This window comes from Eublepharis macularius, chromosome 8, assembly GCF_028583425.1.
Source record: "Eublepharis macularius isolate TG4126 chromosome 8, MPM_Emac_v1.0, whole genome shotgun sequence".
NCBI lineage: Eukaryota > Metazoa > Chordata > Lepidosauria > Squamata > Eublepharidae > Eublepharis > Eublepharis macularius.
In genome coordinates, this window is record NC_072797.1 from 25,462,573 (window position 1) to 25,520,090 (window position 57,518).

At 43.3% G+C, this 57,518-nt stretch overlaps 2 protein-coding genes and 1 non-coding gene across 3 annotated transcripts; 1 reads left to right on the top strand and 2 right to left on the bottom strand.

The window, feature by feature from the left end:
- Positions 1-2,655: 2,655 nt before the first annotated feature.
- On the bottom strand, positions 2,656-6,919 carry RPL37 (ribosomal protein L37). The gene is made up of 4 exons (XM_054987461.1): positions 6,814-6,919; positions 4,511-4,646; positions 4,201-4,285; positions 2,656-3,000 (listed from the first exon to the last, which is right to left on the bottom strand). The coding sequence occupies exons 1-4, from the start codon at positions 6,814-6,816 to the stop codon at positions 2,931-2,933; spliced, it is 294 nt and encodes a 97-aa protein (XP_054843436.1). The 5' UTR covers positions 6,817-6,919; the 3' UTR covers positions 2,656-2,930.
- Positions 3,075-3,155, bottom strand: LOC129335254 (small nucleolar RNA SNORD72). The gene has a single exon (XR_008597596.1). It is a non-coding gene; the product is annotated as a small nucleolar RNA SNORD72 (small nucleolar RNA).
- Positions 6,920-24,213: 17,294 nt separating the features above from the next.
- On the top strand, positions 24,214-55,655 carry C7 (complement C7). Its single transcript, XM_054987335.1, has 18 exons — positions 24,214-24,413; positions 24,732-24,787; positions 26,348-26,420; positions 28,698-28,839; positions 30,828-30,969; positions 34,198-34,336; positions 36,098-36,232; positions 37,066-37,309; positions 38,566-38,679; positions 41,101-41,267; positions 44,695-44,923; positions 45,864-46,035; positions 47,332-47,419; positions 47,894-48,026; positions 48,619-48,810; positions 51,031-51,127; positions 52,376-52,560; positions 53,347-55,655. The coding sequence occupies exons 1-18, from the start codon at positions 24,408-24,410 to the stop codon at positions 53,532-53,534; spliced, it is 2,502 nt and encodes an 833-aa protein (XP_054843310.1). The 5' UTR covers positions 24,214-24,407; the 3' UTR covers positions 53,535-55,655.
- The last annotated feature ends 1,863 nt before the right edge of the window (positions 55,656-57,518 follow it).

The following is a 57,518-nucleotide window of genomic DNA, read 5'->3' on the forward strand; positions in this document are numbered from 1 at the left end:
CTGCAAAGACATTGTAATTTAGTAAGCTTCTAGCAAGTTAAAACCAACAAATACAGCTAAAAAAAGTTTTTAAAAAGTTAAAAACATAGCCTAAAAACAATTTGCCTTGCACCAAATGCCCTCTGGACAGGGAAGGCTTCTACCACATCTGCTCTGGTAGCCCAGTTCAGAGGCACGGACCTACTGCAGATGCCTGTGTGCCAAATGTTGCTAATGGGATATGACCCATTAAACAGACTTTTAGTATCTGGCTGTATTTCTTCTCATTGATACTCGTTTCGTCGATATCCCACTTCTCTTCCCCGTGTGTTGACCCAAAGTAGCTTACATCATTCTCTCATTTTATCATCACAATCTTGTCACTGAGGTGTGTGACCTGCCCAAGGCTAACCAGCAAGTTTTCATGCCACTGGGGATTCAAGCATTGGTCTTCCTAATCCTGGTCCAACAATCTACATTGGATCTCATTAGCCTTTACTAAATTTTTAATGCAACCCCCCCCCTCCATTTTTCTGTATTGATATTTGACCTGTCTTTTTTGGATGCCTGTTGCTGCTTTTGTCCCTTGTTCAGGTTTCCCCTCTGCCTCCCCCTTAAAAGCCGACACCTCTGCTCCAAACCTACTTTAACAGATTGAGGGTTGCCCATAAGGAATCCAATTTCTTTTGCCATTAACACGATAAAAAGTAAAAATGTCTCTCATGAAACTTCCACCAAGTCTCAGTAGTTTGGAGAAAGGGGAAATTTCGTTGCCTTGGGCCGAGTATGAGATTTAGAAAACGGGCCATAACTCTTGTAGAGATTTAGGAGAAGAACAGAGGCAACTTGCTGCTTTTGGAATCTCTGCAGAGCCAGATTCTGGTCTCCTCCAAATTTGAGTGATGGCTAGGGCAGTGCCTATTCTATATATGACATCAATATATCAATGCAGCTGGTGTGGTTGCCACTAGGAGACTAGTAGATTGTTTTACACTCTCCATGCTACAAAACTAAAGATGCCTCAAAGTTCGGCAGTGTTTAATGACAAATGTTACTGATTTTCAAGTCCAGCATTTCTATCTGAGCAGGTCATGAATTGATTTTTTTCCCCTAGCAGATTTTATGGCCAAATATAATTCACATCGGGGGACCTGCCACGCACTATTAGCAGACAGCTTGCTGTTTTTCTCTTTAACAGCATATTGCATTTTCCAGTTCCAATTGTTTTCTTTTGGCAGCTTTGGTATGGTAAGGATCAGTCTCTTTCCCTTGAAAAATCAGTTCTACACCACAAAAGCCCATTATGTAACCAACGGAGCAAGCATCCCCCCCTATAGTCTACCATCAGAAATGTTTGATTACCCTAAAATTATCCTATTTAAAAGAGAGCAGTGTTCTACAGTGGTTAGTGTTGAACTGGAAGAACTGGATCTGAATCCTCACCGTGCCATGGAAACTTGCTGGGTGGTCTTGGGCGAGTCACACATGCTCAGCCTAACCTACCTCACAGGGATGTTGTGAGGAAAAAATTACATAAGCAACCTTGCATCCCCACTGGGGAGAAAGGTGGGATATAAAAACAAAACATTAAAATCCCCTCTGATGTCCTGTCTCAATTTCAGAGCTCCTGGTGTAACCATAAGCATTATTTAGAAACCTGAATTATATGAGTCAATATACTGTATTATTGCTCTCTAACCCCGAAACCCAGCAGAAACAAGAGTTTTCATTCCAGATCCTGTTGTGGTTACCTCAAAAATCTTAAAACTCTCTTTACAGGTGGCATCTGAACACACACCTTAATCCAGTCTTCCAGAAGCTCAAGGCATGTATATGAATCATATCTGACACAGCTTTGTAGTGAATCAAACACTTGGAGAAAAGTTTTCTCAAGTCGTCATCTCAATAGCAAAAGAAACAAAATGAGCTCCAAAGAGAACCCTTATTAAATATTTAGAGTTTGAAAATGATGCGTTGTTCTTAGGCAACTTTAACTTTGCATGGATGTCATGAGCCAAGTTAGACTCATTCACTTGCAGATATACTACAAATACAAGAGGGGAAACAGACATATTGTATAATATTGCAAAGCACAGCGGAAAACAAGATCTACTCAGGAGCAGGCCAATGCATTCATTGTGGACCAAACTGGGCAGTATAAAATCTGCACTGTTTCCCATTCAGCAGCTTCTCACTACAGAACTGAACAGCTGTGTGACCCACCCTCGTTTAAGTTTTGACTGCATTTTGTACTGTTATGTAATAAAAAACTGGTAACCTTCTGGCCTCTTTGCATCTCTACTAACTGAATATAGCACTTCATGTGTCTTTATGAACAAAGCTCTGGTTCACAAAAGCTTGTGCCATACTAGATTTTAAGATGCCACTAGATTCTCGTGGCTGTGGCAGATTCAACCCCCCTAGAATGTGAATTAATCAGGCTAAGCTGAACTTGCTTTATCAGGCAAAACTTCAGTTACTCCTGCACACCTCTGGAACAGCTGATTGCAATGATACTGCAAGGATACTACATGCAGGATGCTTCAGTAGATGAGTACACTCTAAGTGGCCATATCGTGTATATAAATCTCAAGCAGCTATGAACACCGCACTGAAAAATCAAGGCCCGTATATGATTTGCTCCTTCAGCAAATTGTATCATGACACATCTACAGCTTCACTTTGATTTAATTTAATCGAGGCACATTCAGCTACACCAGCTTACCCAAACGAACCTTTAAGTACTACTTCGGTTTTTTTAAACAAATGAGTTTTGTATATTTGTTTCCATAAAAAACCGAGGATATGGTCTTTCACCAGGCTCAATTTGAATAGTCAAACACAGAGACAACTTTCTGAATGATATGGGAGAGCAGACACTGAGGAACATACAACGATGACCACGTTTTCCCCCCCATAAAGGAGCCCATTTATTTTAGACATTTGAGTCCTTAAGATGAGCTGGACGCTGCAACGGCAGCTCTCTTCGGCTTGGGCGCTGTTCCTTCACGGAATCCATTCCTGCGGACAAAATACATCGATGTATTATGCAAAAGCTTGGTAGTACTTCCTTTAATGATTTCATTTATTTGGTCAGCTTATCTCAGTTACAAGAGTAAATCACTTATGAACTCATATGTTCAGACATTTTTTTAAAAAAGCATCACTGACAAGCTGAACGCCATTTTATTTTTACTTTAGCCAAGTTGTGTTCATTCCAATTTTGTCCAACACATTGGACACACAACGCCATTAATTATAACCTTACGATGAGTGCAATCTAAATGTTTTTCTATTATTACCAGTGATGAGCATTTAATTCTGATTAGACACTGCCATCACTGAAGATACAAAAAACCACAAACACTTCCACCCTCAAGGCTTCATTCCCAAGCTATACAAAACTCGTTGTGGAACGATAATGGTAAAGCCACACTAATGGGCACGGCAGCATCTTTTAAACATGATTGTTTGCAAGCAAAATATTCCCAAGTAACATAACGTGTGGTAAAATAGTGCTATGGCTATGATTAAAATCAGTTTGAAGGAAACGAAGCAGACTATTGTCTTGCTCACAGGGGCTGTGACCAAAGCCCAGCAAGAATTCACATGTACAGCCACCATGTAAGAATATGCTATAGGAAAGCATTACATATCTTTGATGATCTATTCTAAGAAGGGCAAGGTACAAAAAGCAGAGCTCACTGACTGCTGGTTGTAAAAACTTAAGAACAGAATAGAATTTGTCTGCCCTTTTAAATTTTCATCAAACTTCAATAGATGAATCCACTGTTTAGATGAATTCACTGCATCGCGAAAGGAATTAGGTCAAAGGATCCCTTCTCATCCTTTCCAACAAAATGCTGCTGCTGAAGGTCAGGGACCCTTGAAAAATTGCAGTGAGGGAGAAAAACGATAGGAATCTTGTAAGTCCTTTTGAAACAGAGTGGACGTTTATCAAGAGGAGGAGTTGCCATTTCTACCAATCCCCTCCTCCTTGCTGCAGCCCCCTGCATTACACTGTTCCCAAGGGTCCTCTGAACCTCCGAAGCAGTTTTTCAGAGAGCAGAGCTAAAGAAATCCATTCAGTGAACTCATTCTCTTTACAGTTCATTAAGTCCCACCCATTATTTAGCCATCAACATGCGACAGGTGTGTGAATATGTTTTAAGGTCTACGTCATGCTCATTGTACTGGCATACTGGAACTCTACTATTGTACCTGAATCTACGGTAGACCTTTTTCAGATGCCTCATACGTCCAGTCCCTGTAGTATTGCGCCTTTTGGCCTTAGCACTCCAGTTATCTAAAAGATAAAAATAAATTCTATAATGCATTACACTGAAGATGAAAATATACGCGCATCTTTATTTTAAAAAGTTCAGGGAAGAAGAAATAAATATCTCAACAAAACACTCCCAAATTATTTAGTAAGCTATTAACTGGTCATGTCTCAGAGATACAAAATTCCTCATTGAAACAAAATATTAGCTATTAGATTCTACTGATCATGCATTTTGAAAATGCTTACACTTTCTCTTGCGTTTAGCAGGATATCCACATTTCCCGCAGGTAGACTTCTGAAGATGGTAGGCCTTGGATCCACATCGACGGCACAAAGTGTGGGTCTTATTGCGGCGCTTGCCGAAGGAGGATGTTCCCTTCGTCTGAAACAAGAAGGAAATTAGTTTATACAAATGCCACAGTTACTTACATATTACTAGGAGTTGAAAGATTAGTATGTTTTTAGTGTTACATATTTGATAAAGCATCAGTATTTTAAAAAGAACTTATATAAGCCTGAACTCTAAGAAATCACTAGATTGCTTTAGACAAGTCGCTTTTCTCACAGCTGTAGTTCCAATCTGCAAACTAGGATGCACTGTTGGCCTACCTCACAGGCCTGCTGAAATGAGGTTGGTCCCAGCATTTGCCCAAATGGACCAGATTTACAGAAGATATCTTCCCCACCCCCACCAGGTCTATCTCCCGAAATCTGTTCTCTGGGTCAAAAGACTTTCAGGAACAGAGAGGCGTGTGGAAGAGAAAGCTACAACAATGGATGAACAGCAGCAATCATCCTTCCATGCTCTTATGCAGAGTATTATGGCAATTTCTGCTGTTTCCCCTTTTTGTTGCAGACTTCTGCCCCATATCCCACACTGTACCTATTGGCCCCCTAGCATTTAGCACGGCACTAGATCTAATTTATGATGTATGAATACAAGGCTTTTTGTGCACTTCCCAAGAATATCAATAGCATGCTACTTTTACACAGCAGAGATCTAAATATTGCACTGGACAGCAATTTCTAAGACAAAGCTTTCAATTTCCATGAAATGACCGAGACTATAAATTTATGGCACATTTGCAAGGATCATCCCCTTTCATTCCCCGTATTCTTTCCTCTGCACATTATTACAAAGAATTAGACTTAACTTCTGAAATCGAATGTAAATTAGGTTTCTTTCAAATGTTAGAGTAGCAATCATAATGCACAATTATTTGGGAGGAAGTCACATTAGATAAGTGGAGTTTACTTCTAATCAGCTCAGACAATTGTCATGTTTGTATATTTCACCAAGATGCCATTAAATATTTTTAAGCCTTTATGGCACTTCTTAATTCATAAATAATCCATTTGAAAATGACTACTGGCACCAGTTTTTAAAAGTGATTTCCCACAATCTTATTTATAAACACTGCTTCCAAGACCAATCATCATTATTTTGCATCAGAAACAATTTGCTTCAGCTCATGCAGGAAAACTGAACCCCCCAATAAACCTATGCAGCTACGCTATTTGGCTGCAGCCAAAACACGAGCACTGCACCATCTGAAAATCTAACAAAATGTGTCACAAAAATTATGTGCCATGAGAACATTATGTATCCCTGTGGTACACAATCTTTACAGCAACACACTAGGCTAAGAAACAGTTTAAAAACACATGGGCATAACAACCTGCAGGTGCATGGCTTACAGCTCAGGTTGCCAACCTCCAGGTAGGCCCTGAAGATCTCCTGGAATTACAACATCTTCAGGCTACACAAATCAGTTCCCCTGCAGAAAAATGCTGTTGTGCAGAATGAACTTTATGGTATTATACCATGCTGAGGTTCTTCCCTAAATCCCATTCCCAAATCTCCAGGAATGTCCCATCCTGGAGCTGACAACCCTATTTACAGTTCCCCCACTCATGACACACCCGAATGTTTAAAGCTTGCTCTGAAATAGAGGTTAGAGGCAGCGACATAAAAGTAGTACGTTTTTGAATGATGAACCCCTGAAGACAAAAAAAAGTCCACGCTCTTATCAAGTTGAGAAATTCCTGGAGATTTGGGGAGTGAAGCCTGAAGAGGGACCTCGACAAGCTATAAAGCCAGAGTCCAGTCTCCAAAGCAACTATTTTCTCCGGGAGAACTGATCTCTACAGTCTGGAGATCAGCTGTAATTCCGGGAGATCTCCAGGCCCCACCTACAAGTTGGCAACCCTAGCCGCAGCACCATTCCGTTTAGCTCACAGCCAACGAGGCCGACAAGGGGCGGGAAGACCCCTTTCTCTTATAGGAGAGAGGCCCCGTTTTCGAGGCTTAACAGAATGAACACGTTATTACCAAAGGGCTCCGCGGGCCTGGACTTCGAGAAGCGGGACTCAGGCGCCGGTTCCTGCCCGGCCACGTCGCCTCTGCGATCGACGGACTCAGGCGCAATATACAGCCCCCCCTATCCCAGCTGGCCCACGGCAGACTTTTCTTGAAGCCCACCCGCCAGAGACTCCCCAACAGCCGCGGATGGAGGCGGATTCCCCACCAGGCCCTGCCCCACACTCACCATCTTCCTTCAGTCGCCGGGACGAAAGAGAGTTAACCCCGCCTCCACTTCCGCTATAATCCTATCCACGTTTCCGCGGAAAGTGGCACGGCCACTAAAGCCGTCCGGCAGCTTCAAGACCGGATGGAAACAGAGGTGACACCTCCGTTGCGTGTTTAAATTTTTTTTAAGCTTTTTGTTTCTATGGCAGCGGGAGCGGCTTGGTGCTGCGAATGGAGTCACCGATTTCGAATCGTCACGGGGCGGGGCGGAGGGAGGGGTTAGTTTCCCGCGGTTTTGCCTGAGAGAAACTAGATGGTGAAGGCACCGCCCCCTTTCCCTCAGCCTTGGGATGTTCCTCTGGGTGATTTTCTCTTCAGAATAAAATTGCGGCGGGGGATTAGGCAGCGTCAATTTGGCCCTGCCCCTAGACCCAGTGGAAAACGCTTTTAAACTTATGTTTTTTCTTAAGAATGAACAGTAGAAGTGACATGACTGGTTGGAAATTCTCAGCTCTGTGGGAGCAAATGCCGTTCTAAGTAGTACAAGCATAAAAGTGGTGAATTTAACAGGCATGGCACTTTAAAGACTATTTTTATTCCACTGTAGACTTCTTGGAAGGTTTATGCTGGAATACAATGTTGTGAGTCTTTAAGTCACAAGAATTGTTTTTAAAAAGTGGAAGATTTATCTATTTGCTTATACTTGTCCTGGCTTTGTCCTCAATGGGGACCCTCTCATTTATTTAATTTTTATTTCTTTTTTATCTTTCAGCATTTCTTAAAATGTGTATTGGATTTCTGCAGGGTTTAAAATCTTCGCAAATTTGCATGTATATACTCATTACATGTTTATTGAAATGTCTTTGATATTTACTGTACTGGCTCACGATGTGTCATCTACGTTGAGCCTCAGGGAGAAAGGCATACTATAACATAAATAAAAATAAAAAATACATTTTATTTAATTTCTCTTTAATTTTTCAGGATGTTCCATTGCTGACCTAAGAGTTGCAGTCCTCAAACAGAGAAGCTTCAAGGGCAGATTACTATTCAAGATTCCTGAATTTGAGATCAATCACAAATTCAGAACATAAGGACAGGATTTTTTTTCTTGCTACAGATACTAAATTTCTGCATTTCCCTACACTGTGCATTTCTCCACTACTCTAATCAAGCGGGTTATGTTTTCCATTGTACCTTTGCATCCATTCCTGACTCCCTCCTTTGCAACATCTCTCCCACTTTTCTGAGGGGGAATGTAAGGATTCAGGAGGTCTCCATTCCAACTTTTATCTGATGAAGGGAGCTTGACTCAAAAGCTTATACCCTGAAAATCTTGTAGTCTATAAGGTGCTACTGGACTCATCATACTGAAAGTGACATAAAGCTGTTCATTTTTGTTCCAAGGAACATACAACATGGCTACCCTCCACCCCCCTGTACCATGTAATTAAATAAAATGTTTTATTTTTCTATTGCAACTTGTTCTTGCTTATGTATGTGGCTGAGGAGAAAAGGGAGGATATAAATATTTTAAATAAATAAAGCCAAAGAGAAAACAAAATAGGAAGTAGCATCATCATGGCAAGGTGTGGAAGCACATGCCCCTTTGTCTGGGATACCTGTTGAAGGTAGATGATCACATGGCTTGCCACCTCCTGCCAATTGGCAACTATCAGCAGGCAGTTATGCAAACTGCCAAGAATTTGCCCACCACTGGTGGGCACCTGGCAACCCTACCACCACCACCCCGAATTAAAAACTGGTAAAGGGACCTAGATAAGGCTTGAACTCACAGCTCCTGCCACTCAGGACCAGCCCTCTAATCTCTTTCAGCAGGCACTAGCCTTCATCCTGCAACTCTGATGTCACCAGCAACAACATAGGACCAGCCTGTTCAGTGAAACTGCACTGGGATAGCATGGCTGGGGCTCATGGTTCAAACCCCACTTGGGCAGAAGAGAGAGGCAGGCTAAAGCCCTCTGTGTGACTTTTTGCCCCCCTCCAAGGAAAAAGGGGGAGCAGGATGGCCTAGCTGTGCTATGGAGAGTGTGGGACCCTCTCAGAGACCCCCCTCCTTGAGCAGCCACAGTTTCATGGAGAACCTGCCAAGTCTCACCCAGCAACCTGCAGTATGTGCAAGAGAGGAGGGAAGGAGGTGTGAACCTAAGTGAGGACTCAGCCTCCAAGGTATCATTGGACCATTGTTCTGTTGTGCAGCAGAACAACATAAAGGTCCAGTGCCACCTGGAAAACCTACTGGAGCCACCCCAGCATAATCACCCTTGAGCCAGAGCCCACCCTCTGAGCTGTGTGAAGGGGCAGCCCTATGGGAAAGTAACATGAGGAGGAGCTGGGGCAAGCACGGGTGTGGAGCTAGTGTCATCTGCACACAAGCAAACCAACAGGAAGACAGTTATGGAACAACCTAGATTTTATTGGCGGTTGCTGGGGCACAAAGGGATTGGTTGCAGCTGTAGTCAGCAGCCTGTGTTTCTCTAGAGCGCTTGGATGGAGAGGATAGTTAACAGCAAGGCTTTTTTTCAGGGGGAACGCGGGGGAACGGAGTTTCGGAACCTCTTGAAAATGATCACATGGCCGGTGGCCCTGCCCCCTGATCTCCAGACAGAGGGGAATTTAGATAGACCCCCACGCTGCTCAGCGGCGCAGAGGGCCATCTAAACTCCCCTCTGTCTGGAGATCAGGGGGCGGGGCCACCGGCCATGTGACCATTTTCTCTGAGGGCAACCCACTGAGTTCCACCACCTCTTTTCCCAGAAAAAAAGCCCTGGTTAACAGGATGGAGTGATAGTTAACTATTCCCTTTGCATGGGTGCCACTGCCTATGGGCTGCACTGCCTTTTTTTCGTGGTGCCTGGTGCTGTTTGGAGGTGCTATCTGGCCTGGAGCAGCTTAGGAAGCCAACTAACTCCCAGCTTGCCCCCTGGCCTGCCCACTCCCATGCTGGTGCAGGGGTTTATGCCTGAGGCCAATGGGCAGCTGCTCATGGTGGGGCACCACTGGCAGCCAAGTCTGGCAGGGAGTTACTGGAGTGCTTCACCTGAGTAACTCTGGCTTACTTCAATGTAAGTATGAGACATTGACCTAAGTGCTAGTCCCTGAGCACTCCCCTCCACATAGGATTGTGCTGTACATTAACACCTCAACACTGTTGAGGTGAAACAGGAGAACTACAAACTGAGAGCCTTTGCAGATGACTCGGTGTTGGTTTTGGAGGACCCTTTGAACAGAATTGAAACTCTAATGACAAAGTTGAAAGTATTTGGTGTAGTGGCCGGTTTTAAGGTTAATAAGCAAAAAACTAACGTCTTCACTAAAAATATGAAAATACAAGATCAAATGAAACTTGAGAGCAAAACAGGGCTTAAAGTTGAGAAAAAGGAAAAATACTTGGGTATTACTTTGTCAAACCGTATGTTATTCCAAAATAATTATATTAAGACTTGGAAAGAAATTAAAAGGGATATGCTAAGATGGGATAAAATTCAATTATTGCTGTTGGGAAGAATAGCTACAATTAAAATGAATGTCCTACCTAGAATGTTATTCCTATTTCAGACAGTTCCTGTATTGACAACACAGGTACCATTTAAGCAGTGGCAGAAGGATACATCGAGATTTATATGGCAAGGCAAAAAGCCAAGGGTTAAATTTAAGGTTCTACAGGATGCAAAAGAAAGAGGAGGCTTGGGCCTCCCAGATTTGAGATTATATTTTGCAGCTAACTGTTTGGATGAAGGAATGGATACTGTTAAAAAAAAAGACAATTACTGGACCTGGAAGGGCATGATCTAAAATTTGGGTGGCATGGGTATCTATAGTATGACAAAGTTAAAGCCAACGCAGAGTTGATTAATCATTATGTAAGGTGTGCAATCCTGAGAGTATGGAATAAATACAAACTTAAGTTTTGTTTGAAAATACCTCTCTGGCTGTCATCACAAGAAGCTCATTTTAGAAGGGAAACAGTTAGTCCACCTAAATGGTTAACTTATCAGGAGGTATTGGAATTCTCTCAGGACCAAGTTAAAATTAAATCAAGAGAGGACTTAGCGGCAGAAGGGCACACCTGTCAGTGGTTTCCATATATGCAAATTCTGGAGAGATTCAGATTAGACAAGAGTCATTATAACTTTGAGAAATCTAAAACTGAATTTGAAATAGCCCTTTGTACAAATGATGAACATGTTATTTCTAAAACTTTTGTTGAGGTTTGAGACGGAAGAAGAGCAAGTAAAGGAATGTATGATTAAATGGGCAAAAAATTGTGGACATGATATATTAATGGAGCAATGGGAAAATATGTAGACAAGAGGGCTGAAATTTACATTAAGCTCCAGTATTAAAGAAAAAATTTACAAACTGATGTATCGTTGGTATATGACTCCTGAAAAATTGGCTAGAATGTATAAGGGGGCGTCAAATGTATGTTGGAAATGTGCCAAACAAGAAGGGATATTTTTTCATATGTGGTGGACATGTAAGAAAGAAAAGAGTTTTTGGTTGCAGATATAATAATTGATTCAGAAGATTTTGAAGATTAAACTTCAGCTGAAACCAGAGATATTCTGTTGGGAATAATGGACAGACAGTTGGAAAAAAAGCTCTAGAACACTGTTTTTATACTTTATTACAGTGGCAAGAGTACTTTATGCACAAAAGTGGAAAACTACAACATTGCCTACAGTGGAGGAATGGTTGACAAAAGTTTTTGAGTTTGCATCAATGGCAAAACTTACTGCATTGATTAGAGAAAGGACATTAATTAACTGCTTGACTGAAGCAGTTAATTAATTAACTGCTTAATAGACTTTTAGCGTGAAATGGATAGCAAGGGTTTGGTGATACCTGCATTTATGGATTAAGAAACATGAACAATAAAAAAGAGGGGTTTTGTGACTAACCTAGAATAAGTGAGACTCTTGAAATGATATATACTTGTTGCAGAGAAAATCGGAACTCAACCTGTATTGTAATCTAGGGTTTTTTGTTGTTGTTTTCTTTTCCCCTTTCCTTGTAATTATATAGATGTATGTATTGTTAGTGTGTTGTGTTTAGAATTGTTTTTTTTTCTTATTCTCTATGTTTATTGTTTATTGTGTTATGGTGTATAGTTTATAGTTTAAATAAAGAAAATTTTAAAAGGAGGATTGTGCTGTACATTTGTTTTATGATTGCGCCTTGGGAAATCCAAAATAAATTCTTTTTGTTGGATATTCTTCACTTGACAAACAAAGTCTGGTGGAATAGAATTTACAGAGTTGAGAAAATAATACTCAGTGAATTAGCTGAGATGGGAATCAATAGCCATTTAAGAAACAAGCAATTTTAATGCTTTGCTAATGGTATTAAATTGCACTTGTCTCTGAAAACCAATTGTTGAGAATCGTTGTTTACTTAAAAAGAAAATTGGGAATATGTGATTGTATCATGACCTTGTGGTCATGATGACCTAGTTTTGATTTATACAGATGCATAATTGAACATTAAAAAAAGACTTTAAAAGTAAGACAGATGGAAATTAAAGTGCACTTCAGTTTGTTGAAGTGTGATTCATTGTGACCTACAGTAATCAACACTTGTCCCTGCAAGAACAGATTTTTCCAAGCTGTAATACATGCTCATATAGATCACTTTCTAACTCACTGTAATTCTGTTTAATTAATCAACTATAAGATGAAAGTTAATTTGAAAATGCACTTTGCAAATCTTAAAATTGACCACTAAAATTCATGAACACTTGTAAGAATGAGGATTCTCCCCCCTAGAGTTGCCAAGCTGTATGCGGCAACTGGAGGGAGCTTCAGGGCTGGGGATGTAGGCTGCTATGTCAAATTCTGGGGAAAATCTGGAAGTGATGCAAGGTTGCTCTAGGACTCTAGGTAAAACCATAGAGTTTTTGGTGATTTCTAGAGCTACCCTGCACAACTTCCAGGGTTGCCCACCTAAAGTGGTGGTGGGCAATGCGAGCTACCATAGCAGGAGACCTGGCAGCCGTATTCTTCCTCCCCAATAGTGTTTGTCAACATATTCAAGGTCCTCCCATTCTGAACATGGCAGCCAGCCATGTATGGTGGCCCATTAGGACTTGATAAACATCCCATTTTTGTTGTCTGTTGTTTTGTTGTCTGGAAATGCAAAAACAAGATGTTGTCAAAAACCCTAAAGACAAGAATATTTAGCTAGGGGACTGAGTTTGGATTGGTGTTGAGGATTGGTCAAATTCTGCAGGTCTAATGCAGTACAATCTTTTTAAATGTAGTACAATCATAGATTACCACTAGAGGTCAGTGTCTTTTCAGGGTTCTGTTTGTCTTGCACTCAGTTATTTATTTTTTTAAAAATTACATTGGCTTCTAATTACCATGCTTTGAAGAAGGTCAGTAGGGGATATTAAAATTACAACAGTGTTATATGAACGATGAAGCAGGGTGCCTCATTTGGGTATTTGTTTATAAATGTTAACAAAAGTAATTGCTGCAAGAAATAAACCTTCTCAAGTATTTACAATATGCATCATAAAAAGTAAGCTTTGAATATACATTCATTTTCTTGATTCCTTCAGTTTTTGTTCTTAGGTGTCCAAAAATCCAGTTAGTAACTGACTTGTTTTTTCCTTAGAAATATATATTCCATATGTATTTTACATTATACTGAGAAAAATAAATGCTGTTTAATGAAGAATTGCATTTATTTGGAGCAACAGGTTGAGAAATACTGGCAAAAAAAAAACCCTTTGCTGAAACAGGGTTTTTTCCTGTCTGATCTGAAATTTATAAGGAGCTTGTCAGGTTGCACAAGAAAATAGTAATTAGTTTTGTCTGAGGATTTGACGCTCTTGATTTGTTTTCTTTTCTTAAAGAAACACTCTGAAATAAACTCTTAAATAAACAACTGGCTGGAACCTGGAGGCTGGGTGGTGGAAACGTAGAGGGCACTGTCAGCAACAGCGTGACATCACTTCCCGTTTGGAGGGGGGAAATGCCAGATTCCTTTAACAGAGAATTAATATGTAGAAATAAATATGCAGGTAAAGCTTTTCATGGCATGAAGGTAAATAGCATCACCTGGTAAATAACATTTCATTAAGCTTCTAGTAAGGGGACTTTTTTTTCTCCATGGTGTTGGTGTCCCTACTCCTTAATCTTGAGGTTGCCTGTATGCTGGATCACAAAAAGTGGGGGGCTCTCTAGACCAGGGATCCCATTCTCCTGGTGGAGGCAGGGAATCCCCCGCTCCCACCTTTTGCCCCCTGGCATTGCTTACCAGGCCAGCAGGGGGAAAGGCAGGGAATGGGTCTCCCAGGCGTGCTCCCAGGGGCCTGCGCGACAACATCACTGATGTCATTGCACCGCCCCGAGAGCGCTCCTGCACTTTGCAGCAGGCTGATTTGGGCCCCAAACGGATTGCATCAGGCCTGTTTGGGGCCCAAATCACCCCGCAGTGAAGTGCACATGCGCCCCAGCTTTGTATGAATTCTCGAAAGTGACATTACTGAGCCAGCACGGGGCCGTGGCACGCAAGGAATATCCCAAAGCAGGAGGAGTAAGCACTGGGTCCCCCCTCCCGCCAGGAGGTTAAGGGCACCTGGCAATCCTACTTTAGACATGCAGATTTTTAAAGAGCTGTGTCTGGTCTCCCCAGACCCAACTCCAGTTCCCTGCAGCTACATAGTAGCTTTGAGGAATAGCTGTTAAAAACATAAAGAACAGCCCAAATGGCCTCAGAATGCCTTTGTGAGAGAGGCTCCTCCCTCCCCTCTCAAGCTGGTTGGCCATGTCAAAAGAGTTGGGCAGGGAGGTTTCCCCCCTACTATTTCTACTCCACATGGAGTATTCTGTGCATGCGGAGCAGTAAAAACAGGGGTGAAAAACTCCCCCTGTGCTATTGTGGCATGAGGAAACGGCTTGAGAGGGGATGGAGGAACCCCTCCTCCCACCACAGAGGCATTCTGAGGCATTTGGGCTCTCCTTTATTTTTTAACAGCCATTTACTTTTCAACTGCTGTATGGCTACAGGGAAAAACTGCATGTCTAGAGAGACCCTGAAAACCAAGCTACAAGTGACCCCTGATACAGGTTGGATACTTGTCAGTTTACCTCAAGTTTTGATGGGAAATGTAGGCGTCCTGGTTTTACAGCTTGGCTCTCCACTCCAGCTGCAAGACCAGGATGCCTACATTTCCCATCAAAACGTGAGGGAAGCTGACAAGTGTCCAATCTGTATCAGGCGTCACTTGTAGCTTGGCTCTAAAAGTAAGTGTAAATAATCTAGAGGGCATTCCTCAAACCATTAGGTTCAATATGAACTGAGTTGGGTCTCTGTTTAAGGTACTTCTCAAATTAACCTCTGCCTCTTATGGTACAATTATTGATTGTGTTAGTGGTATTTTTGAGTCATTCAAAACATTTTAATAGAAATTTAAGGACCACTGTTTCAGTTTTTTGAGATCCACCTCCGTAGTGCATTGAGGATTTTTTTTAACCTTTAAATGTACTTTTCTGAATGATGCAAAATAAAGTGCGTAAAAAACCTTAGTATTACAATGCAATCCTAAGAACATTTTCCTGGAAGTAAGCCCCATTTGAGTAGGATTCTGAGTAGACCTGCTCAGGAGTGCAGTGCTAACGTGGTACATGGATGTGTGAATCCAACCCGTGCTTTGCCTGCGCGCAACAGGAAGCTGATTATTTTGTACTCATATAAAAGTCTTCTTCTCTATGAAGCCTCTTGGGAAGGAACCATTTGTGAAGCAGATAGTAGCCAAACAGTACAAGCCAACACATTTCCAAGCAGTACTTCCCCAGACACTTTCTGTTAGTCCCTAAAATGTGATAAATGCCTTAAGAGCTTTGGAACTAATTTTGGCTAATTAGAAAAAGGCAGATGACATTTGCTAACAGAAAGCAGTCCAGAAGTGCTCACTGAAAGCCCATTTCCCTAGCTCAGAATGTAACAACAGGGCATTTTTTTCTATCCTTGCCATCTGTAGAAGTAATAGAGGGAAAGAGTTTGCATCTGGGAACATGAGAAACAATGAATGAATTATTGTACATTAACAACGGTTAGAGTGTCTACAAAAGGGGTGGGTTAAGTTCTCCATCAGCAGGAGTCTTCCAGATCAAGATCAGAAAACCATTTAACATGTAGGACTCAAAATCGTATTTAATAGGTGTAGCACTGCCGTATTCCAAGGGTGTATGGAATCTCAGAGGAACCTTAAAATGCATCCAAAAGCCAATATAAAGGACTCCTCACAAGAGTACATCACTTGAGGAAGCAGAGCTAATGGTCTCCAGTGTAATGCCTTCCATTTTTATCCCACTGATACCAAATGGTGTAAAACACTTTACTGAAAACGACAAACAAACGCGTATGTGCAAAGATGTCTTATGACAATCAAGAATCTTCTTTTTAGGGATTCCTAGCTGCATAGTGAGAGATGTATGCGCCCCATTGAGTCAGATTATCATCCGCGTGTGCATCCCAAGAAATGATTGCTTGATTTGAAGTTGGGGGTCAGGGGCTTTTGAATGGTGGCCCTGCCGCATCAGCTACCTTCTGAGACCTGATCTTTTAGGTTGTGCACAGGCAAGGTAAATGTTTTACTTCAATGTGTTTGAAAAGAGTAGCTGCTGTCGTTCCCATTGTCTTGTCTGGAGAGCATCAGAGAATGGAGAAATGAGCCCCACCAGGGCTCATTTCAAGGGGGAATGCACAGGAACGTAGTTCCAGCAGTTTCCCAAAGAGGTCACATGTCAGGTGGCCCACCCACCTGACTCTCGGCCATTTTGGGCCCATTTCAGCCTGGATTGGGGCTGAAATGGCCTGGATCAGGCCTCTGACAGGTGGTGGATCACTCTCCTGCTCATCAGTGGTCCAATCCTGACCATTTTGGGCCCCCTTTCAGCCATTTTCAGCCCCTTTTTGCCATTTTGGGCCCAATTTCGGCCCTGAATGGCCAGGATTGGGTCCAAAACAGCCAGAATAGGTGATGTCAGGGCGTGTGGCATATGCAAATCAGTTATACTAATGACATACTTCTGGTGATGGCAAGAGGCATGGCATATACTAATGAGTTATGCTAATGAGTTCCTCCAGCTCTTTTTCTACAAAATGACCCCTGCTTGCCACCACACACTTTGAAGAGGGGCTGTCTGGTGTGTGGCAGGTGGTGGTGAGGGAGGAAGGGAGGGTTGGGGTCCACAAAATGGTGGTGCTAAGGTTGGTAAAGCTTGATTACTGCTGCTCTACCAAATACTGATTTTACACTCAGTAATTTTAAAAAGAAAACCTGTCAATTTCCCCTTCTTTGGAGAAGAAGGGATTTTGGTCTTTATGGGTTTTCTTTGTGAGACATCAAATAATGCTATCTTTTTCTTCTAAAGGAAATGTCCAAAAGGATGTTATTACGATCAAGATGAAAATTTTAGGTCTTTTCGCAACTTTTAAAAGGGAAGGTGTATGTAATGATTTGAAGTTGTGTGTGTGTTTCTTTAAATGCTTGGTATGTTACAGAAAAAGAAGGCAGTGAAAGAGAGGAATGAGTTAATGTTGCAGGCCAGCATTGAATGCGGGAGGAGAAATGGAGGGGGGCATAGTGACAAAACACAACAGACAACAATGATAGAGTTAAAAGAGACCACAAGTTTATTAATATTACAGCTCACGGAGCATTGGTGCTGCATAAGGCACTGATCCAAGCATTGGCTGACCTGCCTGCCAGCCATGACCCCCACACCCTCTCAGACCCCTGCTGTGGGGAGGAACCATGGGATGACAGATAGTGGGATGCCATGAGAGTGTACACTCCTGTGTGGATCCCCGCTACCTGGATCGGACAGCCCCTGAGCTGGGCATGCACCTGCCATGCCTCAAACCCCTTAAGGGGATCCCCATAATAGGAAAACTGACCTTACGTGCCCTGTTTCCCACAAAAGAGATCGGTGCCCAATGCTGAGGGGTGGGGCCCTGCTCCCCCAACTAGGACAGGCAGTGGATCTGCATTGGACAGCACCTCCCAGGTCCTCCTTACTCCCCCTGCCTGACATGGTAGCTGCCCTGCACCCCCTGCTCTTTTCCCTCACACAACCCATAACCTGGACCCCCAGGTGATTCGGGGGGGGGGGGCAGTATAGGTGATTGGTTGATGACTGAGAGTATGGGTGGAGCTGAGAAGTGTGTGTGTGGTGAGAGGCAGTTAGATGGGCGAGTCACGAATTAACAGTCAAGCTTTCAAGAGTTAACAGAGTGCCTTCTAATTAAAATCCAAAATAGTGCTATGAAAGGCATTGGGATTCCAGGGGGGAAATAAAATACTCATAGAGGGCATATTGAGGACTAGAGAGAGTCAGATCTTGATATTTCCAGAATATCATGGGAGAGTGAGATGAATAAGCTAACAGAAACCTGAGGGAAAGGAGAGAGAAGTGATTGTGACACCTAAGTCAAAAGAATAACATATCTAGTTTTATTTTCTGAAGAAAAATTATCCAACAACCTGAAAACAATACAATTCGTGTACTAATAAAGGTTTATTTTGTTTTTTTGTTCACCCCAGAGTTATATGTGATTTCTATATACCAGTCTCATCCTCAAGGCCACATAGTCTCACAAAGGAACCTTAATGCTTGGGCACAATATTCAGGGAAAAATTAATTAACCAGATTGGAATTGAATTCCTGGTGGCAGCATTACCTACACAGAGGGTGAAATAACAAGAGGGTTTAAGGCACCAAATCTAAGCACACAAATAAAAAGGGAGTCGTGACACATGGGGAGGGGGGCTTAGCGGCAGGATCAAATATCCTGAGGAGGAGAAAATATTCTAAATGGGATAGAATATTCTGGGAGGAAGGAACATTCTGAGAGAAAGGTGTTCCGAGGGGACAGATAGCTAAGGAGACAGAGAGATCAATCAAATTCTATGAGGAAAATAGAGCTGGTAGAAAGGAAAGAGACACAGAGAAACTAGTAGGATTTATAAGAGAGAACATATTCTGGTGAGGTTTAGTAGAATTGTAGAAGGAAATACAATTAAGAGAAAAATGAGTTTCGATGAAAAAGGATGCTCTGATTCACAAGTGCAAAGAGTTAGATTTACCTCATGGTGGGGAGTGTAAAAGAACTGAGAGTTATACTGATACAAAGTAGTGTGGAACCTAGTAGAACAGCAGCTGAGAGAAACCCTGAGGGAATGTATAACCCCAGTCCAGAATTGTCATGTATGCCCGCATACCTGCCAATATTGTGTTATGCATTTTGTGCTGATCATAACTGCTTGCTCTCCACCCTTCCTAAGATGCTACATCAATTATCAACAGGATAATTAGACCGATTTCTGGGTTTTTGCCGAATATTGTTATAACAATTCAATACATAGTTCCACAGGTGCCTCCCCATTTATGGTAGCCCAAGGCTACAAGGCACAGCAATGCCATTTGCCCAGAATCTCAACAACCAGGAGACCTGGGGGAGTGGTGGACTAACTTAACAGCCCAGTGGAAGGTCATCAAAAAAAACTTTGGAGAAAGCCAAAGAGGATTATAAAAAGTTTGCTGACAGAAAACGATCTGTTCCATGGAAACTGCAAGCAGGACATTATGTGTACATCTCCACCAAACACTAGCAACCTAGTAAAAAACTTGGATGGAAATTTTTGGGGCCTTCCCAGTAAAGAAATTAATAAATGAAGTGACTGTAAAGGTTGACTTCCCAAAGAACTTAAAAAACATCCACCCAGTATTTCACTTTAGCCTACTGAAAAAAGCTCCCCCTCCCCCAGACAAATGGCACCCAGAGCGTGGAGCTCCCCGCCCCATCCTAGTGGATGGACAAGTGCACCATGAAATAGAAGACATCCTGGACTCTAAATTAAAACGTGGAAAACTTTTTTACTTGGTTCGTTGGAAATATTTTGCTGAGAGTCACAGGGAGTGGGTAGCGAGCTCAAACATGAATGCTCCAAGGCTTATAAACAAATTTCATAAACTCTACCCTAACAAACCTGGCCCTGCCTGGTGAGGGGGCGGCATTCTTGGGGGAGGAAGTATGTCATATATGCCAGCATACCTGCCAATATTGTGTTATGCATTTTGTGCAGATCATAACTTTGCTAAGGTTGTAATCTGTATTTTGTATAACTCATCTGAGAGTGTGTAAACCGCTAATTTACAATGCACTGAGCTAGTGGGGGCTGTCTGTTATCTATTGCAGGTATTTACTTCCACTTCTGGAGCAAGTGTCCTTGGATGCCAGCTGCAAGCAGCGAGCAATGTATCTTTTCTCAGAGACTGTGATGATTTCACTCTGTACTCTGTGTAGCCTAAACTAATCAGTTCCCATGTAACTCTTTGGGGTTTCGCGCCAGAATGTCAACAAACCCAAAAGGCAGGAAGTTTCCCTATAATTAGTGGTGTCCATTTTTGAATAGTCACTTTTGCCAATTGCTACCTGTGTGTGAACACCTTGGACTGTATGGATCTCTAATAAAGTTGCTTCAACTGGAACACCTGTGTGTTAACGGTGGAGAACTTGAAGGGACCTAACTGCCAGGGACTGACAAGAATATTTAGAGTTTCTGAGAGAACAAAAACAGTTTGAAAGGGGAAAGTGGAAAGTTGAAATAGAACTTAGAACTCTAGAGATGGAAAGACAAACAAATTTGGAAACAGAAAGATTACAATTAGAAAGAGAAATACTTAAGAACGGGGATAAAAAGGAGGGAAACCCTGAACCCACAGCTGATTTTCCTTGAGTTACTCCCAAAAGATTTTATGGGATACGTGTCAGGAGAAGACCCACAAATCTTCCTGTCAGCTTTTGAAAGGTCTGCACAGAACTGGGGAATACCAGAGACACAATATATTACAATCCGGTCACAGATCTCCCTGTGTCATACATGGTGCTACTGATATATTAAATCTGTTTCTCTAATCAAAGCTGCAGTTTTAGTTTGAGTCCGTTTGTGTTGGCATTTCTTTCGACTTTTTAGTGACTTATGTTTTCAACAAGTTTCACTCCACAAAGCACTTTAACTGCAAACGACTCACTCTTGTGCTTTAGGTGTTAGGTTTCAGTACTGCCCTACCTTGCATGATATACCTGGCTTCTACTTTATCCTTTGCATGTTGTCAGGATAATAGCTATTTCACACCAAAGTCAATCTGACAAGATTTGCAATGGTTTTTGACATATCAGTCTCATCCTGTGAACAGTTTAACACAAGTTTTGGTCTGCATCAGTTAATTTTGTTACTGTCCCCAGTAAATCACTTTCTCTATTTTTACAGTTTAGGGCTGCCTATTTAAGTATTGTTAGATCACCATATTCATATTAAGCTACATGTTAGAGATGTCATACTTCAAAAATGTAACTTATTCACCAGAACTTCTAGATCTCAGTTCTCTCACTAGATGAATCTTACCTTTAGTGCACATGTATACATACTAAAGCTCCATCCTTTGTACTGCCTAGGGTTGCCAGCACTGTCTCAGCAAATGCTGAGACATTTTGAGAAACCTGCTTAAGTAGGGTGGAGTTTGGGGAGGATGTGTTGTCACGTGCAAGCGAAACTCTAGGAATTTCCCCTAATCTCTATGGTCTTTATGGTACAAAGACACAGGGATAGTCCTAGAGCTTCACTTAGGGTTGCCAGCTCCAGACTGGGGAATTCCTGGAGATTCAGGGGGTGGAGTAGAGCAGGTTTTGGGGAGAGAAGGGAGCTCAGCAGGGTAGAACACCATAGAATCCACCCTCTAAGGGCGAAGCTACAAGTGACGAATGACACTTGAACGGCAAGTGTATTTCTCCCTGTTCACTTGCACTCCACTCAATCCACTTGCCGTTCAAGTGTTATTTGTCACTTGTAGCTTGGCCCTGAAGCAGCCATTTTCTCCAGGAAAATTGATTTCTGTCATCTGGAGAGTAGTTGTAATTCCATGAAATCTCCAGGCCCCACCTAGAGATTGGCAACCCTAGCACTGTGGAGGCCATTTCTGGTCATTTTTTCTCCCTCTCTTCAATTTTTCAAGGGTGGAGGGTTGGGGCTGAGGGCAGGGCTTTACATACTGTTGGCAGGCATATGGCAAACCTTGTACAGCTTGCTGTCTCACACACTGCTGCTGCAGGCTATGAGGTCTATTTTAAACAGCTGATAACATAATGTACGACAATTAGGCTTTGCTTCTATAATAACTTTAACCCAAAGAACACATGCCGTCTTGGCTTTTAAATCAGCGGGGGCCAAGCTATTGCAAATTCAAAGTACATTTACCACAATATACAGCAGGTGGAGTAAAGCCTTCAGCAAAGTATAATAGCAGTGGCCAAGCATGAGTAGAACTTCTTGTGATCCTTGTGAAAATAGGAGCATTTCAAGTATGTCCATTCATCTGTGAAAAGTTAGAGGGCATCTGGTGGTAAAAACATAACAACAATGCAATCCTCTGCAGAACTACTCCAGTCTAAACACACTGAGATAACTATGCACAGAACTAAACTATAAATAACTGGCATTTTGCCACCATTTAATAGTACCTCCCCCTAAAGTGTTACCCAAATGGGGGGCCTCCTTGAGAACTGGAGGAATTAGCATTTAAGAAGGTGCAGTGAGAGCGGGTAACTGGGATCTCCACCAATGTATGCCAGATTTGTTCCCTTAGAGAAACTCTTAAATGAACAGGCAAATGCTCTAGAGGAAAGGTTTCTTTATTAAGAGAGCAATAAAAGGCAAACACAAAGAAAATCACACATAGCATACACACAGTGCTAACTAGAAAATCAGGGAGGAAGAGGGAGAGAGATTTAGGGTAGGGTGATATTTACCAGTCTAGGACACGGAGGACGCTTGATGTCCTGTGTTTGCCAGATGGGAAGGGCTTATCAGGTCCTTGAATAGCCCTGATTGGGAAGGTGGGTGAGGGAGGGTACTGAAGAGTGTTGATGAGATAAAGCAGAACTCCTGGAAGTCCTCTTTGTTCCACTGTAGTGCTTCTCCTGGGGGTGGAGGAGCAGTTAGTCAATCTGACACACCTTCTGGTAATTTTCCAACTCCAGCTGGGGTTGGCATCTGTTCTGCCTGGCCAGACAGTGGCGTTTTCTTCATGGCACACTTTAAGCCGGTGATGCTGAGCATTCATGCCGATCAGTGCAGAAACAGCTTGGGGTCCCATCATTCTGCACTGCACAACCTTGAGGCGATTTGGTGTCTGCTGATGAATTGAGATGTGTCTGTTTGGAGCCACATTTTGTGGGGGCTGAAGCTGACATTTTTTAAAAAAAATTCGCATGTGTGGTAATGTTGCAATGTTGGAACCCATCCCCCCCTCCCTGTATTTGCTGATTGGGCTGTCCCATGCCCACTGGAGAGGCAATTGGTGGCAGAGTTCTGGGGGGAAACTTATACTTTTCATGCTTGTTTCATTCTAATTTTTTTTTTAAAGCTAAGACAGGAGAAGGTTAAAATGCTGCTACTTCATTCCCTCCCGGTAGCTTATCTGCTGCTTTGTTTTGCAAATGGCTGTGCAAAACGCTTGGGATTTTTTCCTCTTTGGCATTAGGAGAAGCCTCAAACATGCCGGGAGGGAGGGAAAAGCAGCCATTTAACCCTTTCCTGGCTTTTAAAACCAGCAGGGAATAAGCAGTAATGTTATGACTCATTCCTGGCTTTGAAAAAAAATAATAAGCGAACGGAGAAGCAGCCTTATGACCCTTACTTTGCTTTACTGATAAAAATGGCAGAAAAGGAGTTCAGAGAGCTGAGGAGGGTGGGGGTGGTTACCAGTGGACAGACCAATCAGCTCCTGGGGGAAAGGAACAGGTGGGCACGAGAAGCAGAATGGGAGTTTTTGATTTTGCGCGGACATAACATGTGCCAGCAGCAACTGGGCAGCTGCTTAAAAAAAATCGTGGAATGTGCGTAGGGGAAAAAACAGGGGAAAGATGGACAAAAACCGTTTCTGCCTCCCTTGATTCCCTTGCATCTGCAGAACTCTGGAGAACATGGGAAACAGAATAGCATCTGAAACACTGTAAAGTGACCATGCAGAAAACATCAGTGTTTTGTGCTTAAGGCACATGAGGAAAAGGGGTTTATGATATTCCATATTCATAAACTGCCTTTTCAGTAAGGAGAAGGGGTATGACTGCTAACAAAAGGGCCACCCAAGAGAGCCAATAGACCCCGACTGGTTGTCGAGCTGACCTCTGACATCATATAAGGAAAACAATTTGCTCTCATTCCTTTCATTAAGTATTTCCTCATAGCTGAATTCCCCTCCTTTGCAATATAGGAAGCCAAGCTTTGATTTAGACTCTTGTTTCTAGTCTTTTTAAGATACTGAGAAGTTGCAAGAACCGGCTGTTTGTGTGTCCCCAGAGGTGGTGAGATGGTTTAGTATTAACATTCCTCTGTGTTGCTTAAGGCTTCTCAAAGTGAGAAAAAGCAGAAGGGAGAGACTCTACAAGAAAGAGTCTGTCTCCAGAAGTTTCGAGACAGACAGACCGACGACTTCTCCCCCTGTTTTCTTCTCCCAGAGGTGGAACAATTCTTTCACTGCTAGTAGCTGTATAGCTGAGTAGATATCTCGAACCATGAAGGTAAGACGATCACTGAGCCAGTCTCTACCAGAATGAAACAAATGCTAATGAAAGATTAATTTGTTCTGAAGAGCTCTTGGGCAGAAATGCACAGGATAGAAGTAGAACTGCAAGGGGAAAAATGAATTTTGGTGATGTCAGGAGCTGTAAGTGGAAGGTGTATGTATTTAAAAATCAACAATACTGGCAGTAGCAATTGCTCGGCGTACACTTTGTTTGATTAGAACAAATGTTATCTAAACATATGCACATTTTAATTAAAAATAATAAAAATAAACAAGCTTTTCTTGTCTCCTATCCTTTTAAAAAAAAAAACAGGCGCTTGAAATTTTCATTCTGGCAGAAATTGTGGGCTGCTTTCCTGTTTTTTCTAGGTGAGTGATTCTTATATAAGGAGTGGAGAAGCTTTGCCTATATTTTTATTGTATCTTGGGGCAGGATAAGGGTAACTAGTATTTTAAACTTGTCTGGGATATGTTTGGGATATATATTGTCACCACCACCTTTTTCTGATAGAGTTCATGTGCTCTATACTCCTGGCAAAAATTCAACAGATAAAACTGAGAACAAAGACACCATTATCTGAAAAATTTCACAAGTTGAATTTCTCTCTCTTTTGTGTAGCTATTAATAGGCGCAGGAGCCCTGGCAGACAAAAAGTTAACTATGTACTCTTCATGCTAGGCTTCCTTCATATTAAAATGGTTAGAGTACTTGTTTCGCACTTTTTTAACTTTTGAAAGTGTTTTGAAATTTCCATTATATTTATCCTCATAACTTTATGCTCGGGTTGCTACTTGCTGTGCTATCCCACCCTGTTATGCTTTCAAACTTTCCATGCTAAGCACCTTTACAAAAGAGTAAGTCCCATTGAATTCAGCAGGACAAATTTCTGAGCAAGCCTGAGTTTAACTTTCACCACACACCTTCCAGGGCTGGGAAGAGTTGCTGCTGTTTCTCCCTTTTTCTGAAGCAGCCGAAACGTGTGCCCCTGATGGCTGCCATCTGTCTTCTCAGAGGACTAAGGGTGCCTGAAGCAAACTCCATTCCCAAGGTCATTCGAGATAGGAGGAGACAGATCATGGCCTCAAGATCATGCCCCCCCACCCTTCACCATGTTAACATTCAGCCCAACAAAGAGTTCTTCCGGAGCAGCTAAAAGTTTGCACGCTGTTTAGTGTCGTTTTATTTGGGTTTAATGAATGGCATTATATGGTTTTGGACTTTGGGATGTATCTGAGCTGGTACGCAAGACTGGCTTCCAGTACTAATTGACAGAGAAAGAGAGACAGGCAGGCTGGCAGACATCACAGTCTGTCAGTTGAAGAGGAAATGTCTGCTGTTGCATGTTTACTCAGAAGCAAGTCTCATTTAAATCCATGGGACTTTCTCCCATGTAAATATTATTTTAGTATTAAAGCACTGTAGGTTTGGAACAGGCAAGCGAGCCTGATTAGGACGGAGGCAAGACAATGAGTTGTTCCACATCATCAGTTAAGTATTGGACTTCTCAAACCTGAAGGGGAGGAAGAGGTAATATAGTCTTCAAAACAGTCTGTAAGTTAGAGCAGAACCACAAGTGACAAAAGGCACAGATTGGACACTTGTCAGCTTCCCTCAAGTTTTGATGGGAAATGTAGGCATCCTGGTCTCGCAGCTTGGCTCTCTGACTGCTGTCCAACGGACTTTTCAACTGTCACTTGTCCAACATTCCACCAAGCTGCCTACATTTCCCATCAAAACTTGAGGGCAGCTGACAAATGTCCAATCTGTGCCTTTTGTCACTTGTGGTTCTGCTCTTAGACAGTACTACCACAAACCTGCTACAAGACTTTCATTCTACTTCACTGTTCCTGTATCTATTTCACTGGTCTTCTAAACTTACATTGAAATCCTTGACAATGTTCTTTTCTCTTAAAAAAAAATCCCCACAGGCCTGCTCCAGTCCACTGCACCTGGAATCCATACAGTCCTTGGTCAGAATGTGACGGCTGTAGTAAGACCCAGGTATGCTATAAGTGTAGGTTGTGTTGCCCACTGCGTTCCAAAATCAGGATCCTCACGTTCTGTTCTTTTGGACTAACCAAATCTATATCTCATCCTCATGGATGCTAAGCCAGGCCTTGATGGTATGACTGAATTACGTGATAAACCTGTCTCTTGCACTGCATGTAACCTTTTCAATGAGAATTGTGTTTCACTGTAGCTGTATGTTTTTTAAAACATATCTTCGGAAACAACAGCCTGGATCTTACCACTCTGCTCAGCAAAGTTTGAAATTTTCCCTGCTGGAGGAAAGCTGTTGAAGTGGCAGGAAGATCACCCCATAGGCCTGAGGAAAGTTTCAGACTTTGCAGAGAGTGGTAAGATACATCCCAATATAAAAACAATCCAGGATATAATATAGGATATGGGCTATAGGATATGATTAAAACAGTATCATTAAAAAGGAACTCTCTCTGTGTATTTCTAGAGATGAATAGAAAGCTCTTGCCACACTGATGGAAAAACATGTAGGCTTAAGTTTTGTCAGACATCTGGAGGACGGCATCTCCAAAGTAGTGATAAATTAACATCTTTTTTTTTCATTGTTTTTTATTTCCTATGTTGTCATTTTGAACGGTTTCAGCCCATCCACATTCACTGCTATTGCCAGTGATTCATTCCTTTCTTTTATGTGTTTTTGCACAATTTGTACAATATTTTTATGTTCAGTGTATGTCATCTATATACACAACACACACACACACACACACACACACACACCACATATGGTTTATTGACATACGACACTGAAAAATGCATAGATAGAAAATTCCTTGCATGAAAACAGAAAGTAGAGCAAAAACAAAGCCTTGTGGGTTTGATTGCAAAATCAAAAAGGGGATACTCAAATCCAACCAGCAAGCTTGCAACATTCTGTAGTGTCCCTGTTTTGAAGATGGAGACGAGAGTGGCTACCAAGAATGTTTGCCTGGATCATGTCTTTTACTGTTCTAATCAGAGAAAGGGCAAGCTCCATTCTGAGTTTGCATTTATCTGAATGATGAAAAAAATATACAAATGAGGCATTAAGAGTGCAATTCTCTGCTTGTTTACTCAGAGATGATAAGTCCCACTGAGTATTTCTCCCTAGTAAGTATGCATAGGATAGCAGCTTTAACCTGGTGTAAGAATGTGTAAATTCTCCCTTTGCTTTGCCCTGATGCTACAGAAGATTGACTATACTCATATGCAAGTCTTCTTCCATGAAGCCTTTAGGGAACCATTTGTGCTGCCGACAACAGTCAAACAGTATCTTCTGGAACATTTCCTAGTAGCACATCTTCATTGCCCTGTAATTTCCAGAAAAGGGAAGGGGGACTTGGGTGGCAGCATTTGGGGGGGGGGAGTGCAGAAAGGAGAGTATTCTTCCCCTCCTCCTGACTCTGGTGCACTTTCAACCTCTCCCCACTCCTACTTACTCAACAAGACCTGAGTTATATCTTCTAGCTGTCTCTTCTAGCTTGACCTTCAGCCTACCAAGACTGGCAAATATCTAGTGCGTTGCAATATTCATGTATTTTATTTAGAAAATTTGTATGCTGCCTCTGTAGAACGGCTTAAGGTGATTCACAACACCTTAAACACAGTAAATAAACACAATAAACACAGTAAAAACAATAAAAATATCATCCCAATGAAAAGTAAATAAAACAAGCCGAGCCAGAAAAAGCAGTGATTTATTCTGTTCTGGGGAAACGTGATACATGAATGAGGGTTTCTCTGACCTTAAGGGCTTGCTTTGTTGTTTCCCTGGAAGGTGCACGAAGGTCATCTGGGTGCATGGATTGAGAACTCTAGTTATGAATTTCCTGCATTGTGCAGGGGTGTGGACTAGATGACCCTGGAGGTACCTTCCAGCTCTATGCTTCTATGCTTCTAAGTGATGCTTTCTTGTGCGAGAGCCCCATACCTGTTTTCTCAGGATTGCAACTTGACAACCTTACATGCAGCAAATACACATTGCATGAAATCAGCACCATTACAGAAGCATGAAGATACCTTGGGATGTAACCACACACTGTGGTTTTTCAAATGTGATCAATGTTCCCCATCTCTCTGTAAGTCAGGAAGTGGGGACTGCCAGCACACCTCAAACTAGGATTTATATTTGGATCTCACTAAGAGAAGTAGCCATTTGCTCCCCTGCTCTCCGACTTCTTATACTTCTGGCTCTATGTACAAGTGCCAAAAGTCAGAGTGCCATCTGGGCACATCTCTAAAGGCCTGTTTTGGATTTAGATTCGCAGACGAACAATAGAAGTCTATGGACAGTTTGGAGGACATCCATGTTCTGGGAAGTCATTCGAATCCCGTTCATGTATTCCTGCAAGAGGGTGCCCAACAGAGGATGGCTGTGGCGATCGTTTTAGATGTTCTTCAGGTATGTTACTCCAGGTCTACAGGTTGGAAGAAGGCTCCATAATCCGGAGTGAAGCTTCAAATTTTACTGAGCAGAGTGGTGGTACGTTGTATGTCTGCAAGTGGCCTTTGCCAGTATTTTAAAGGTAAATTCGCACCCATGCCCTCCCCCACCCCATTTGGGTTAAGACCATGATGCAAGGGGAAGGCGCATTTGTCAGCAGGGGGGTTTGCAGATGGAAACCACCCATTTTGCACTGTTAATAGCCCTGGAGGAGAAATTCGGTGGGCTCCAACTTTCTGTTCCCTGCTCAGACGCCCTGATCTAGATCGGAGGATTCTGCAGCTGCAATGTACATACCTTTCGAAAATGCTGCTAAGTTCAGATCGCAGATCTTTCAGCATCTTGTGGGTTTTAATCTGCAAAACAGATGCAAGCAAATCAACAAAACCCGGGATTGCAGGCCAAGATCCAAAGCCTGGAATGAAAAACTTACTGAGGAGGAGGAAAAAGTTTCATAAATTCAAAACTGGAAGCTGAGTCCTTGCAAATTAATATATAGCTTATATATTGATAAAAGCTTTTTATATACTACAAACAAAATGTCTGTGTGGGTGATGATAGCAAGGGAGATCAGCCACTATAATTTAATAAAAATTAACAGGGTGGCTTTTCCCCCCCAGGAGTGGGTGGTTGCATTTTATTATTTGTAGCTACTTCTACATTTGCTCAGGCTAGATAAACTTTGACAAACGGAAGCTTTGCTGTCTGAGGAGCTGTATTATGAATTGTCAAATTGTCGGCACTACTTAGAACACCTGGGCCGATTCCAGACGGCCCTCCCCATCCTGAAATGTCGCGCGTCGTCGCACGGAAAACGCGAAATATCGCGTTTTCTCGCGCGAGTTTTGTGCGATGTCGCGCAAAACTCGCGCAAGAAAACACGATATTTCGCGTTTTCCATGTGACGACGCGTGATGTTTCGGGATGGGGAGGGCCATCTGGAATCGGCCCTTGCCCTCTTGAAAAAAGCAAGACAATTATTTTAAGGAACATATTTTGGTCTGCTACAGCCACACTTCATTTATTCAATTAAAAAATCATTTAAAACTTTTGTGGCACCATATCAAGTGGATATTTGTTTGGAAGTAAAATGCCAAAGATTGAATCCTGAGTAATATTTCAAATTGCTCAAGGACTACTTCACATGGGACACAAGTTTCCCAGCTTCCACCTGCCCCCCACAAAAAATTCTCTGTTCCCATAGAGACCCAAAGTGCCCCCTCTGAAATTCTGTTCCTGGGGCACAAGAAATCACACTCTATGAGCCCAAATCCTTCCGCCAGTGGAAATACTAGTCGGGACCCAAGCCTGTATTAGGATTGTTCTACTAAAATTTGTATTGGGTAAAAAGTGCACACTTAGAATGCAGAAGGCCCCAGGTTCAGTCCCTGGTATGTCCAGTTAAAGTATTTCAGGTAGCAGGAAAGACCTTTATCTGCATGAAAACTTGGAAAGTCTCCGCTTGCCAGACTAGACAGGACTGGGCTTTGGACCTGGGTGTAAGGTGTGGTTTGTATGTTTGTGGCAAATAAAATATCTTTGATGAGTGGGGGGGAAACCCCAAATGTCTATGTATCAGTAGACTGGTATTTCTTTTTTGTGTAATACTTTTCAGTAAGGACTAGCTCCAAACTGCGATTGTGTCTAATTGAGGCAAGGGCTATCAGTGAACATTATTTGGTTTCCACCCATAGCATCTGATTTTTGACATTCTAAAAGAGCAGAGTGCTTGCTTGAAGTACTTACTCTGCAATAGAAGAGACCCGGGAGACAAAATTCCAGAGTCCCCAGTCAACCTGAAGCTCCTGGAACTGAACAAGCCTTTTGGTTCAGTTTCATGTGATGCTTTGTCATGTATGGGAGATGTGAGGGTGGGTGACCCAGTTCTCTGCACGGTGGCTCTTGGTAGCACTGATTAATTGTCGCCTTCTTCTTTACGGCCACAGGGCAGTGCATAAGCATGTCATTGGTGTGCAATGGAGATCATGACTGTGAAGAAGACAGTGCGGATGAAGACCGATGTGAGTCGCTCAAGGTGGTTTGCGACATCGATAAACCACCTCCTAATGTAGAACTGACAGGAACAGGGTAAGGTCCTTAGTAGTTCTTATTGCAATTATGGTTGGTCATTTGTCTGTAATAATGTATAATGTTTAACATCTACAGAGGGCATTCCAAGCATTGAAAGCATTTTGCACACATTATATTATGGATGCATGATGTGCGAGTACCTTTTCACTGGATTTTTATGCTAAAGGGGTCTGTACTTGCTAGGGTTGCCAACCTCCAGGTAGTGGCTGGAGATCTCCCGGAATTACAACTGGTCTCCAGGCCACAGAGATCTGTTCACCTGGAGAAAATGGCTACTTTGGGGGGTGGACTCTATGGAATTATGCCATGCCAAGGTCCTTTCCCTTCCCAAACTCCACTTTCTCCAGGTTTCTCCAAGTTTCACCCCCCCCCCCCAGATCTCCAGGAATTTCCCAACTTGGAGCTGGCAACCCTAGTACTTGCTGAGATCGAGACGGTAAAGACGTTGGGGTAGTAGGGGATACTGGATAGCTCAATGTGTCGCAGCAGTGAAACAGGCAAATTCTATGCCGGGGATTATTAGGAAAGGGATTGAAAATGAAATGGCCAATATTATAATGCCCCTGTATAGATCTATGGTGCAGCTCTGGTCACCGAATCTCAAAAAGGATATTGCAGAGCTGAAAAAAGTACAGAAGAGGGCAATCAAGATGATTAGAGGATTGGAGCACCTTTCCTGTGAGGAAAGGCTGAAGAGTCTGGGACTTTTCAGTTTAGAAAAGAGACAACGAAGGGAGGACACGACAGAAGTTATGAATTTTATTTTGTAAGCCGCCTTGTGCTCCTTTAGAGGAAAGGCAGCTAATGAATGCTTTAAATAAATTAATGCATAGGGTAGAGAGGGTAGACATGGCTGCTTCCACACACGTTGGATAATCCACTTTCAATACTCTTTAGTGAACATTTGAAACTGATTTTCCATGTGTGGAACAAAAAATCCACTTCAAAAGGATTGCGAAAGTGCATTGAAAGTGTATTATTCAATGTGTGTGGAAATGGCCATAGAGAACTTTCTTCTTCCTCTCGCACAATACTAGAACTTGAGGGCATCCAATAAAGACGATGGGCAGTAGATTCAGGACAGATAAAAGGAAATGCTTCTTTATACAGTGAGAGCCAAGCTACAAGTGATGAATTACACTTGCCTGGCAAGTGAACAGACTCACGTTATTCCTCCCTGTTCACTTGCCATTCACTTACTCTCCACTTGATCAAGTGGAGCGCAAGTGAATGGCAAGTGAACAGGGAGGAATACACGCGAGTCTATTCATTTGCCAGGCAAGTGCAATTTGTCACTTGTAGCTTGGCTCTGAGTGATTGAAATGTGGAATTCACTGCCAGAGGATGTATTAATGGCAGCAGGCACAGACAACTTTGAAAGGGGATTAGACAGATTCCTGGAGGATAGGCCTGTCGGTGTTTACTAGCCATGGTGACTACAGGGAACTTCTACATTCAGAACAGCAAGATTTGGGCCCAGTAGCACCTTTGAGACCAACTAGATTTCCAGGGTGTGAGTTTTTGAGAGCCAAAGCTGCCTTGAGGCAGTGAATACCAGTGCCAGGAGGTAACTTCAGGGTAAGACCTCAGCCTCTATGCCTTCTTGTTAGCCCTCCAAAGTAACTGTTTAACCACTATGTGAGACAGGATGCTGGACTATTTATTTTATATTTATTTATCTAAAACATTTAGATGAACACTTGTCTGATCCAGCGGGGCTCTTCTTATGCTCTCTCCCGTGATTCCTCAAGGGTCTCCCTCTTGTTTCGTTTAACCTGGGTGAAATGCTTCAGTCCTTTAAAAGCGCATTTGCATAGTGGTCTGGAGGCACGCTGAGGTCAGAGCACACAAACAGGAGGGCATAGTGTGGGAGCAGCTTGGCCTTGACCTTTGCAAGAACAGATTGCTCAGATTTAAGAGCCATGATCAAGTCTGAGGTTCCATAGGGCCAGGTAGATTCACTAGATCCTTATATCAAATGAGGGCTGCTGAAGTAGGAAGTAGTTAAGTGTTGCAACACCTTCTTCCCTGCAGGACTGGGAATCATGTAATCTCTCTTTTCATCTAATGGCCACAGTGATACAGATAGTGATGTCTGGTTCGGATTGTTAAAGTCCCCAGGGGAGCTGCTGTAGCATAGTGTCTGGGCCGCAAATCAGGACTCTGCGGGTTCTAGTCCCACTACTGCCACGAGCTCAGCAGGTGGCCTTGGGTAAGCCACTCCTCTCAGCCGCAGCTCTCCACTTGTATTGTAGAATTACTGACAACACTATCTTTGTTCACCGCTCTGAGTGGGCACTAAACTGTCCAGAAGGGCAGTGTATAAACACGCTGTTGTTCTTGTTGTTTTTATTAGTTCTGATCCTAGGTCCTCACAAGTTTCATATTACAGATATTACATTTGTGTGAGTGAGCAAGTTGTTCCTTTCACATGTGTGCTTGCCTCTCCACATCTAATCTTACGAGCCACTGCCTCAGCAGACTGGCTCGCAAGGTTGGTTTTGAACTACTGCAATGCCATAGCTTGGTGGATTCATTCTTGGTCCATTTGCAAAACTTCAGTACAAAGGCTAGGTGATTAGTTAAAAGCAAACCAATTACAGGCTTGGTTTTTGTTTTGTTTTGTTATTTTTAACATCCCAGCTGCCTTGTGGCTGATCTCAATTTGGAATGAACAAAGGAAAAACCAACCGGAGCAGATTGGCCAAGATTGTTCTTCATGTTGCATTAATTTTAGATAGAAATGAGATTGAAATGAAGTATGGGTAGTTGCTATAGAGATAAACTGCATTAGAATTAGCAGGTATTTGCGGCCTGCTGTCAACACAATCTAGGAGAAGTTTTTTTTTTTCCTTTCCCCTAATGTAACATGCTGCATTGGGGAATTGCACAGTGGTTCTACCAATAAAGGATTTAATTATTAAAGAATTATACTCTGTAATGTGCATAGTTTTTTGCTACTTTGAACATAGGGGTGTATACTCTGTTCTGCTTAAGTGCAGAGCTTTCCTCTGGTGCGAGGAGTCTTTCCTTTGCAGAGGGAGCTCTTCTACTAGTGGAAGAGACTCGACCCAGAGGAAGTCTCATGGTACTGGAGAAAGGCTCTAGAACGGTCTGCCACAGTCTATAGTTGTACTGATATTCAGTTGCTATTGGTGTTTCTAACTCCTGTCAGCTTTAGAGCCTGTAATTCTGCCATGTCTTCTCACGTTTCCTTTGTTGCAGCTTTGATGCGCTTACAGGTGAGACCAAAGGAAGAGTCATCCACACAAAGAGCTTTGGGGGCCAGTGCAGAAAGGTGTTTAGTGGTGACCAGAGAGAATATTACCGGCTAAGTGACAGCGTCCTTGCTTACACATTCCAGGTGTGCTTGTTTTAGCTTTTTTAGCGACAGGATTAATTTCACGGTTCTTTTTTAAAAACCGTTAATGCAATGGTGTTACCGTGCAGGATAGATTATAGTGCATGGCCACAATCCCTGCAGATGCTCCTTGCTGTTTATGGCTAGTGATTTGATCTAAAAGCCACTTTTTTAAAGCAGTTTATACGTTTTATACAGTTTATACATCCTAGTTTATACATTTTTGAGAAACATGGTAGGTATAAGAAGAGATAAGCCATCATATGTGGAATGCTGGTCCCACCCACCTATGCAAATTTTCCAAACGCAGCACAGTACGTGCACATGTACAAACAGTTTCTATGAATGTTGGTGCTGTGTCCCACATACGGGCAAACATATCTAGATGGATATAGGACCAATGTACTTGGTTGCAAGTGGGGTCAGAGCTAGTACACTCATTCCTGCTCCTCCTGTATATATTTTGGCTTGTCTCTTCACAGGGTCGTGTCTACATGGCTAAGTGGTGAAGCTAGGGTTGGGTGGATGTCTTTTCTTCCCGTCCACTCCAGCCCGCTCCACTCCACTCTTTTGCTTCATCCAGGGTTCCATTCCATGTCCTGCCAATGATCCCCCCTGAACATCTGTGAATTTAGTTTGTATAGAGGTACACATAGTACGGGCTGGCAATAAAGAAATTGAAATCATTAAAGATTTTCTATTCCTTGGTTCAATCATCAATCAAAATGAAGACTGCAGCCAAGAAATCAGAAAGAGATTGAAAGTTGGAAGGACAGCCATGAAGGAACTAGAAAAGATCCTTGAGTGGAAGGAAGTGTCATCAAGGACCGAGATCAAGATACTATGGTATTCTCCATTACTCTCTGTGGAGGTGAAAGTTGGACAGTGATGAAATCTGAAAGGATGAAGATTGATTCTTTTGAAATGTGGTGTTGGAGCAGAGTTTTACAACTACCACAGATGCTAAAAAAATGTGGGTTTTACATCAAATCAAACCAGAATTCTCTGTAGAAGCTAAAATGACGAAACTGAGGCTATTGTACTTTGGTCACATCACGAGAAGACAAGACTCACTAGAAAAGACAATAATGCTAGGAAAAGTGGAAGGCAGTAAGTGAGAATCTTCACACACACAAAAAGTCCCAGGAGTATGCATGCAGTTCCTCATTATGGACAACTCAGCTCAGAGCATTTCAAAAGGATCCCTACTTACATATGAGTACTCCTTCCATCACACGGTCCCCTTGAGCATAGAAATATAGTGTGTCAGGGAGAAGGCTACACTAAACTTTTTCTCTCACATGTACGTGCAGAGATATTTCCCGATGGGGGAAAGCATGAAACATGTGATTGCACTTGCAACCTGAACTGATACAAACCAGGAAAAACTTTCCCACTTGAGCCTGTTCAATATATAAATTGGCCCTTATGTCTCATTGAAAGCAATGGAATGGGATTTGGCCATGCATATGTCCCATAAGTTACCTAGAGTCTTCAGTCCTCTAGGTAAGAAGTGCTATGAGTACTGGGCACAGTATATAAAATGGTAGGTACTGTTATGTCTAGATGGTTCATATTGTTTATGTTGGATTAGCATCACTTAAGTAACTCTGCAGAGATTGCAGAGATTACATGGTTTTGTTTTTTTAAAAAATGTTGGTATACTTTCTAAACACGTCCTCGAATCTGTGCCAAGAAGTACAGCAAAGGAGACTAGTAAGCAGTAGAATATGATTAATAAAAGGGCTTTTTTTTCTTCTGCAGGTGAAAATTGAGAATGATTTCAGCACTGAGTTTTACGACAGTAGCTGGTCTTACGTGAAGCACACAGTGAACACTGTAACTTCAAGTCACGGCTATGATTTTAACCCCAGCTCACATTCTATGGGTAGTTCAAAGGTAAATACTTCCGAGTCCTCCTTCTTTCTCCAGGTCCTCTTTCTTTCTCCAGGGCAGCCATGTCAAAGTCATGCCGTTTTCAGAGCAACATGGCTATAGCAGAACTATAAACTACCATAATGGTTGGAATCAACATAAAGCCACAGGTTCACAGGACCAATCACTCGTGGAAGGGCATGGAAGGGAATGCTATGAATGCAGCCACAAGCTTGCCTCCTCCTCTCCCATACTTTTGTAGGTGAGGGTGAGCAGTAACTGAACAACCCAAATCTTTTGCCCATTTGAGATCAAAATGGTATACTTAATCAGGGGTCATTTTGTAGAAAAAGAGCTGCAGGAACTCATTAGCATAACGCATTAGCACAACTCATTTGTATATGCCACGTCCCTTGACATCACCTATCCTAGCTGTTTTGGACCCAATCCTGGCCATTCAGGGATGAAATTGGGCCCAAAATGGCAAAAAGGGGCTGAAAATGGCTGTAAAGGGGCCCAAAATGGTCATGATTGCTGAGCGGGAGAGTGATCCACCACCTGTCATGGACATTTTGGGCTCTAATAGGGCCATTTTGGCCCTGATCCAGGCCAAAATGGGCCTAAAATGGCCGGTAATCAGGTGGGTGGGGCCACCTGACATGTGACCTCTTTGGAGAACTGCCGGAACTGCGTTCCTGTGCGTTCCCCCTCAAAATGAGCCCTGTACTTAACCATTAAAAACAAAGCAGTCATCAATCTATTCTTTATCTATTCTTTATCTATGCAGCCCTCTTAGAAATGTTTTTCTGCCGTTGTGAAAACAGTAGCCTGATTTATTTATTTTCTCCCATTCCTAGAGTAACCACCTCATGGTGATTGAAAACAATGTGGAAGTTGCTCAGTTCATCAATAATCGGCCAGAATTTCTAACTCTCGCCGAGCCCTTCTGGAAAGAGCTTGCCAACCTTCCTGCATTCTATGAGTACAACGCATACCGAAAATTAATTGAACATTTTGGAACACATTTCTTTCGCTCTGGATCTTTAGGAGGACATTACAAAGCTCTGTTTCATGTGGGCACAGATAGTATGAAGGCAACAGGTAATGTGCGGGGGTACTCATTCTAAATAGTAAAAGATTTCCTGGGGAATCTAAATACCTTCTATTCTTATATCTAAAAATAAAGCTACCCTAAAATAGTAGGGGAAGTACAGGGGCATGATATAGCCCAATCTCTTCAGCTCTCAGAAGATAAACAGGGTTGGTGCTTGGACGAGAGACTACCAAGGAAGACACTGTAGAGGAAAGCGATGGCAAACCACCTCTGCTCCTCACTTGCCTTGAGAGCCAGTTTGGTGTAGTGGTGAAGAGCGCGGGACTCAAATCTGGAAAGCCGGGTTTGATTCCCCACTCCTCCACTCAAAGCCAGCTGGGTGACCTTGGGCTAGTCACAGCTCTCTGGAGCTCTCTTAGCCACACACCCCTCACAGGGTGTTTTGTTGTGGGGATAATAATGACATACTTTGTAAACCGCTCTGAGTGGGCATTAAGTTGTCCTGAAGAGCGGTATATAAATCGAATGTTGTTGTTGTTATTGAAAGCCCCTTGCTGGGGATACCATCAGTCGGTTGCAGCTTGACTGCACATACATATGTAAACATACAAGTCTCCATTCTTTTTGAAATGCTTGGGGGGGGGGGAGTTGTTTGTGTGTGCAAGGGGTACAGTTTCAATGAGAAATACCCTTGAAGAACCGCTTATTCCCAGAGCCAACAGGGTGTAGGGGTTAGTGTGCCAGACTAGGATATGGCTGGCACAGGCTCGGATCCCCTCTCTGCCACAGAAGCTTGCTGAGTCACCTTGGGCCAGTCACACATTCTCAGCCTTCTCTTTCTCACAGGATTGTTGTGAGGATAAAATGGGAGGAGAGAACAACGTAAACCACTTTGGGCCCCCACTGAGGATAAAGGCAGGGAATGAATTAAATACATCATTTCAAGCCCACCTGTTAGTTAAGATCTTCTGAGACCCTGCTTGTATGCCGTCACTGGCAGAGTAAATACCACAGACAGGGCCTTCTTAGTTATGGCGTCCTGATTGTCAAATTCACACCCAATGGTGAGCTGCCTGGCAACAAGCTTATTAACTCAGGCAAAAATACACATATTCTTCAGAACTTTTGTTGCGTCTCTCTGCCCTGTGCCTGACTTGTGCTCAATCTGCTGAAGTGACGCATAGACCAGGCTGTCTCAAGAAACACTTGGAGTCTCATTTAGCAGGACGTTCTTGAGCATGCTGTCAGCAGAGCACTGAGCCTTCATCGTATAGTCAAGAACAACTGATATCTTTTGTACTAGGTATGAGCATGAGGGACATGCATGAATGTAGAACATCCGGCTGGAATGCCTTCTTTGTAAAGAAGAGTAAAACAGAATGCACCAAACTGGATACGCTATTACAGCAATCGTCAGGTAACTCCCCTCCTTTCTGTATTACTGCTAATTAATAGTAGGTAAATCAATCATATCAATGAAATGGACATTCCTCTAAAGTAATAAGATCCTCATACAAAAGTTTGACTCCCGTTTTTCAATTGTTGAATGGAAGAGGAAGTTTTGACAAGTGCATCACATCATTTCTCAGGAGGACTTCAGGGATAAGTTGCAATTATAGATATAGAAGAAAACAGGTAACAACTTCCTCCTAGTTTCCGATTATAATTGGGTTCACCATTGACTTCTGTTTGAGTAGCAACAGCTCTATGCGTCTAGGTGCATGCAAGAGAGCAGTGGCTTTGGGCTTGGGGATATTTTCAGGGGCTACTGAAGGCAGCAAATTTACTTGATTCACCTTTCTTGCAACCTGATGCACGTTTCCTGTGGGATATCTTTTCTGGAAACCCCAAATAGTCACCCTGACCAGGTGCAGGCATGGAGAGTTGTGAATTTGGTGATGTTCCTTTATTGTATTACATAATTTTTAACATGAACCCTTACAGGAAAAGGCTTTGTTCTAGTTTCCTTTTCACTTCTTAAGTAGCTTGCTAGCTGATGCTGGTTATGGCTGAGCAGGTAGGGTTGCCAGCTCCAAGTTGGGAAATTCCTGGAGATCTGGGAGATGAAACCTGGAGAAACCTGGAGAAAGTGAGGTTTGGGGAGGGAAAGGACCTTGGCATGGCATAATTCCATAGAGTCTACCCCCAAAAGTAGTCATTTTCTCCAGGTGAACTGATCTCTGTGGCCTGGAGACCAGTTGTAATTCCGGGAGATCTCCAGCCACTACCTGGAGGCTGGCAACCCTAGTAGCAGGACCCAAGCCAAGCCTTGTTTATCTTCCAAGAAAGTTGAACTGTTTTGTTTCTGGGCAGTGTGGATTTGTTACAAGACCTTCTCTTGCAGTCACAACATCACCTCCCCAGTCTTAAATGCTGGGATAACAACATTACAAGGAAGGTGTTAGCCTCTGCCTCTGATATGGGCCGTTTCCACAGTTTCGTGCAAAACTCCCAGATAACAGCATCTTCCTGGTGCGATTTCATGTGAGAAAATGCTGTCTTCCGGGTCTTTCACACAATGTTCTGCAGGCAGGTAAGACGTGTGGAAACGGCCAGGGTTGCCAACCTCCAGGTGGGCCTGGAGCTCTCCCAGAAATACAACTGATTTCCAAAGTACAGAGATAATTTCCTCTGGAGGAAATGGCTGCTTTGGAGAGTGGACCATGTCATGATACCCCCCTGAGGTCTCTCCCCTCCTCAAACCTCCACAGGCCCCACCCCCAAATCTCCAGGAATTTTCCAACCTGAAGTTGGCAGCCCTAGTCTCTGAGGACCAAATCGGGGTACGTGAGACCCACAGGGGAAGGGGGGATTTGAATCAGATCCATGACAGCTCCAGGGAGGAGCACTGGCTCTTTCCTCCTTATACCATTTCCCTGATAGAAATCACCACCTGGAGCTAATATTGACTGCAGTAGGGCAGGAACACAGGTGCCCATATTGTTTGGTGTAGTGGTTAAGAGCAGCAGGACTCTAATCTAGAGAACCAGGTTTGATTCCCCACTCCTCCACTTCAGTCAGTCACAGCTTCTCGGAGCTCTCTCAGCCGCACCCACCTCACAGGGTGATTGCTTTGAGGATAATAATAACACACTTTGTAAACTGTTCTGAGTGGGCATTAAGTTGTCCTGGTGGTATATAGATCAAATGTGGTTATTGTTGTTATTACTGAAATGAGCAGGGTTGCGAACTTGCAAGCCTCCAGGTGGTGGCTGGAGATCTCCTGGAATTACAACTGACCTCCAGACAACAGAGATCAGTTCCCCTGGAGAAAATGGCTGCTTTGGAGGGTGGACTCTATTGCTTTATATCCTGCTGAGGTCCCTCCCCTTCCCAAATCCCACCCTTTTCAGGCTCCACCCCCAAAATCTCCAGGAATTTCTGAGCCCAGAGCTGGCAACCCTAGAACTGAGTGAAAAGCAAAAACCTCAAATGTGTACAAACTCAACATTATAATTGGAAAAGTAAAACAATGCAAAATGAATCTGCCCCTGTACTGGCATTGTCTCTGTGACCAGAAGTAGGGTGTTGGGGCTGGGCTGAGAATAATGCTTCTAGACCCTTCTGCTCTGCTCAGAAAAGCTGTAAGCTCTTCTAGGCTAAGATGCCTTCATGCTGCTTAAGTGATCCTTTCTCTGGAGGAGAACACAGGTATATACCAATTGCCATTACACTCTTTCTTATAGGAATCATTAACTGGACCTCTGCCTGGACCAAATCCAGACCCTTGACAGGTGTCACCTACCCAAGGTGGACTATTTGTCCAAGCTGCATCATCTTTATTTGACAATATAGTGTGCCTTATTTTTCTGTGCTTTACTCCACATGCTCTTTCAAGGTGGCAGCAGCAACCAGATTAAAGCAAATCTGCATGTCGAGGGAGGAAGTCCAGGGACTGTAGCTGCCCTGAGCTACTTGGACCTCCAGGATCCGGCTGGAAACGCTCAACGGTACTCTTTATGGGCTAGATCCGTATCCACTTATCCGAGAGTCATTAAGCAAAAGGTAAGGCTTTGCGTTGTTTCTCTGATTAGAAAGGCTTCTTTGGAGTGCAGAAAGGAGAAATGGGACATCCTAAGGGAAAGTTGGAGAGCTCTTGTTTTGGGGTAGCGGCCTGTGTGGGACGTAGGCTTATAGACCTATGTGCTTCAGCTCAATATCACTCCGCACGTCTTGAAGACATTATAACCACTTTCTTCCACGGTCTTTGCCACCCAGGCCAGTCACTAAGTGAGACATGTGGTTCAAAGGCTGATTGGGCTCCATCCCAAAGGCCAATTTGCTTCCATCTCATTTTGCTTACTTTCCCTAATTAGTTTAGCCAGTTTTGAGATTCCCTAAAAATTCTGCTGATGTAGGATAGCCAGGTATCTGCTTTTGGCGGAAGACTCCTGCTGGTGAGTGTGTCCCCCCCCCACCCCCCGCTTATTTCCCAGACTGGCAGGAGAAAGGTCTGGGGGCAGAAATGACATTGTGCAACATACGACGTCACATCAGGGCAAAAAGCTCCCAGATTTCATGTCAGCACGTTGGGGGATGTTCCGGCCATCCTCAGATCATGGGTTTTTGCCACGCAATGTGCAACTTGTTTCCACCCCCAGATCCCACCCCTAAACTTCCCAGGAATGCCGGCCACTGTGTTGATGGTAAAAGTAACTTGGCACTGAGTTCGGGTCTCTACTGAATATGAACCACTCAGATCTAAGGCCGTACATGAGGAAATTTCCAGACTTCAGATTTAAGCTGTGTTGTCTAAATAAATAAATCGTCCAAACACGGGACTCTAATCTGGAGAGCCGGGTTTGATTCCCCACTCCTCCACAAAGCCAGCTGGGTGACCTTGGGCGAGTCACAGTTCTCTTGAGCTCTCTTAGCCCCACCCACCTCACAGGGTGATTGTTGTGGGGTAATAATAACACTTTGTAAACCGCTCTGAGTGGGCATTAAGTTGTCCTGAAGGGCGGTATATAAATCGAATGTTATTATTATTATTATTATTATTATTCTGTACATGCTCACGGTGGCGTATCATATATAATTTAGGGACAATCATTATAATAAAATGTAGCCAATAAAAACAAGACAAACACAAGTAGAACATCAGAAACTAGCAGCAATAAGTGTAGCCGAAGATCATAAATATCATTCAGGCCAAAGTTAGGGAAAATAAAATGGTTTTTAACCTGGCATCTAAGGGATTACTATATAAGTGTCAGTCTCTGACATCCATGGTAAGTGGTCCAGAAGTTGCCGCATAAACATCCATGTCCTCAGGAGTCATCCAATCACCTTTGAACATCAGAGTACCCAAATCAAGGCCTCTGGTGATGAGAGCAAACAGCTTCTCTGGCATGTCTCACTAGCTGAGGGAGTTTGCTGATTGTAACAGGCTTTAAACTCTGAAATTAGCCAATGGCTAAGAGAAACAAGCTGTGAAGCACTTGATATGTATGTCCTGGCTACAAGTGATCATTAACAACAGCAACAACATTCGATTTATATACCACCCTTCAGGACAACTTAATGCCCACTCAGCGGTTTACAAAGTGTGTTATTATTATCTTCACGGCCATCACCCTGTGAGGTGGGTGGAGCTGAGAGAGCTTTGAGAGAGCTGTGAATGACTCATGGTGACCCAGCTGGCTTCGAGCGGAGGAGTGGGGAATCAAACCCAGCTCTCTAGATTAGAGTCCTGCCTTTCTTAAGCACTGCACCATGAGCATCATTCCCTATTAAGATATATGTTTTGAATGCATGTCAACTATGCGCTCTTACAGGTGCTCTAACATGCGCTCTGTTAAGTTCAGGCTTCACAGAATAACATAGTAGTTTACTGACCTCCTTTGCTTGGTTTCAGCATTTATTGAAAGACTAAACCCAGCAGATTTACTCAGTTTGATGTAGTACATTGCAGAGCTGGAAAAAGTACAGAAGAGGGCAACCAAGATGATTAGGGAGCTGGAGCACCTTTCCTGTGAGGAAAGGTCTGGAGAGTCTAAGACTTCTTACTTAAGGAAAGGGACAATAAGAGGGGTCATGATAGAGCTTTATAAAGTTATGCATGGGGTAGGGATAGCAGACAGAGATCTTTTCCTCTCCAAACAAGTGCCTATGCTTCTGCAAGCCTTATACAATAAAGCTGGTGGATGGTAGATTCAAGATAGACAAAAGGAAATACTTCTTTACATAATGAGTGACTAAGATGTGGAACTCACCACCATAAGATGTAGTGATGGCCACGGCACAGATAGTTTTAAAAATGGGATTAAGATTCATGGAGAATAAGTTTAGGCCATTTCCACACATGTTGAATAATGCATTTTCGATGCACTTTAGCAGTCCTTTAGAAGTGGATTTTGTGTTTCACACATGAAAACCCAGTTCCAAATGATCATTAAAGAGCATTGAAAGTGCATTATCCAATGCGTGTGGAAGCAGCCTCCAGCTACTAGCCACGATGACTAAAGGGATCTTCCATATTCAGAGTCTGTAAACCAGCACTGGGAGTGCTGACGTTTTCAGGGAAAGGCGTTGGCCTCTATGCCCTGTTGTTGGCCCTCCTTAGTAACTGGTTTGCCACTATTGAGACAGGATGCTGGACTAGATGGACCACGTGTCTGGTCCAGTAGGGCTTATGGTTAGACTGTTGTACTAGGATTTCAGAGACCCGAGTTCACATCCCCACACTGCCATGGAAGCTTGCCGTATGACCTTGAGCCAGTCACACACTCAGTCTAACCAATCTCAGAGGGTTGGAGAAGGAGGGAATGTTCTAAGCCACTGGGGAGAAAAGTGGGCTATAAATGAGTAAATAAAAATAATGGGTTTTGGTGTGAAAAAGGTATCTGCTTACACACCTTAAACCTGAATACGTCAGAAAAAAGATTTATTTTAGCTGGTGCAAAACTTTTCTTATACATTAACTAGATACATAACTGCAGTCAATATCTTGCAAGGCAAATTTACTGTAAAATATTTCAAATTAGCAACAGAGCCCGTTTTTTTAAAAAAGAGCCCTAGAAAACCTGGGAACACTGGGCTTCCCGCAGCAGCTCTTTCTGGTGAGCCGGGCAGGCTTGCCCAGCTGTCCTGTGGCAGTGACTCCCTCTGGAGAAGCGGGTGGGCTTGCCTGGCCGTCCCACAGTGGCAGCTCCCTCCGGAGAGGCAGGTGGGCCAGGACACACTTTTTATCCTGGTGCCCCTGCACAGGCACACCAGGATAAATGTACGTTGTTGGGAACATGGTTTCCCTTTTATATAGAAAGATGGGTTTTGCACCAGGGATTGAAATCAAAGTGACTTTAAAATGCTTTACTTTGGTCCGATTCTGTCCCCACTCATAAGGAGTTCTGAGCTTCTTGTGCTAAGTATAACAAGTAAATAATGTTCCAGTCTAAAATATTTAAACAGAATGTATCTTTGTGACATACAGATAACACCATTGTATGAGTTGGTAAAGGAAGTACCTTGTGCGTCAGTCAAAAGATATTACCTGAAACAAGCCATTGAAGAGTACATGTCTGAAAATGATCCCTGCAGATGCCGGCCATGCCAAAATGGCGGCCAGCCAGCCATTGTAGAGACTCAGTGCCTATGCTTCTGCAAGCCTTATACTTTTGGAGTAGCTTGCGAACTGGGGACCCTTGTCCAAGACCAGCCAGGTAAGATACCTCGCTCAAGATTTTAGAGGTTTAAAACAGTCTGTGCAATGTGTTAGTCTCACACCCCACCCTTGAGCAGCTGCAAAAAATAGTATGTTTGTAAAAAGCACAACTCCTTTTCCACACACTGATGAGTTGAAGTAGTTGGAGTTTAGCCAATCAGCAGTTTAGTTATATGTATAGACTGGTCATGGTCACGCTTTGCCCTGACCTAGATGGCCCAAGTCATGGAGGAGGCTTGAAAATCAACAAACAGCACCATCAACGGCTATGAAATTCAGGAAGTACAGAGGGAAATGTAAATACGTAAAATTCAAATCTAATCGGGAAGAAATACATTGACCCTTATGCTAACCTCTTGATACAAAGGGAACGGCAGGTTTGCTTAAGATAGTTATGATTATTGGGAAATAAAATTCCTAAGTCTTAGTGTGATTTTCCTATCTGTTTAAATACTTGGAAAAGCTGAGAAGGGACACGGGCGGCCAGTGAGGAGCACAGAGTGTGGCTGGGACCACTCTGAAACTTTTAGCTGTCGTGGATTCGTAGCATTTTCGCGGACCTAGCTGGATTCCAAATACTTGAGGAGAGCTGCTTAGCGTAGTGGTTAAGTGGTTGCATGGTGAATCAGCACTCTGGTGGTTTGACTCCCACTACTGCCATGAGCTCTGCAGGTGGCCTGGGGTAAGCCACTCCGCTCAACCCCAGCAACCCAGCTATATTGTAGGGATAACAATAACACTGACTTTGTTCACTGATTTGGATGGGCAACAATCTGTGCAGAAGGGCAGTATATAAGCCCACTATTATTATTGAAGACCTACCCTCAACTGGGCTTGATTGCCGTTGCCATCCCAGGACATAAATACCTACTGGTTGCATTGTGTGCAGTGCCTGACCCATTGTAAGATAATTCCTTCTCCTCCCTGGCATTATGCAGGAGTCATCGATGGAGGCTGGAGCTGCTGGTCTTCTTGGAGTCCTTGTACAGGTGGAAGGAAATCAAGAAGCAGAAGGTGCAATAATCCTTATCCCAGTGGCGGCGGAAGGTCTTGCATTGGAGAAGCAACTGAAAACCGTCAGTGCGAAGACGACGAGTTGCAACATTTTCGGTAAGAGGCTGCGCTAAGAGGAAATTTTAAAACATTATAGGTCCTCGACCCATCAGATTACAAATGGTTTCATGTTAGTAAATTGTATTCAAAACCTTTAACAATGCTCACCTTATTGCTTCAAAGACCAAAATGGACGCTGAACTAAATACTTGTTTGGAGATTTTATATTCAGCTGGATTCAACTAACGTTCTTCCCTAACCAGCATATTAAGTCTGCATGGTAATTTGATTTAGTTAAAACTGAGAAGATTTCTCACTACAATTGCAACACAATAAAAAACAAAATGTGAAAGGTTTCAAACAAAAATTTGGAGATCTCTCTTTCTCTCTTTTTAATTTGTATTGTGAAGTTGGTTTAGTTTTTACAGTGCAATCCTAAATAGAGTCACACCCTTTTATGTCAGTTGAAGTCAGTGAGCTTAGAAGGGCATTCATTGGATCATACTGTTAAGGCACCACATAATAACAACAGCAACAACAATAACAATAACAGTGCGCTTATATACTGCCCTTCCACACAAATTAATGCCCCGCTCAGAGCAGTGAAGAAAGTCTGTTTTGTTATTATTCCCACAATACAGTTGGGATGCTGGGGCTGGCTTACCTAAGGCCACCTGCTGAGCTCATGACAATAGCAATTGGGGAGAGATTAAATTCTGCCATTAAGGGCATAGAAGTGCTTGCATGGATTCAGGCTTCTAGTTTTGATTTTATTTGTTCTTCTAGATTATCAATACACTTCTTGATAAAAACTCTATGGATAGAAGGATTTCCATCCACGCAGTGTGCCCTTTCTGCCTCCCCCCTCCTGCTGCAACCCCAAATGCCCCTGGAAATGCCACTTGTGCAGGTGCCAGGGGATCCCCAAGAAGGGCTCATGTAGTGTTTCCAGTTTCTGGTTGGAAATTCCTGGGGATTTGGAGGTGGAGATTTGGATGTGAGGTTTGGTAAGGGGAGAGGCCTCAGCATGGTATAATGCCAAAGAGTCCACCCTCCAAAGTAGCTATAGTCTCCAGGGCAACTGATCTCTGTAGTCTGGAGATCAATTGTAATTCTGGGAGATCTCTGGGCCCCACGTGGAGACTGGCGAACCTAGACTCAATGTGGCACACAGCTCCTGGCCTCTCTGTTGGGTATTTCTTCCTCTCCAGATGACCTGGTTGAAATGTAATGGTCTAAGGGAACAGACCTCCCTGAGAAGTGAGGCTTTGTGAAATGAACAGTAACAAATCTCATGAACACTGGAGAAAAAGATTTATTAACCACGATCTTTTAAAATGTTTTGCTGTATAGTTCAATAGAACCCCACTGCTTTGATGTGTCTGCATTTGGTACAGAATCCTGCCCAACGCCGCCTCTTTTGGAAAACGGATATGTTCAAGTAAGTGAAACAGAAAAGAACGATTCCCTTAGTGTCTCCTATGTGTATGGCTTGCTTTACTCCAAAAATACGAACAGTATACTACTAATATTTACTCAGTAGTACAGTTTTAGTATCACTTCTGTGTTGTATTATCTTGAAACCAAACTTTCTAACTTTCTTCTTTTTGGGATTGTATCTTGCTTCCTCCCCCCGCCCCTAAAATACGAAGCCTTATAAAAATGATAACCCATTAAAATCATTTTTAAAGTATGGATTTTATATAACATGTAAACATAATGCAAATTCTGTGCCCTGGAAAACCAAATCCTTCTCTCAGTAAAATAACCTCGCAGATTAAGGAAAGAAAAGAGCGTAGCGCAATTGCTTCACAAATCCAATTAAAAGACATTGTGGTAATATGCATGTGTATTTATCCTCTTTTCTTTGGGATTTCTTTCCCACTCATTGATTCCCAAGTCTCTTTCGTTTTAGGATGCAGATTCGTCTTATCCTGTGGGTAAAAGCATCGTTTACTCGTGCAATGATGGGTATGCCCTTGTAGGAAATTCTGTTGCTACATGCAGTGAAGGGTTCAAATGGATCATGGGACAAATGGAATGCCAGAGTAAGTTTCTATAAATCTAGCTGTTGAGTACAACTCACCATTTACCAGAAAAAGATGTGCCTGTTGGAATTTCTGACTGCCGTGTGTGTGTGTGTGTGTGTGTTTGTTTATATTCCGCCTTTCTCACTGAGACTCAAGGCAAATTACATAGTGTGAGATTAGTACAATCAGTGGCAAGCACAAGGGTAGGCATTTCCCTACAGTGTCAAGAACGTTTCCATAAACAATGTCGTAGGGTAAATGAATACAAGTTTACAAAGACAGAGCATTAGCAAGGATCCAATGTGGGGCTGAAGAATTGCTGAAACAGAACATGATCAATTCTAGGACTTACATTAAACAACATGAAGCACAGGTAGTGTATAGGAGTACATATTTAAAGATAATATGTATGACAACATAGTGGTGAAGTCTATGGCTAGTGGTATTGTTTACTCTAATTATAGTTAGGATGATTCCTCTACAGCCTTTGGTGGGTGAGGGACAAGCACAGCCCTTGACTTAGAAAAACCTAAAACCATCCAGAGAGTAGAGAAACTTATATAGTAATAGAAACTTACTTTTTTGCTTACTTCTCTTTATTATTTCTTAGAAACGGCTTGCATATTACCTGAGCTGGAAGGAGGATTGAGGAGGGATCCAGTGAAACGTTTGTATGAAATCGGAGAGAAAGTCCAACTATCATGCCCAGAGGACATGCAGCTGGAGGGGGCAGGGCTCCTCTTGTGCCAGCCTAGTCTGAAATGGTCTCCTGACCCTGACAACAGCCAGTGCAGGAGAAGAGGTAGGACCCATTATGATTCTTTGATGTGAATAGAGATACTTTGGTTTGAATTCTTTGGTCTCCCTGCAGTTACTAGTCATTTTTTTATTGCTGTTCCACTGAGAAGTTCAGAGCAGAACCGGAGCAGCTTCCTACCCAAGCAGAGACCGTGCAGAGGCCTACTTAAGTGTGCCACAAGGATATTGTTTCCCAAACTGTGGGCTGGGACCCAAAGTGGGTTGCAAAGCCTCTGAAAGTAGATCACAGGCCAGCCGTACCTAATGGCGGCTTCTGCCCTTTGCACCCTTCTCCTTCTCTCTTCTTTCCTGCCAACTTCTCACATTCTCACTCCTTTATTACTGCTAGTTGTTAAATTCAACTGAAGGTCCCTGATGCTGACCATATGAGGGAGAAGATCATCAAGGCACCTAGTCGAAAAAGACAATACCAGGGAAGGGGAGGGTTATAAAACTAAGAAAAACTGTGTGTCTTAAAAACAAATTAAAATGGGGGTACTGGGTTAACTGTCTTTTTGAGAGGTTTGAAAGGTAAACATAGACGTAACTGGCCTTTCTCAGGCAGGACATGGTGAAAGGAGTCAATCGGTTCTGCAGCGTCTTGCTGTAAACTAGAAAGAAGAGAGCCCTGCTTTCGCAGGGGAGTACAACGTGGGAGACAGAAAATTAATTTTGGGCATTTCAGGTGGGATTAGTCAGGCCTAGGAGTTGACTTAAAAGCAATAAACATGCCAGGCATCAAAGTTTGATCGGGCTTTCAAGGAGCAGAAGAACTGTGCTGTACACTGATCACACATTTTTCTTTAATCTTCCATATCCCCCCCCCCCCAAAAGCATACAAGAAATGTTTGGAGGAAAGGGCAACTTTCGAGCCCTTCTGAAGCACAAATCCAGCTAACATGGATGTTTTAAGGGCTATCAAGCATACTGATTCACTACACCCAATGCCCCTAGCATAAGTCTGTGAGAAAAGTCCTGATGCATCAGATTAGTCGTCTGCCTAGGCCAGCAATCTGTTTCTTCCAGTTGCCAGTTAATGCCTCTGGGAGAACCATAAAAGCAAAATAAGGACAAGAGATTCCTTTACCCTTTACTACGGTTTTCAGAGGTGCACTGCCTTGGAACCTCAAGGTTTTCCTTTGTCATCGCTGTTAAAATCTAATGATAGACTTATAGTCCGCCTTTCTCACTGAGACTCAAGGGGGATTACATAGTGTGAGATTAGTACAATCAGTGGCAAGCACAAGGGCAGGCATTTCCATACAGTGTCAAGAACGTGACACTGTATCCTAAGTGGATCCTAAGTAGAATTATGCTCTTCCAAGCCCATTGACTTCAGTGGATTTTGAAGGTTGAAAATCTGTTTAGGATTGCTCTGCTGTTCTCCTTTTAAAGCCATTTAAACAAATAACTTAATTCCATAATTCCATAAATTAATACACTGCATGAAGAAATACTTCCCTTTGTCTATTGCCTATTAACTTCCTTTGCTTACCTCCCTCCCCTCCAAATCTCATATTATAGGAGAGGAAGAAAAAAATTCTCTCCATTCTTTCCCACACAGTGCATAACTTTAGCAGCCCTCCCATAATCTTCTTTCCTAAACTAAAAGCCGCCTAATTTAGCCTGTCCTTGTTGGGAAGGTGCTCCAGTTCTTCGGTTATTTTAATTATCCCTTTATGCACCTTTTCTATGATACACTCTTTGAGATGGGATGATCAGAACTGTACATAGTATTCTTGCCATGAAATCCTAAGCAGGGTTATTCCAGTCTAAGACCATTGATTTCAGCATTACAAAACTGGCCAGATTGTTTTCAGTCCGGTTCCCAATAATTCGCAGCGGGGGAATGTTCCCTTTTTCACTGCTGCTGTACACAGACTTGACATGTTCCTGAAGTGTTAGGTAGTGCAGTTTGTCATTTTTATGTTGTGGTTTATTGGTTTTGTCTTGCTTTCTGCATCACCCTTGAATAGCAATGAAAGACTCCTCAGAGATTCGGCAGCAGGTTTCTGCATTGCTTCCCAGTCTAGTTTCAGCCCTGGTCCCGGTTTAATGTCTGTGGCTCAGAAATTAAATACTGCTTTGGTCCTTGATGAATGCTGGCTGAAAGTGCTGCTGTGAATAGCTTCCTCATGAGATGATTGTGGCAGATGTGGTGGGAGGACCGCTGCCTTCACTTTTCTACCCCCTTCTAGATTTTGTGTTCCTTCTTTCATCCCAGGGCCCCGTGTGGATACCGAACCAACACAGCCTGAATGCCAGCCATGGGAGAAGGTTCAGCAGACAAGCTGTGTGTGCAAGATCCCCAACGAGTGTGGGTAAGTTGGCTCTTCAGTCTGCAATAACCTGTTCATCTTTACCCAAGACAAACGTAATTTCCAAGGGCATGAGCCCATGACAGATTAGAGAGCTTTGGAGGAATCTTTGAGCTTCATTTACAATATGGCTCACTCAGTCCCCCTGGCCCGGTTTCCTCATTCTACGTGGCACGGCAGAGCTGTCATTAGGTATTAGTAGAGATGGAAGGTGAAAGGAGAGAGCTTTAGCTTGATCTGTGAAAAAAAAGAAGGCAAAAAATGTATTCGAGAATTTAGAAGTCCGGCAGCAACGCCCCCTCTGGATCTTAAGGAATCAAACAAATAAAGTGGACTCAGCTCGATACTCTTGTTTGTGCAGCTTTTTGGAAAATCTGTCCAGTGATAGTAACAAGCTGCTCCTGATGGATTTCCTGGTATGTGTAAAGTGTCATCAAGTTGCAGTTAACCCAGTAGGGTTTTCATGGCAAGAGACGAGCAGAAGTGGTGTGTCATTGCCTGAGTCTGTGTAACAATCCTGGACTTGTCGAAGGCTTTCACGGCCGGAGAACGATGGTTGTTGGGGGTTTTCCGGGCTGTATTGCCGTGGTCTTGGCATTGTAGTTCCTGACGTTTCGCCAGCAGCTGTGGCTGGCATCTTCAGAGGTGTAGCACCAAAAGACTTTTGGTGCTACACCTCTGAAGATGCCAGCCACAGCTGCTGGCGAAACGTCAGGAACTACAATGCCAAGACCACGGCAATACAGCCCGGAAAACCCCCAACAACCATAATCCTGGACTTTCTTGGTGGTCTCCCATCCAAGTACTAACCATGGTCAACCGTACTTCTGAGATCTAATGAGATCAGGCTAGCCTATTTGCCCAACTTTCCTTTTCTTCTGAGTTCATTCACAGTGCAATACTAAGCAGCAGCTTTTTAAAAGTACATTGAAATCAGCAACCTTAGAAGGATATATCTCTGCTCAGGATTTCACGGTCAGTGTCTGAGGAACACACCACAGGCTGGAGCAGAGTGATCAACTGATGAATGGCCATGAAAGTGGAGTCTGATGTCCTTGACTGCTTGAACCGAATTGTTTGAACCTATGGAAATACGGATTGCCCTTACAGAAGTAGACAGGGAGCTTGGCCAACACCTGGATAGCCAGGAGATATGGGGCTACATTTGGCTTAATGGGTCACCAGTTGTGCAGGCTTCTCTGGCGGTCCCAGGCACCTGTGGAGAGCACAATGCCTTGCTTCTCTTTACAGATCTTCCTTGGACATCTGTGCAAGAGATGCCAGAACCAAGAGAGCCATTTTGCTCACTGTTTGTAAGCTACATGCGCTCGAGTGCACGGGCAGACAGTATGCTTTGGTCAGTAAGGAAAACTGCAGAACACCTGCTGCAGCTGAGAGACCTTGTGGCTCGTGCCACTTGTGGGAGACATGTGATGGTAAGAGGCTCCAACCCTGCCCCACCCCCATGTACAAGACACATCCGGAGAGCTCTGATTGGGGGTATTGCAGATTGTATCAATCTCCATATAATGGTGTGTTTGAGCCAGTGAGGGCAAACAGATCTGGTGCCCTTGTTATCTGCGTGTGACACACATGGTCACTCTTGATTAAGTAGATTAGATGCCCTGCTTCTTAGCAGGGACTTGGACTGGTATTTGGTTTGGCCCAAACGTAGCCTTTGATGAGCGTTCCTGTGTACTGCAGCCTCCAGACTCTTGCAAAAAAAAAACCCTTTGTCTTTGTATCGAAATATAACAGCACCTTTGTGTGTGCCTAGATTAGTGAATGCATGGCATGAATTGCCCCTCCCCACATCACCTGGCTTGCCATTTGTCAGAGTCATTCCGCAGCACACTATGAAGAATGGGCCAGAGCCGGTTGGGCCCCTTAGACTTTGTGATCTCACAATCGAATGAACCTCCCCCAGGAACAAAACTTCTCATCCTCCCTAGCCCTGGTGAATTGCTGTTAGCTGGCAGCTTCTTGGTCTGCCCTTTAGTTTAAACCAATTGCTTCTGACCCTGTATTATACTGATCAGGTAGACGATTGTTTCACCCTTTTACATATTTGAAAAACCCCTTCCCTGCCCATTCAAAGCGTTCCTCTTAGCACTTTTCAGGCTCCCCTACTTTTTTGCGTATTTTGCCCACTCTGTTCTGTCAGTCACTTGTCTGATTCTCCTCTCCGTGGTTTAATTTGCCAATTTGTGGCTGTCGTTTAGATTCAACCAACAAATGCACATGTAGACAAGACGGAGCCTGCAGCGGCAGTGGAATAAGCATCTGCGTGCAAGTGGACGCCAGCTTTGCCCAGCAGACGATGACCGAGTGCGAGGCCGGCCTCCTCAGATGCCGGGGGGTCCACTTCACCGTTGTCAGCATAAGACCTTGTGCTGCACAGAGTTCCTAAAGAGATGTTTTCTGATGGCCCTCGGATGCCCAAGCTGCATCCGAGGCAGGGAAGGCTCACAGCCTGCTGGGCAGCGAAGAGGGCCAGGATGGGGTGGGTGGGAAGGTGGGGATTGTTAATAAACTGACCAAATGTCTATCGCAATGAAAACAAAGTGAGGAGGGAAGACAGGCCCCTGGACATGTGAATCCAGCCCCTCACCCTCAGAATGCTGTCAGAACAAGGAGCCAGGACACCTGGGGTCTCCAGTGCAGGGGAGGTTTGGCCCCTATTCCCCAAGGGCAGTGCTTTTATTTTCACCATAGGAGCCAATGGCCATCATTCCTTTGTAAACACTATGATTGGCAAAGGCAAGGAGGTGAGTATTACAGCTGCCAGGTAATCCTGGACACTGATCACAAATCCTGCTGTTCTCTGGATGGCCTAATACTTAGTTCTGTTTCTTACAGTGCAATCCTAAGCAGGGTTAAACCTTTCTAAGTCCCTTGAAGTCAGTGGACTTAGAAGGGCGTAACTCTGCTTAGGACTACACTGCCAGTCGTGCTAGAATATGACAGAATGTTGGAAAGTGGCATGTAGAAGGCAAAGCAGATCTGGATTCCTGTTCCTTGTATAGTTATACAGTCTTTTCAGCTGGCGCAGCATTCATAATAAGCTTTTATAGTAGGAAAACCATCCTCCGGACAACCACCAGAGTCTTGGCTTCCTTGCCTCTGCTCACTAAACTGGGCACAGTTCTAGAAAGAGCCATCCTTTGGGTGGGTGCCCTGAGCCCCACATTTTGAGGGACCCTGCCCCTCCCCAAGAAATCTGCCAATCACCGAGAGGTTTGGGATCCATGACGGCCTGTCGCCCAGGTGATTTCTGATCCAGCCAACCAAAGACTCTGCTGCCCAAGTGATCCATAGCGGCCTTGGGACTAAAAGCGTGCAACAATTCATCGTAAAAGTAGACATTGCCATATGCTTTTAGCCCCATGCATTGTTGCTCATGTGGGCGCAGAAACTGCGTGGGGGCTGCTGGTTGTGGCTTGGAAAGGGAAGACTCATGGCACTCAAATGTTTCACAGGCCTGGAGGAGGGAGGTTGGAGGGTCTTATCCTGGGGCCTCGGCCTCTATAGGGATGACCTTGGTTCCAGACACACACATCAGTCAGAATTTGCTTGCCACATAGTGTGGGGACCTAAAAACCATTTCGCCAGTCTTCGGGCCAGCATATATGTTTTAAAAACTGTTGACCAAAATTTGTATTCCCAATTCTCTGCACAATCATGGATAGGTTTTCTTCAGCTATATGGCTATTTCCAACCTTTTGTCTCTTAGAATGTGATCATAATAACCACTGTGAAGCCCCTTTCAAGTCACATTGATTTTGGTAAAATAGTACGGAGTCCAGTAGCACCTTTAAGGCTAACCAACTTTATTGTAGCATAAGCTTTCATGAACCACAGTTCTCTTCGTCAGATGCATCCGACAAAGAGAGCTGTGGTTCTCAAAAGCTTATGCTGTAATAAAGTTGGTTAGTCTTAAAAGTGCTACTAGACTACTATTTTGCAACTGCAGACTAACACGGCTAACTCCTCTGGATTTATTGATTTTAGTGATAGAGCTAAAAATGTGCTTAAATGCCTCACATCTAAATATAATGGGACTTTACTTTGGCTGATGGGTACTGTAACTCATGAATTGCTGCCAAAGTGGGAGTAACAGCTTCCAGAAGCTTGCAAATGAATGGGCAATATTGCTCCTATATAGGCCTCTAAAGGGAAATGGTAGCAGAACAGGACTAGAAAGAGATACAGTGACCAAAGCCTGCATAATTTGTCACCCACCTAGTCAAATGGAGCTCAGAAGCTATGTATGGCCTTCCCTGGAAAATCTCCTGGGATTTGCTGCCTGCCTAGATCTGCAAAACACAAGGACAGAAGTTATCAGACACCCGCAGGCCGCAGTACATGGCAAGCCGGCTACATTTGCCAGGGTGGCCCACAAGTCATTCAGATCTGCAATTCGCTAAACATGATGGAATGTATTGTGCTAGTGCCCTTTCAGGAATCAATCTTGAACTATTTGAAGATCAAAGAAGCATGTACCATGTATCAATAAATAACTTCCAAAAACTGCAGTGTAACTCCTGTGCACAAACCTGCTTAGAAGAATGTTCCCACATATTTCATAATAATTTCTCTATGGTGTTCAAACACAGAATTCAGTATAAGTAGCATTATGCTGGGTAGCGTGTAGAGCATCAAACAAGTTTGTTTCATAATACAAAAAAATGTTATCAACATACTGAGAAAACAGCTGCTTCAAAAAAGGTTAATTGAGGAGATTCTTTGAGGACTCTTTGGCATGACCCATGCCGTAGTGCCAAACTCCATTGAAAGTCCAACTGGAATTGACTTCTATGCATGCATGCTTAATGTAGGAGGGTTAAGGCCCAGCTCAGTACTAAATTAGTGGCATTAAAAAGTATCTCAGACGGGGTCCCACAAGGCTTCATCTTGTCCCTTATGGTTTTCAACAACTACATGCAACTGCTAGGTGAGGAGATTTGGGCTGGGTTGTCACCAATACGCCAATGACACTTGGCACTATCTCATCCCTCCTGATCACAGAGAGGCGGTAGAAACTCTGAACTGGGCCTGGAGGCAGTTTTGGAATGGATGCGTGCTAATAAACTGAAGCTTAATCAGACAAGATGGAAGTGCTACTGGTGAGTGGAAGGTCTGACCCAGGCTTTAAGGTGCCACGTCCTGAATGGGATTACACTCCCCATGAAGGAACAGGTCCATAGTTTGGGGGAGCTCTTTGACCCAGACAGGTGGAAGCTGTGGCCAGGGGTGCCCTTTACCAGTTTTGTCTGGTTAGTGAGCTGTGGTCTTTCCTGGGCAGAAAAGACCTGGCCATGGTGGTGCATGACTTGGTAACATCTAGATTAGATTACTGCAATGCATATGGCTACCCTTGAAAGGTGTTCAAAAACTTCAATTAGTGCAAAATGCTGCAGCCAGGGTGTTGACTGGAATGGATCACAGGGACTATATTACTATAGTTTGGGCCCATCTACACTGGCTCCCAATCTGTTTCCAGGAACAATTCAAGGTGCTGGTGTTGACCTTTAAAATTCTACATGTCTTGGGACCAGCTTACCTGGAGGACCTCCTACTCCCTTACGAATTGACTAGACCACTATGGTCATCTTCCAAGGCGCTGCTTCAGGTGCCTCACTTTCTGAGATTAGATGTGTCAACTGCACTTTCCTGTGGTCCCAGAAAAGGTGCCAAAAATGGAAGCCAAACAGCCTGCAACTGTTTTGAAAACAGACGTCTGGAGTCAAGGGGAAAAGCCGCCAGTGTTCTGTGAGTGGACTGTCCCTTTAAGGATGTGTGGAAACGGCCTTGGTCGTGGCACCAAAACTCTGGAAGTCTCTCCCCAGAGGAACTTGCCTGTCCCCTTTCTGTTGCCAGCAGGTGAAGACTTACTTGTTTTGTCTGGCATTTGCCTCAGTGATCCCACCTTTCTATTTCATGCAGTTGTATGTGCTTGTTAGCTTTGGTTTTAATTATTTTAATGATTTTTTTTTGGTTTAAGTGTTCTTAAGGTGTGTTTTCATTATGTATGTTTTTAATCTGTTAGGTGCCTTGGTGGCCCTGATGAGGGCAGAAAGGGGATATACATTTTGCAAATGAATGAATGAAGTCTTGCCATATGATGAGCCAGACTCCTGGTGCCTTTGGTCCAGCGCCGATATTTCTGTTATGCAAAGGTTTAGTTGGGTCCAGAGCCTCTTCAGAGTTCAATATATTTATAAAATTAGATTGCAAACAAGTAGTAACACAGATCAGCAGGCATACGATGTTTGCTACCATTTTGCAATGGGATTTGTGTCTTTTGGCATGAGTCAATGTATTTGTTTATAGCCATTGCTAGTGAATAGGACTGGTAAGTGGGCTGGCAAGATATAAGCACTCTTGAGGAAGA

Coding starts and splice junctions, on each gene's coding strand:
- RPL37 (XM_054987461.1), bottom strand. Junction 4,286..4,510: donor TGCTAAACGCAAGAGAAAGT/GTAAGCATTTTC, acceptor TTTATCTTTTAG/ATAACTGGAGTGCTAAGGCC. Junction 3,001..4,200: donor AAGGTCTACCGTAGATTCAG/GTACAATAGTAG, acceptor TTTTGTCCGCAG/GAATGGATTCCGTGAAGGAA.
- C7 (XM_054987335.1), top strand. Junction 44,924..45,863: donor CCTTGTCCAAGACCAGCCAG/GTAAGATACCTC, acceptor GGCATTATGCAG/GAGTCATCGATGGAGGCTGG. Junction 46,036..47,331: donor GACGAGTTGCAACATTTTCG/GTAAGAGGCTGC, acceptor TTTGCTGTATAG/TTCAATAGAACCCCACTGCT.